General features: G+C 42.8%; 1 protein-coding gene across 1 annotated transcript; it reads left to right on the plus strand.

The window, feature by feature from the left end:
• The first annotated feature begins 28,082 nt into the window (after positions 1-28,082).
• On the plus strand, positions 28,083-59,996 carry slc35f6 (solute carrier family 35 member F6). Its single transcript, XM_072555211.1, has 6 exons — positions 28,083-28,258; positions 46,252-46,324; positions 46,820-46,991; positions 53,885-54,100; positions 56,403-56,513; positions 59,013-59,996. Exons 1-6 carry the CDS (start codon positions 28,182-28,184, stop codon positions 59,483-59,485), a joined length of 1,122 nt encoding a protein of 373 aa, XP_072411312.1. The 5' UTR covers positions 28,083-28,181; the 3' UTR covers positions 59,486-59,996.
• The last annotated feature ends 952 nt before the right edge of the window (positions 59,997-60,948 follow it).

A 60,948-nucleotide genomic window follows, 5' to 3' on the forward strand; every position in this document is an offset into this window, starting at 1 on the left:
CCAGCTTGTCTACACTGACCAGTCAGTCTGTACTGACCAGCTTGTCTACATTGACCAGTCTGTCTATACTGACCAACCTTCTACACTGATCAGCCCATTTACACTGACCAGCCCATCTACACTGACCAGTCTTTCTACTCTGACCAGCCCATCTACGCCGACCAGCCCATCTAACTGACCAGTCTGTCTACACTGACCAGCCCATCTACACTGACCAGCTTGTCTACACTGACCAGTCTGTTTATACTGACCAGCCTGTCTACATTGACCAGTCTGTCTATACTGACCAGCCTTCTACACTGACCAGCCCATCTACACGGACCAGCCCATCTACACTGACCAGTCTGTCTATACTGACCAGCCTGCTACATTGACCAGACTGTCTATACTGACCAGCCTTCTACACTGACCAGCCTATCTACACAGACCAGTCCAGCTATACTGACCTCCCCGTCTTCACTGACCAGTCTGGCTACACTGATAGCCTATCTACCCATCCTGTGGTTTAAGGTTTTCCTTCTCACTATTTACCACATCACCAAGTCTCATGTCATCAGCAATCTTAATGATCATACCTCTTACATTCATGTCTAGATCATTAATGTACATCACAAACAGCAACACTGAGCCCTTTGGTACACCACTGGTCACAGGCTTCCAGTAACATAATCTGTAAATTGCCTGGATCGTATGGGCTCGCAGTGCTTACTTAATCAGTCTCCCAAAATTGACCATAAGACTTGTGTATCCATGCAGACTAGATGAGCCACATTCTGGTGGTTCATACCTAGTTTTCTCCTTGAAAGGTTCAGTGAAATTTGTTTGGCATGATCTCCCCCTCACAAAACCATGCTGATCACATTACTACATTAATCCTTGCCTCTCCAAATGTAAAATAATTCTGCCCCTTAAACACTTCCAATCGGTTCCCTATTCGCCACAGTTGATAGACTCACTGGCCTGCAATGTTCTTGTCTATCCCTACCACCCCTCTTGAATAACAGCACTGCATTCGATATTCCACAGTCCTCGGGCACTGACCAGCCCATCTAACTGACCAGCCGATCTTCACTGACCATCCCATCTACACTGACCAGCCTGTCTATACTGACCAGTCTGTCTACACTGACCAGCCTATCTACACTGACCAGTCTGTCTACACTGACCAGCCTGTCTATACTGACCAGTCTGTCTACTATGACCAGTCTGTCTTCACTGACCAGCCCATCTAATTGACCAATCTGTCTACACTGACCAGTCTGTCTACACTGGCCAGCCTGTCTGTGCTGACCAGTCTGTCTACACTGACCAGACCATCTACACTGACCAGTCTGTCTCACTGACCAGCCCATCTACACTGACCAGGCTTTCTGTACTGACCAGACTGTCTAAACTGACCAGTCCATCTAACTGAGCAGTCTGTCTACACTGACCAGCCCATCTACACTGACCAGTCTGTCTACACTGAGCAGTCTGTCTCCACTGACCAGCCCATCTACACTGACCAGTCTGTCTACACTGACCAGTCTGTCTACACTGACCAGCCTATCTACACTGACCAGCCTGTTTATACTGACCAGCCTTCTACACTGACCAGCCCATCTACACTAACTAGCTTGACTATACTGACCAGTTTGTCTATACTGACCAGCCTGTCTATACTGACCAGCATTCTACACTGACCAGCCCATCTACACTGACCAGCCTGTCTACACTGACCAGCCTGTCTATACTGACCAGCCTTCTTCACTGACCAGCCCATCTACACTAACTAGCTTGACTATATTGACCAGTTTGTCTATTCTGACCAGTCTGTCTATACTGACCAGCCTTCTACACTGACCAGCCCGTCTACACTTACCAGTCTGTCTATACTGACCAGTCTGTCTACTATGACCAGTCTGTCTATACTGACCAGCCCATGTAACTGACTAATCTGTCTTTCCTGACCAGCCCATCTACACTGACCAGTCCGTCTACACTGACCAGCCTTCTACACTGACCAGCCCCTCTACACGGACCAGCCTGTCTATACTGACCAGCCTGTCTACACTGACCAGCCCATCTACACTGACCAGGCTGTCTACACTGACCAGTCTGTCTACACTGGCCATCTACGCTGACCAGCCCATCTACACTTACCAGGCTGTCTACACTGACCAGCCCATCTACACTGACCAGGCTGTCTACACTGACCAGCCCGTCTACACTGACCAGTCTGTCTACACTGGCCATCTACGCTGACCAGCCCATCTACACTTACCAGTCTGTCTACACTGACCAACCCATCTACACTGACCAGGCTGTCTACACTGACCAGCCCGTCGACACTGACCAGTCTGTCTTTACCGAGCAATCTGTCTACACTGACCAGCCCATCTAACTGACCAATCTGTCTACACTGACCAGCCCCTCTACACTGACCAGTCTGTCTACACCAACCAGACTGTCTACCTTGACCAGCCCATCTAACTGACCAGTCTGTCTACACTGACCAGCCCATCTACACTGACCAGCATTCAACACTGACCAGTCTATCCACACTGACCAGCTTGTCTATACTTACCAGTCTGTCTATACTGACCAGCCTGTCTACATTGACAAGTCTGTCTACACTGACCAGCCTATCTACACTGAACAGCCTATCTACACTGAACAGTCTGACTATACAGACCAGACTTCTACACTGACCAGCCGATTTACACTGGCCAGTCTCTCTATACTGACCAGCCCATCTAACTGACCAGCCCATCTACCCTGACCAGCCTGTCTACATTGACCAGTCTGTCTATACTGACCAGCCAGTCTACACTGACCAACCCATGTACACTGACCAGCCCGTCTACACTAACCAGTCTGTCTACCCTGACCAGCCCATCTACACTGACCAGTCTGTCTATACAGACCAGCCCATCTATACTGACCTACCCGTCTACACTGACCAGTCTGGCTACACTGATAGCCTATCTACCCATCCTGTGGTTTAAGGTTTTCCTTCTCACTATTTACCACATCACCAAGTCTCATGTCATCAGCAATCTTAATGATCATACCTCTTACATTCATGTCTAGATCATTAATGTACATCACAAACAGCAACACTGAGCCCTTTGGTACACCACTGGTCACAGACTTCCAGTAACATAATCTGTAAATTGCCTGGATCTTATGGGCTCGCAGTGCTTACTTAATCAGTCTCCCAAAATTGACCATAAGACTTGCTGTATCCATGCAGACTAGATGAGCCACATTCTGGTGGTTCATACCTAGTTTCCTCCTTGAAAGGTTCAGTGAAATTTGTTCGGCATGATCTCCCCCTCACAAAACCATGCTGATCACATTACTTCATTAATCTTTGCCTCTCCAAATGTAAATTAATTCTGCCCCATAAACTCTTTCCAATAGGTTCCCTATTCCCCAGAGATGACAGACTCACTGGCCTGCAATGTTCTTGTCTATCCCTACCACCCCTCTTGAATAACAGCACTGCATTCGATATTCCCCAGTCCTCGGGCACTGACCAGCCCATCTAACTGACCAGCCGATCTACACTGACCATCCCATCTACACTGACCAGGCTGTCTATGCTGATCAGTCTGTCTACACTGACCAGCCCATCTAACTGAGAAGCCTATATACACTGACCACCCCATCTACATTGACCAGCTTGTCTATACTGACCAGTCTGTCTACACTGACCAGCCTGTCTACACTGACCAGTCTGTCTACACTGACCAGCGCATCTACACAGACCAGCCTGTCTACACTGACCAGTCTGTCTATACTGACCAGCCCATCTACACTGACCAGCCCATCTAACTGAGAAGCCTATATACACTGACCAGCCCATCTACATTGACCAGCTTGTCTATACTGACCAGTCTGTCTACACTGACCAGCCTGTCTACACTGACTAGCGCATCTACACAGAACAGCCTGTCTACACTGACCAATCTGTCTACACTGACCAATCTGTCTACACTGACCAGTCTATCTACACTGAACAGAACAACTATACTGACCAGCCCATCTACTCTCACCAGCGCATCTACACAGACCAGCCTGTCTACACTGACCAGTCTGTCTATACTGACCAGCCCATCTACATTGACCAGCTTGTCTATACTGACCAGTCTGTCTACACTGACCAGCCTGTCTACACTGACCAGTCTGTCTACACTGACCAGCGCATCTACACAGAACAGTCTGTCTACACTGACCAATCTGTCTACACTGACCAATCTGTCTACACTGACCAGTCTATCTACACTGAACAGAACAACTATACTGACCAGCCCATCTACTCTCACCAGCCTGTCTACACTGACCAGTCTGTCTACACTGACCAGCCCATCTACACTGACCAGCCTTCTACACCGACCAGCCTTCTACACTGACCAGTCTGTCTATACTGACCTGCCTTCCACACTGACCAGCCTATCTAACTGACCAGCCCATCTACACTGACCAGTCTGTCTATACTGACCAGGCTGTCTACATTGACCAGTCTGTCTATACTGACCAGCCTTCTACACTGACCAGCCCATCTACACAGACCAGTCTGTCTACACAGACCAGCCCATCTATACTGACCTACCCGTATACACTGACCAGTCTGTCTACACTGATAGCCTATCTACCCATCCTGTGGTTTAAGGTTTTCCTTCTCACTATTTACCATATCACCAAGTCTCATGTCATCAGCAATCTTAATGATCATACCTCTTACATTCATGTCTAGATCATTAATGTACATCACAAACAGCAACACTGAGCCCTTTGGGACACCACTGGTCACAGACTTCCAGTAACATAATCTGTAAATTGCCTGGATCTTATGGGCTCGCAGTGCTTACTTAATCAGTCTCCCAAAATTGACCATAAGACTTGCTGTATCCATGCAGACTAGATGAGCCACATTCTGGTGGTTCATACCTAGTTTTCTCCTTGAAAGGTTCAGTGAAATTTGTTCGGCATGATCTCCCCCTCACAAAACCATGCTGATCACATTACTTCATTAATCTTTGCCTCTCCAAATGTAAATTAATTCTGCCCCATAAACTCTTTCCAATAGGTTCCCTATTCCCCAGAGATGACAGACTCACTGGCCTGCAATGTTCTTGTCTATCCCTACCACCCCTCTTGAATAACAGCACTGCATTCGATATTCCCCAGTCCTCGGGCACTGACCAGCCCATCTAACTGACCAGCCGATCTTCACTGACCATCCCATCTACACTGACCAGGCTGTCTATGCTGATCAGTCTGTCTACACTGACCAGCCCATCTAACTGAGAAGCCTATATACACTGACCACCCCATCTACATTGACCAGCTTGTCTATACTGACCAGTCTGTCTACACTGACCAGCCTGTCTACACTGACCAGTCTGTCTACACTGACCAGCGCATCTACACAGACCAGCCTGTCTACACTGACCAGTCTGTCTATACTGACCAGCGCATCTACACAGACCAGCCTGTCTACACTGACCAGTCTGTCTATACTGACCAGCCCATCTACACTGACCAGCCCATCTAACTGAGAAGCCTATATACACTGACCAGCCCATCTACATTGACCAGCTTGTCTATACTGACCAGTCTGTCTACACTGACCAGCCTGTCTACACTGACTAGCGCATCTACACAGAACAGCCTGTCTACACTGACCAATCTGTCTACACTGACCAGTCTATCTACACTGAACAGAACAACTATACTGACCAGCCCATCTACTCTCACCAGCCCATCTACACTGACCAGCCTTCTGCACCGACCAGCCTTCTACACTGACCAGTCTGTCTATACTGACCTGCCTTCTACACTGACCATCCCATCTAACTGACCAGCCTATTAGCACTGACCAGCCTGTCTATACTGACCAGCCCATCTGCACTGACAAGTCTGACTACACTGACCAGTCTGTCTATACTGACCAGCCCATCTACACTGACCAGTCTGTCTACACAGACCAGCCCATCTACACTGACCAGCCTGTCTACACTGACCAGTCTGTCTACACTGACCAGTCTGTTTACACTGATATCCTATCTACCCATCCTGTGGTTTAAGGTTTTCCTTCTCACTATTTACCACATCACCAAGTCTCATGTCATCGTCAATCTTAATGTTCATACCTCTTACATTCATGTCTAGATCATTCATGTACATCACAAACAGCAACACTGAGCCCTTTGGTACACCACTGGTCACAGGCTTCCAGTAACATAATCTGCAACTTGCCTGGATCTTATGGGCTCGTAGTTGGTTCCTTAATCAATCTCCCAAAATTGACCATAAGACTTGCTGTATCCATGCAGACTAGATGAGCCACATTCTGGTGGTTCATACCTAGTTTCCTCCTTGAAAGGTTCAGTGAAATTTGTTCGGCATGATCTCCCCCTCACAAAACCATGCTCATAACATTACTACATTAATCCTTGCCTCTCCAAATGTAAAATAATTCTGCCCCTTAAACACTTCCAATCGGTTCCCTATTCCCCACAGTTGACAGACTCACTGGCCTGCAATGTTCTTTTCTATCCCTACCACCCCTCTTGAATAACAGCACTGCATTAGATATTCCCCAGTCCTCTGGCACTTGTTCTGAAAGTTAATTTCAGAGCCCCTACAAACACCCCCCTAGCCTCCCACAGCAGCCTACAATATATTTCCATGGGCCTGGGGACTTATCCATTGTCACGTCTGATAAAACAACGAATATCACCTCTCTGTCAATGTTAATTTATCAACTGTATCATCTCTGATATCTAGACCTACATCACCCTTCACGCTAGTGAATGCAGATGCAAAGTGGTCATTTAAAACATAAATTCTGGATTAGTGGTGCTGGAAGAGCACAGCAGTTCAGGCAGCATCCAAGTAGCTTCGAAATCGACGTTTCGGGCAAAAGCCCTTCATTCCTGATGAAGGGCTTTTGCCCGAAACGTCGATTTCGAAGCTACTTGGATGCTGCCTGAACTGCTGTGCTCTTCCAGCACCACTAATCCAGAATCTGGTTTCCAGCATCTGCAGTCATTGTTTTTACCTCGTTGATTTAAAACATAAAGCCATATCTTTTGGTTCCACTCACAGGTTACTACTTTTGTCCTTCAAGGTCCTTACACTTTCCCTGTATATCTTCTTTCTCCTAATATATCTATATCATACCTTTGGATTTTTCTTGATGTTAATGGTCAGTGTATCCTCATGTCCACTCTTCATTTCCTAGTTTCTTTTTGAGCAAACTCATGCACTTTCTATACTTGTCTCAGGTATTGACCGTTTTGAGCAGTATCTTCAATATTTATCTTAAGCTTATCTCTTTTCTCCTTGATGAGTCGTGTACTTCCTTTGACATCCAGAGTCCCACTTTTCCACTTTATGGGAACATAGAGTCACAGAGTCATACAGCGCTGATACAAACCCTTCAGTCAAACTAGTCCATGCCAACTAAGTTTCCCAAACTAAACTGGTCACACTTGCCTGCATTTGGCCCGAATCCCTCTAAACCTCATCTATTCACCTAAATACCTTTTAAATGTTGTAACAGTACCTGCATCCTCTGGCAGTTCATTCCACATATGAACTAACCTCGACATGAAAAAGTTGCCCCACTAGTTCCTTTAAATCTTTCTCCTCTAACCATAAAGATATGCTCCCTAGTTTTGAACTCACCCAACTAAGGAAAAAGATCTTTGTAATTCACCTCATCTATGCGTCTCATGATTTTATAAACGTCTGTAAGGTCACCCTTGAACTGCCTATGATCCATTGAAACATGTTCCACCCTATCCAGCCTTGCCTTATAACCCAAACCCTCCAGGCCCAGCAACATCCTGGTAAATCATTTCTGAACCCTCTTTAATTTAATAATATCCTTCCTATAGCAGGGCAACCAGAACTGTAAAAGTGGCCTCACCAATGTCCTAGACAACCTCAACATGATGTCCCAACTCCTATAGTCAGTGGTCTGCGCAATGAAGGCAAGCATGCTAAACACCTTCTTATCCACCCTGTGTACCTGTGATGCAACTTTCAGAGAACTATGTACCTGGACCACTAGGTCTCTCTGTTCAACATACTACTCAAACGCCCTACCATTAACTGTATAAGTCCTTCTCTTGTTTGGTTTACCAAAATACAATACCACGCATTTATCCAAATTAAACTCCATCTCCCACTCCTCACCCCATTGACCTAATTGATCAAGGTAGTTTTGTGAGCTTAGATAACCTTCAGCGCTGTTGACTATACCAGCAATTTTGGTGTCACCATAAACTTCCTAAATTCTCACCCAAATCCAATGTTTATATTAATGACAAACAAATATGGACCCAGCACCGATCTCTTGAACACTTCTAGTCACAAGCCTCTAGTCCAAAAAACAACCAGTCACCATCACCCACTGTCTCCTACCTCAAGCCAATTTTGTATAAAATTGGCAAGCTCACGCTGAATCCCATGTGATCTAACTATATTACTTAGTCTACCATGCAAAACCCTGCCAAAGGCTTTACTAAAGTCCATGTAACAATGTCTGCAACTCTGCCTTCATCAGTCTTTTTGGTGACATCCTCAAAGAAAATCAAATTTCCCATGCACAAAGTCATGCTGACTATCCCAAATCAGTCCTAGCCCGTCCAAATGTATGTAAACCCTATCTCTCAGAATTTCTTCCACCAACATATCCACCACTGATGTCAACTTCACAGGTCTATAGTTGCCAGGCTTCTCCTTACAATCTGTCTTAAATAAAGGCATAACATTAGCCACCCTCCTCACCTGTGGCTTGCCAGTGTTATAAATAACTCTGCTAGGAGCCCCGTAATTTCTTCCCTAACTTCCAACAACGTACTGGAATACACTTCATCAGGTCCCGGGGATATATCCACCTTTATCCACCTCCAGCACTTTCTCTTCTGTCACATAGACTCTTTTCAAGACATCGATATTCATTTCCCCAAGCTCCCTAGCCTCCATTTCATTATTCATTGTAAAAACTGACATAAAACATTTGTTTAGTACCTCTCCCATTTTTGTGGTGCCACTCATTGATGAGCTTGTTGATCTTTTGCTCTATATGTACTTATAGAATCTTTTTCGGATTCTGTGCTATAATACCCCTTATACCCTTCAAGAGACTCTCTTGTTCCCAGTTGTCTGCACCTGATATATGACTCCTTATTCTTGACCAGAGTCTCAATATCTTTATTCATTCCTATTCTTACCAATCTTACCCTTCACTCTCACAGGAACGTAGTGCCTCTTAACTCTCGTTATCTCACTTTTGAAAGCCTCCCACTTACCAGTCATCCCTTTACCTGCAAACAGTGTATTCCAAACAACTTTTGAAAGTTCCTGTCTCATACCAACAAAATTTGCCTCACTCCAATTAAGAATTTTAACGTTTTTATAAGGCCTATCCTTTTCCGTAACTATTTTAAAACTAACAGAATTATGATCACTGGTCCCACAGTGCTCCCCCGCTAACATTTCAGTCACTTGCCCTGCCTTATTTCCCAATAGAAGGCTAGGTTTTGCTCCTTCTCTATTAGGTACATTTACATATTGATAAAGACATTTTTCTTGAACATACTTAATAAATTTCTCCCAAGTCTTTAACATTATGGCAGTCTCAGTCAATATTTGCAAAGTTGAAATCTACTATTACAACCCTATTACTCTTACATATATCTGAAATCTCTCTATAAGTTTGCTCCTCAATTTCACTCTGTCATTTGGGGGACGTGCAGTACAATCCCATCAAGGAGATCAGCCCTTTCTTAATTCTGACTTCCACCCATAAAGCTTCCCTGGACAATCCCTCAAAAAAATCCTTTCTAAGTACAGTAGTAACGTTTTCCTTAATCCTGCACTTCAGTACTACCATTTTGAATATCTTCCGCTGATCAAATTGGATTTTCCTGCAAGTAGCTTTTCCTTGTCCACTTTGGCCAGATCCTGTCTTATGTTTTTAAATTTGGCTTTCCCCCAATTCAGAACCTTTATTTCTACTCCATCATTGCCCGTATCCATTGTGACCTAAAATGTACTAAATTATGGTGACCACCACCAAAATACTCCCATACTGCCACATCTAACTCTTGCCTGGCTTTAATCCCTGAAATTAGATGCAGCACTGCCCCCAGACACTTAAAAGCACTCATCAACACATTTTAAGAATTCCATACCCTCTAAGCCTATCATACTGTATCTATCCGAGTTAATATTGGGGAATTTGAAATCCTGACTATTGTTAAAGCTAGATAGATCAAGAAATGATTAACACAATTGACAGCAAAGTTCAAGTAGATAATAAGTTCAGACCATTTAAAACATTAATAATGTTACATTTAAATACAAATGTCCTGGATTAACTCATACTGAAATTTAAAGATAAACAATAAAATGAAAATAAACTATATCATTTCTTAATCTGTTTTCATTCTGGAAATATTACATTTAAACTTTCCTCGTAAATTAAGTTTTCAAGAACTTGCAGACCTTGTGTTAACATTATTTTTGTATACAGTGCTTAAAAGATTTTTTAAGGTATCTCTGAATATTATGCATAATTTAGTTGTAGTATTTGCAGGTGAAATTTTTATTCAGTAAGGATTTTTTAGCCATCATTTGCGTTTATAACGTTTCTACATATTCTGAAATGAGGCTGTGTTTTATGAAGCCGTGTCTCCAAGTTATTTCATTTGGTTTTGTTTACTTTTTCTCTTCATTGTATGATAGGAAAGAATTAGTGGACAGGTTCAAAGGATGCTGCTTTAGACAAAGACAATCTTTGTTTTACTAGTTTCTGTCTACATGAATGTTATAAGTGGAGATTTAAAGCAAACAGACCATAGATTTATATGACTGGCACAGGATTTATTTTAAATTTAATTGCTATTTGTTACTGCAAAATACTTTGCTCTGATTTGAATTTTGGCGCCGATGTTTGCACGAAGAATGGATAAACCTTGCCACTTATCCTGAAATGTTGCTGATGAGCAGAGCATGCCTTTGTTCCTGGCTTGTCCTGTTCAACTACTAATTTGTTTGGCTCCTGAATGCCTGAGGCTGCCCATGACTCTGATTTGTGCTTACCAACCTTGGAAAATGCAAGAAAAAAGCTGTCAACTCAAAATAATTGTAGAGCTAATAGAATACAATGACAGCACAATGTTGGACACAGGGTCACAATTTGTAACTTAACTGTTCCCACTGAGACGAGTTATAGACAACAATTTGCTGTTGCCACCACATTTAACTGCTGGTAGTGTAGGCCTAAATATCATCTGAGCTGCTATCTACCTCCATATACAGATAAACTGCATGTGCTAATATTATGTGGTTCAGCTAACAGTATGTGGCCCAGTTCTTAAAGAGAGTCTGTCCATCTTAATGGGCAGCTGCATTGAATTAAAGGCATTGTTGTTTCAATCGTAAACAAGGAAAATATGAACAGGGTGGTTTGCTGTTGCTGGTTAATAGATGAAAAAAATACCATGGGTGATTTGATGATGGAAAAGAACGTTAACTGTGTAAAAAAAACACAACTAAATTATGGCTGATCTCAGCAGAAAGTGTGTTCCTGAGTCATGATATGGAGTCAAAGGGATGTAGGTGGACAGGTGTACAGTCACCAGCGTTCTGCAGGGATTCATGAAATCCTCAAGAAGCCCTCCGATGGAAATATTGGACAGGGAGGCCAATTTCTGGCATCTGTCTCCAAGAACATAGCAGATGTGCCACAAGATGTCTAACAACTTTATGCTGGGTGCTCAAGGTCAGTGAATGTGTTCACACGTGCCATCTCCCACATCACCATCAGCACAGCTTACTGCACAATACCTCATTGCTAACCCACCAGGAGTCTCTGGCTGTCAGTATTCACCCTGACTTCACATCTTGTTCTGTTTCCACATTTTAAAAATTTGTTTCATGACAAGTGGCATTACTAGCTAGTCCAGCACTTATTGGTCATCCAATTTCCCTGGCCAGACAGATAACAAGCTATCTTCTTGAACTGCTTCAGTCCTTGGAGTGTAGGTTCGTATTGGTGTTTTTAGGAAGGGAGTGCCAGGATTTTGACCCCAATGCAATGAAGAAACAGTGACGTAGCTCCAAGAAAGGATGGTGTCGGGGCTTTGTGGGGAGATTGTTGGTGATCATTTTCCTGTGCATCTTCTGCCTCGCTACTCCTAGGTCATTTACATTGCAAGTTTGGAAGATGTTGTCAAAGAGCCTGGATGAGTGCTGCAATGCATCTTGTAGATACTTTTATGATGACATATCATATTTAGCATTTCTCAAAGGACTAAAGTATTGGTAGTTAATGGAAAAATTGATTTATTTCAAGTTTGTGGAAATATCTGGATAGAGTTCGTGGAAAGGTCATTATGAAGATTGGAGTGGTTTTTTGACAGGGCTTTCTAGTCCTCACATTATTGGTGAAAACTGCTTGCTTCAGTGTAAACTCCTGCTGTCTGTGTTCCCTCTGCTTTATCCTCTGAAGCCTGTGCACAGCAATAACATCCAAAACAGGACGTCAATCCATCCTCACACTGACTGGCATGCAAACAGAATATACAGACACTCTCTGTGGCTGCATTGACCCCATGAGTTTGAGGGAACAGTGCGTCTCTGACTTGAACAAAGAGATTGTTTAGGATCTGGAAATCACTGGGATCAAGAAGCCTGAATGAAGGGATGCCCGGCCAATCTCTCCTATTTACAAAAAGAAAGACTTGTTCAGCTCAGGGTGAAATATATTTGTTCTTTGTATACAGTGGTTGCAGGAACTTCTCAATATTGTATTTCCTGAGCAACGAATGCCTGAAAGCTTCCAGAGATGATCATGTGTGATTAGTGACATGACCACAAATACCAGAGCATCAAAATGACAGCTTCTGGAACATGTTGGAGTCCAGAAAATCATAGAATCCCTACATTGTCCACTCAGTCTATCGAGTCTGCACCGACCTTCTGAAGAGCATTTCATGCTATCCAGGGATTACAATAGCCAATCCACCTAACCAATACATCTTTGGGCTGTAGGAGGAAGCCAGAGCATCGGCAGCAACTCACACAGAGAACATGTAAACCCCACACAGACAGTCTCCTGAGGCTGGAATCAAACCCAGGTTCCTGCCGCTGTGAGACAGCAGTGCTAACCACTGAGTCACCATGCCACCCATGGAGAAGTTTCATAAGGCTGATATCTAGCTTTGGACACATTGTCTTATGAGGAGAGGTTGAAGAGATTAGGCTTGTATGCATTGGAATATAGAAGAATGGGAAGCAATCGTGTTTTTAACAAGATGGCATCAGAGTAGGGCTCCTGAACCAGCGCTCATCAGCTCAAAACACTTTTCATCATCACAGAATCATATTTCTCACTTTTCTTTTCTGTTTCTCTTTCTATAACCTTTACTTACCTCTTGTCCTGACCTCAGATAGCATCAGCAATGGCGAGAGCCCAGCATGGACATCAAGCAGGCTCAAAGGCATGGGCCATGAGCGAGACAAGCGCAGACCTCAAGCAGGCCCAGAGCACAGACCTGGAGCAGGCCCAGAGCTCGGACCCCGAATAGATCTAGAGCATGGACCTCAAGCAGGCCCAGAGCACAGACCTCGAGCAGGCCCAGATCATGGACCTTGAGCAGGCCCAGAGCACAGACTTCAAGCAGGCCCAGATCATGGACCTTGAGCAGGCCCAGAGCACAGACTTCAAGCAGGCCCAGAGCATGGACCTCCAGCATGCACAGAGCACGGACCTCCAGCAGGCCCAGAGCACATAACTTGAGTGGGCCCAGCATGGACATCAAGTAGGCCCAGAGCTGGACCTCAAGCAGGCCCAGAGCACAGACTCTGAGCAGGCCCGGGACCACGGAACTCCAGCAAGTCCAGTATGTGAACCTTGAGCAAGCCTAGAACACAGACCTCATGCAGGCCCAGCATGGACCTCGAGCAAGCCCAGAGCATGGACCTTGAGTGGGCTCAATGTGTGGACCTCTAGTGAGCCCAGCACAGAGGTGAGTGGACCTAGCACAGACCCTCAATGAGTACTTACCTACTTTTCCGCGGTGGGCTCAGGACCTGACATCGGAATCGGCGGCTTCCACATTAGCAAAGATGATGTCAGTGAGATGGGCCCAGCAGCAAAAGATGGCTCCTTAGGATAAGTGGCTTCAACATTGGTTAGGTCCAATGTACACGGTGGCAAAGCGGTAGCAGAGGGATGATGCGACAGGCGTTATTGATGGTGATGAGCTGGCTCAGGACTAATGGACTCTCTTTAAGCTATATATACTTATAGAGTCATCCAGCATGGAAACAGACCCTTCAGTCCAACTAGTTCATAACAAACATGTTCTCAAACTAAACTAGTACCAATTGCCTGCATTTGGCTATATACCTCCAAACCTTTTCTAATCACGGACTTACCCAAATGATATCGTTCTTTTTTTCTTTTCTCTTAAATTCTTCAAAACGATGCTAAATTGCTTTTCACTGTATTTTTGTTGTATTCTTATTGTAAAATTCTTAATGTACCCATAAAATCATTCGTGCATTCATTCATTCAACCTTGCTGAAACATAAGATTAGAGGACTTGACCGGGTAGACATGTTTACCTGCGGGAGAGTATAGGACCGGGGGTATAGTCTCGAGTAAGGACGTGCATATTTAAGACATAGATGAAGAGGAATTTCTTCTCTCAGAGGATTGTGAATCTGTGAAATTCTTTATCATAGAGGGCTGGTGAGGTTGTGTATATTCTATTATTTGGATATTTTTATTGAAAATTTTAACATGTTTTAACAAGTTTACAAAAGAAAGCTAAAAAAAAGACCCAAGTATAAACATTGATATACAGTTGTATCTTAAATAAATGATAACCAAAATCTATCAAACAAGAAAAAAAGAAATACCAAGGGAAAAAAAAGACAAAACTCAACTAACTACTCGTCTAACTTACAACTAACCAGAGTGTATCATTAAAATTCTTACATTATTCAAGAGAATAAAAAAATCCAACGGATAACACATAAATTGAGCAGTGATATACATGCTCGGAATGTGTTAACATCAGATCACAACAAAACCCGTATTTATCCAAAACATCCCGAGCATAGAGCATATAAAATTCACAAAAATAAAACCTCTTTAGTACATTCAGATCAGTATAATATAGAAAAACTATTTCTAAATCGTAAAAAAAAGTATAAAACGTATTTAAATGGAGATCTTCCCCTTCCAGGGGGCATCATTTCCTTTCCAAAAAAACCCCATCATAACCTCTCCCAACCAGTGCCCCACCCTTGACCCAGGCACCCCACGATAGGATAAAGAAAATTCAAGTATACTACTGAACTAGAACTAACAGTGAGTACCCTATCCCCCATCCCCCCCACACCCCCCACCCACACCAACACCTGGATATATTTGGTAATGTTAATACCATATATGACTATAAAATGACAGTCTCAGCAAATAATAATTAAATATATTAATACAAAGTAACAGGGGAAAACAACCCCGCTCCCAAGGACAAAGATAAAATAAGATAAGGTAGCCACCTTCCCCCCATCTACATTAACTAGACCCCCTGGCCTATATATATAAAGAAAAAAGGGGGGAGAGGAAATCACTAAGTAAAGGATGAATAAATAAATCCTTCTTCCCACCCCCCCCCCACCCCAGAGATAATATTAAACAGTAAGATAATGAAAGGAAAAAAAGGGGGTAAACCAGGGTGGGTGGTAGGGCAAAACAACATCAATTAACTCTTATAATTTGTCTAAGAGAATCCAAAATTTCCTTGGCCTTCTCCAGTGATCCGAAGTTATACACGGACCCTTCATGGCTCAAGCGTAGTATAGCTGGGTAGCGCAAGGAGTATTGAATGTTTAAATCCCTTAAATGCTTCTTTGCTTCATCAAACGCCTTCCTCATTCAGACCAAAGCTGGGGAAAAGTCCTGAAATAACATAATCTTGGATCCTTTATAAGTCATGGCTTGGGGATCTTTCCCAAGATTGTCAGATCTTCGATGAAAGCATCGATCTTCGCGTTGAGTTTGGAGATTATTTCCATGAGGCTCGCCACCGTAGATAGGTCATCCGGGGCAGCTGCGGCTGGGGAGGGTGAGGGAGGGGCTCCTGCCTGCTGAGAACTGCGGGCTCCTTTCCCCCTAGTCATTTTTACAGGAGACTGAAGTGTATAAATTTAGTACTAAACCACTAATTACATTAAGTAAAAACTATTTTTAATTGATTTGGTGAGTGTGGTGGAGGAGGGTGGCCCACTTTGCCTAGGTCTTCAGAGGAGCACTATAGACTCAGACTTGCTGAGTCACCGCCATCTTGGATCTCGGTTGTGTATATTCAAGACCGGAGTAGACGGATTTTCAAGCAGTGAGGGAATCAAGGGTTATGGGGAAAAGGCAGCAAAGTGGAGTTGAAGATTGTCAGATCAGCCATGATCTCATTAAATGGTGGAGCAGACTCAATGGGCTGAATAACAATTCTTCTGCTCCTCTGTCTTGTCGTCTTAAACAAATTGGCTTGTCTGTTACGGTAATTTTTTTAAAAACTGTGAGTCTTGGGCACAATTGTTACAGATTATATTCAAGCATATGCTGGAGACGTATTTGATAATAAGTCTACCAAGGTAGTCAGCAAGACAATTTATAGTCTTAACTGTCACATTTCTTTACAATGTTAGACAGTTCACTCATCTTCGGTAATCTTAGCTCTTATATCACATATCCTTAGCCATAAACAGGGTTGTACTGAGATGTCCTTCTTATGTTCTTATAAACACTGTGTAGTGTTGTTATGATTGTGGCTCCACATTTCCCTCCTGCTTGCTCCCTTATCACCTCAAGACTACTCTTCAGTGTGGTTTACTAACCGTAACAATTTCCTCTCTTGGCTAGGTTTCCACAGATTTCGCAACATATTCTAGAGTATTGGCTATATTTAAGAGCGTGCATAGAATAGGTACTTCTTTTGTTTGTTCTAAAGCTACATTTAATTATCAAATCTTGATCAATTTTCCCAAAAAGTCTCACTTCAATCATTGAATAAGTGTTAACTGTCAACAACATCTTCCATTACATTGCTGATGATTCAGAGTAGACTGATGGAGTAATCTTATAGACAGCCTTCTGTTAGCTATTAGGGAGTGTGGTAGAATTTAACCCCAACATGGAAGAGGCAACTAAAAGAGCTAGTACCTTTTTGCACCTTCTACTCCATTCATTTGTCAATTTGCAGAGACAACTGCAGCTTCAACATCAAACTTGTTTCAGCCTTGAGGTGAAAATATTACCAAATGGTCTGCCTTTTCTGTGAGAATGAGTAACATTCCATACCAAATTCAGGAACTCACAGAATACCTGCCAAAACACGCCACAGTACACTTCTAGAGGCTTTGCAATGGCAGAGGTTATTCTAAATAATCAAATCTGTAAGTCGGGTGCCTGTCTGTTTAAGTAACAATAACAGTGGTCTCTTTTTTGCAGCTGATGCATGTTACTTGGTGAATGACAATCCAATTCCTGCAAGGCAGCTGTGTGGCCTGACGATTAGACAGCACATCAGCCAGTAGGGCTCAGTAACACCACTCCAGCTGCTGCCAGTGAATCAAGGAAATAGCATGTTGAGTGCTCATTAGCTATGCAGCTCTGCTTGGAGACACATTGCACAGCACTGGTGATCCCAGGGATTCATGTTTTGTGCCTAAAACATGGCAATTTAGTCAGAACTGTTCCTGCTCTAGCAGTTGTAACTTCACAACCAATTTAGTTTATCTCGGCTGATATTCAGTGAACTCTGTCATTCAGCTTCTTGTATATCCTTTTTTTCTAGTTCATTCATAGAATGTAAATGTCACTGGCTGGGTCAGCACTTAATGCCTAAACCTAATTGCCCAGAGGACAGTTAAGAGTCAACAATATTGCTGTTGGTCAGAATTTACATGTAAGCCAGACAGGGTAAGGAAAATATTGAACCAGATGTCTTTTTTGACAAGCGGCAACCATTTCAAGCTCATCATTAGACTCATAATTTCAGAATTTCATTGAATCAAATTTCCCCATTTGCCATGGTGGGACTTAACCAGGCCCTCAGGTACTGGGTCTAATGCTTACGAAAGTGTTACCGTTGGAAATTGGTCAACACAGTGCAGAGAATGTACTAGGCAGATTCTGCTCAGTAATCTTGCTCAGACTAGCTTCCAACCCAAAGTGTTTCTTACATTCTGAGGGGATCAAACCTTCTCCTGAATGTAAAGCCGCAGAGCTAAGGCCTTTATGGTGTGCTACTAAGTTACTTACAATTCCAACTCATTTCCAAAGGATTGTTATTAAGTCAACAGATGCAACTGCAATTACATCTGTTTGGAGGTTGAAATGAGACCTGACTGATCTAATATCTAGTGTCAGAGTCCAGCCAGTTCTGAACACTGATCTGTGTAAATATTGTAAAAATTGGATATTCGCTTCTGAGTTGTCATGGTAAATGAAAATACATTGTATAAAAATATTGCTGGCAGCTGGCATCTTAATTCCATTCCTGAGTGATATTGGCATCTTTCTGGCTGTGCAGCACATCCAGTGCTTGAATTTCAGGTTCGATGAAGATCTCAAATTGGCATCTAGGATTGCCAGCTCTAGCTGGATGTGTTTCTGGAGGTTCAATTATGTGATATGGTCACATGATATTTGATCGCATCACTGTTAATTGTCATGTCTGGTTTCTCGCAAGAAAAACAGTCAATTTGGATTAGCTGGTGTCTGTACCAAGGCAAGGGTCACTGCCAATGGAAACATTAGTGCCAGGGGAACCAAATTTCATTTACTTCATATGAAATTTAATTGCATGCTATAGTTTCCTTTCAAGCTATATTCTTTCTTTGTGCTGAAATTGAAAATAAAATATTCGAGATGAGGTTAACTAAATCCTACCTTTTTCAGGTCATGGTCTTAAGGGTAATGTGATAATTGACAGAAATTCACAGTATAAATCAACCAGCTGGAATGACAAAAAATGTCAGCTTCCAGATGCGGCATCAAACAGTTTGCTACACTGCCCTCTGGCTGTATTATAAATTCAGCATTATTCTTCCTGAAAGAGATTCATAAAATGGTTAACTTACATGTAAAAAACTATATTAAATTAAGCAAAGCAACGTATCTTCTCTGTCACACTTGTTCTAGTGATACCACCTTCTACTAGGCTGCCGCCAATATGTCCTCTTTTACCTCCTCAGGATTCCACAGCTACCTGCCTACCTTGTTTGACAAGGCCCTCTGACCAATTTCCCAAAACCTTTCCCTTTACCCCTTCTTCTCCTTCCCAGAATAATGATAGAGATCCCCTTGTCCTCAATTTCTACCCCAGCAGTCTCCGTATTCAAAAGATCATCGTCTGCCATTTCCACCATCTTGAGAAGGGTACCACCACCGTGTTCCCCTCCTCTCTTGTCTGGCGTTTCACAGGGACTGTACCATCTGCGGCATCCTGGCTCGCTCCTCCATTGCTCCTAACACTATCCTACACATCCCCATGGCACTTTCCCATGCAATCGTAGATACTGTAACTCCTTCCCTTTTACATTTTCCCTCCTCACTATCCAAGGACAATTCCAGGCATATTGTACTCCTTTCAATATAATCTACAATACTCGTGGCTCACAATGTAGTTCCTTGGAGTCATACGGCACAGAGGAGGCCTTCTGCGTCATCTTATTTACACTAATGCCACTTTTCAGCACTTTGGCCACAGCTTTGAATATTATGACATTTAGAGACCGCATCCACATACTTTATAAAAATTGTGAGGTTTCCTGCCTTTACCACCCTCTCAGGTAGTGCATTCTAAGTTCCCGCCAACCTCTGGGTGAAGAAACCGTGCCTCAAATCACCTCTAAACCTCTTGCCCTTCACCCTAAAATTATGCCTTTTCATTATTGACCCTTTAACTAAGGGGAACAGCCGCTTCCTATTCACTATGTTCGTAGAGTGATAGAGACATACAGCACGGAAACAGATCCTTCGGTCCAAATTGTCCATGCCGATCAGATATCCTAACCCAATTTAGTCCTACCTGCCAGTACCTGGCCCATATCCCTCCAAACCCTTCCTATTCATATACCCATCCTGATGACTTCTAAATGTTGCAATCATACTAGCCTCCACCACTTCCTTGAGGAGCTCATTCCAAACACACACCACTCTCTGCGTGAAAAAGTTGTCCCTTAGGTCTCTTTTATAGCTTTCCCCTCTCACCCTCAATCTATGCCCTTTAATTCTGGACTCCCCCACCCCAGGGAAGAGACTTTGTCTATTTATCCTATCCATGCCCCTCATGATTTTATAAACCTCTATAAGGTCACCCCTCAGCCTCTAATGTTCCAGGGAAAACAACACCAGTCTATTCAACTCTCCCAATAGCTCAAATCCTCCAACCCTGGCAACACATTTGTAAATCTTTTCTGAGCCTTCTCAAGTTTCACAACATCTTTCCGATAGGAAGGAGACCAGAATTGCACGCAATATTCCATGCCCCTCATGATTTTATACTCCTCAATCAGGATCCTCTCAGCCTTCCCTGCTCTAAAGAAAACAACCCGAGACTAGCCAATCTCTCTTCTTAACTAAAATGCTTGAATCGCAACATCCTGGTGAATCTCCTCTGCACTCCCTCCAATGCAACCACATCCTTCTTATAGTGTGGCAACTAAAACTGCATAAAGTATTCCAGTTGTGGCCTAACAAAAGTTTTGTAAAATGTCAACATTACATTTGTGTCTTACAACATCGGCAAGTGTTGCATTTGCCACCTTATCCATCACCTTAACCTGTCCTAATGCCTTCAGTAGTCAAGAGTGTGGTGCTGGAAAAGCACAGCAGGTCAGGCAGCATCCGAGGAGCAGGAGAATTGATGTTTCAGGCATAAGCCTTTCATTAGGAATACGGAGATCCTTTTAGAGAGAGGAGAACTTCTTCAAGGTAGGCATCCTTACAAGAGGCTTCGCAGTAAGGTTCAAATCAACTAGGAGAACATGAGGATTGCAGATGCTGGAGATCAGAGTCGAGAATTTGGTGCTGGAAAAGCACAGCCAGTCAGGCAGCATCCGAGGAGCAGGAAAAATCGATGTTTTGCGCTAAAGTCCTTCATCAGGAATCTACTGCCTTCAGTAGTCTGTGGACAACTCCAAGGTTCTTCTGCTCCTCTGAGCTTCCTAGTTTCCTGCCATTCATTGAGTATTCCTTCCTCTTGTTACTTCTTCCAAAGTGAATTACCTCACATGTTTTTAGGGTTAAATTCCATCTTCCAGTGATCTGTCTATCTGACCAATCCTTCTATATCTTCCTATAACCTAACACCTTGCTCCTCATTGTCAACCACCCGGCCAAATTTTGTTCATCTGCAAACGTACTTATCATTCCCCCACCCCCCAGCATTTTTATTAATATTATTCAGATGAACAATAAGGGCCTCAGCACTGATCCCTGTGTACACTACTTGACACTGTCACACAAACAGCCTTCTAACTATCACACTCTGTCTCCTATCACTAAGCCAAATTTGGATCCAACTTGGCAAGGTACTGTGGGATCATGTTCAACTAATGACCAGAACCGGTGAGTGGCCCTTTTATTCAGCAATGACAACACAAGCTCGAGGCCGCGATAGAATCCCCAAATACAGTTCTTACAAGAGCCCCTTTATACATAGTTCTTAAATATATTAAAATTCCATTATTATGGTGTTACGTTTTTTATCTCTAGTATACAAAGTTTTGAAGGGCTTCTGTCCTGGGAATCAAGAGTTGGGTTGAAACCTGTGCTAAGTGCTGGCTGCTACTTCTGATGGGACGTCTGTCCGGTCTGCTTGCATGATTTGGAGGTGTTAGTCCTTTTGTCTTTTAAGTTAGTAAGTATTGATAAAAATGCTAGGCCTATATGGTCTAAGTAAATTAAATATTGTACCTGTACTTAATAAATGGATAAAGGATATTAAACTGATTATTGCAGCTGGGTTGTGAGATTTATTTAACAATTTGTCGGTATGAGTTTCTTTCATTCAAGCAATTTCATGCAAGCACTCTTTTGTCAGTTAGTTTTGTAAAGGGATAATGGCCTAGTTAAAAGGTATTTAACAGGTACGTAATCTATTCAGGTCCAGGAGGTGGTTGGTAGGGGCTGATTAATATTATAATGTTTCATGGAGACTTGATGGGGATGGTATTATTCTGTATGCTGCACTTATTCAGAGGTAAGCACTGCGTGTAACAAGGGCTGATAAGCTGTGAAAATGCACTAATGAGTTTGAAAGGATTGTTTTTAAATTTGGATACTGTAGAACCACAGTTTTATGCATGAATGAATGAAACCGTGTGAGAGTAAATAACAGATTTGTAAAGGGTTATGATTGAATGAACAGGAACTTAGTATTAATGAATATAGTGAGCTAGTGAGTGAGTTAATAAAGATAACCTATAACATAATATCTCAAAACACAATATCTCACAGTACAATGGATCCCAAGTGCTTTTACCTTCTTTAACAGTTTCCTGTGTAGAACCTTTCCAAAATCTTTCCGGAATTCCGGATAAACTACATTAACTGCACTACTCTCATCTACACACCTGATACCTCCTCCAAAATTTCATTCAAACATGTTAGTCATGACCTCCCTCTGACAGCCATTCTGACTATCCCTGATCACTTTTTGTCTGTCCAAGTGGCGATTGATTATTTCCTTCAGAATTTTCTCCAGTAGATTTCCTACCACTAATGTGAGACTGGTATGGAATTTCCTGTTCAGCCCTACCACCCTTCTCGAAAATGAAACCACATTAGGTATCCTCTAGTCCTCTGGCACCTGCCCTGCGGACAAAGAGAGATTAAAAATTTTGATTTACAGTCTTTGTAATTTCCTCCCTTGCCTCCCACAATAGCCTGAGATACCACCGATTTAGATAAATGCAGGGTGCCTCATTTTGGGAAAGCAAATCTTATCAGGACTTATACACTTAATGGTAAGGTCCAAGGGAATGTTGAACAAAGACACCTTGGAGTGCAGGTTCATAGCTCCTTGAAAGTAGAGTCGCAGGTAGATAGGATGGTGAAGAAGACATTTGGTATGCTTTCCTTTATTGGTCAGAGGATTGAGTTTAGGAGTTGGGAGGTCATGTTGCGGCTGTACAAGATGTTGATTAGGTCACTGTTGGAATATTTTGTGCAATTCTGGTCTCCTTCCTATTGCAAGGATGTTGTGAAACTTGAAAGGATTCAGAAAAGACTTACAAGGATGTTGCCAAGTTTGGAGGATTTGAGCTATAGGGAGAGGATGAACAGGCTGGGGCTGTTTTCCCTGCAGTGTCGAAGGCTGACAGGTGACCTCACAGAGATTAATAAAATCATGAGAGGCATGGATAGGGTAAATGGGGGAGTCCACAACTAGAGGGCATAAGTTTAGGGTGAGAGGGGAAGGATATAAAAGGAACCTAAGGTGCAACATTTTTACGCAGAGGGTGGTGCATGTATGAAATGAGCTGCCAGAGGAAGTGGTGGAGGCTGGTACAATTGCAACATTTAAAGGCATTTGGATGGGTATATGAACAGGAAAGGTTTAGGGAGATATGGGCCAAGTGCTGGTGAACAGGACTAGATTTGGGCGGCATGGTGGCTCAGTGGTTAGCACCGCTACCTCACAGCACCAGGAACCTGGGTTCAATTCCTGCCTCAGGTGACTATCTGTGCGGAGTTTGCACATTCTCCCCGTGTCTGCATGGATTTCCTCCAGGTGCTCCGGTTTCATCCCACAGTCCAAAGATGTGCAGGTTAGGTGAATTGGCCATGCTAAAGTGCCCATAGTGTTAGGTGCATTAGTCAGAGGGAAATGGGTCTGGATGGGTAACTCGTCAGAGGGTCAGTGTGGACTTCTTGGGCTGAAGGGCCTGTTTCCACACTTTAGGGGAATCTAATCTAATTAGGTTGGGATATTTGGTTGACATGGACAAGCTGGACTGAATGGGTCTGTTTGTGCATTGTACATCTCAATGACTCTGTGATTCTATGACCCGGGGATTGTTCACCTTTAAGTCTTCCAAAACCTACTTGCTCCCTATGTCAATCAGCTCAAGAACATCATAATTCCTCTCCCCAAATTCAGTACCTACATCCTCCTTAACCTGAGTGAAGACTGATGTGAAATGCCCATTTAATGCCCTATAATGTCCTTGGTTCCACAGACAAATAACTCCCTTCGTCCCTAATGATCTCCAAATGTGACTGTTTTGTTAAGGTGACTGTTTTGATGAGGTAAATGTTTTGTTGAATACTCTGTGAAGAATAGTTAATGTGGTTTCTTTGTTCAAGAGCAGCAGGGATAACCCAGGCAGTTGCAGACCAGTTAGTCTGATGTCAGTGATAGGGATATTATCAGAAAAAGTTCTGAAAGACACACACACAGACGACAAGCAACATGAATTTGACTGGGACAACACTACCATTATAGGGCAAGCCAAACAGAGAACAGCCAGGGAATTCCTAGAGGCATGGTACTCATCCACAGACTCTATCAACAAACACATCGACCTGGACCCAATATACCGGCCACTACAGTGGACAGCTCGAACTGACAACCGGAAGCGGCAGAGACAGGCCACTATAAATGCCGGAGGAAACAGCACAGAAGCGCTTCACAGGAGGCTCCCAAGCACTGAGGATGTCACCTAGACAGGGGACGAAACGTTTGCAAGACAAATTCCCAGCTCGGCGAACAGAACCACAACAACGAGCACCCGAGCTACAAATCTTCTACCAAACTTTGTTCTGAAAGACAGGCAGGGATGGTTAGTACAAATTTGTTAGAGGGAGATCCTGCCTGACTAATTTAATTGAGTTTTTTGAAAAAGTGACTAAATATATTAATGAGGGTAGTGCAGTTGATACATGGACCTCAGTAAGGCCTTGGAAGGATGGTCCAAAAGGTAAGAACTTATGGGATCCTAGGCAAATCGGCCAAACTGGATCCAAAACTGGTTACAAATAGAAGGCAATAGGTGGATGGATGTTTTTACAATTGGAAGCTGTGAAAAGCAGTGTACACAAGATCAGTACTGGGACCTTTCTGGTTTATTATGGACATAAACAACCTGTACAAGAATGTAGAAGGTATAATTAGTAAATTTGCAGATAACATGAAAACTGGTGGTGTTGTTGATAGTGAGGAGGGTAGTCTCAGGCTACAATCTGATATTGATCAGTGGTAAATTGAGCAGAGCAATGGCAGGTGGAATTTAATCCTGTTAAGTGTGAGGTGATGCATTTTGGGAGATCTAACAAGGGAAGGGTATGCACAATGGTCCCTAGGGGAACAAAGGGACATTGGTGTACAAGTCCACAGGTCCCTGAAGGTAGACAGGGTAGTGAAGAAGGCATATGGAATGCTTACCTTCATTAGCCAGAGCATAAATACAGTGCATTATCCTCTGCCATTTTCGTCACCAATGGTCAGACCCCACCACCAAAGATATATTTCCCTTCCCATCCCTATCTACATTCCACAGAGAACATTTCCTCCATGACTCCCTCATTACGTCCACGCTCCTCTTCAACTCACCCTCTATGCCTGGCGCCTTCCCTTGACACTACACTTGAAACCTGTACCCACACTTCTCCCCTCACCTCCATCCAGTGCGTTAAAGGATCATCGCAATCATGCAGAGATTTTCCTGCACATCCACCCACCTCATTTATTGCATCCATTGCTCTTGATGTGGTCTCCTCTACATTGGGGAGACAGAATGCCAACTCGCGGAGCAGTTCAGGGAACATCTCTGGTCTGCATGCACCAAACAACCCTACTGCCCTGTAGCCAGACACTTCAACTCCCCAAGGCCATGCAAACCTGGGCTTCCTCCACTGCCAAATCAAAGCCACCTGCTAACTGGAGGAAGAATGCTTCACCTTCCGCCTTGGAACCCTTCAACCACACGGCATCAGTATTAACTTCGCCAGTTTCCAAATCTCCCCTACCCCCACCTCATCCCAGATCTAACCCTCCAACTTGGCACTGCCCTGTTGAACTGTCCTACCTGTTCATCTTCCTTCCCACCTATCTGCTCCACCCTCCTCAATGACCTATCACAGTTACTCTCCACATGATTCCACCTATCACCATCTCACCTACCTTGCCCCCGTCCCCATCTCCACCCCTATTGATATCTCATCCCCCTTCCCCTTCCACATTCCTGATGAAGGGTTTATGCCCGAAACATTGACTCTCCTGCCCCTTGGATACTGCCTGACCTGCTGTGCTTTTTCAGCACCACACTTTTTGACACAAAATACAGGAGTAAGGAAATGAATAAAGGAGCAAGAAAACCTTGTGATAACTTTATAAACATTGGTTAGGCCACACATGAAATATTGTGTGCAGTTCTGGTTGCCACATGATCAGAAGCTGGTGATCAGAAGCTGGTCCAACACCTGACTGCCCAAAGCCTGTCTGCCGAAGACAAGTGTAAGGTATGTGGTGGAATGCTTCTCATTTGTATTGGTGAGTACAGATTGAACAAACCCAAGAAGCTTGACATCATCCAGGGCAAAGTGGTCAATTTGATTGGCAACCCATTACTACCCTAAATATTCTCTCTCTCCATCATTGGCACACCATGAATGCAAGATGTACCATCTACAAGATATTCTGCAGCAATTCACCAAGGCTCCTATCATAGTGCCTTTCAATCCCACAACCTCCACCGGCTAGATGGTTAATGGTAGCAGGCATAAGACCCCCTCCTCCCCTTCACCCCTACCCCACCCCGCACCCCAGAAACACATATACATTTCTTCCTTATCACTGGGTCAAAGCCTTGGACTCCCTGCCTAACAGCACTGCAGAAGTACCTTCAAGGAACAACAGACTGCTTTGGTTCCCTTGAGAAGGTGGCTTGGACAATAATTACTGGCATGCCAGTATTGCCATTAATGCATTAAAGAATGCAAGTTACTGAATTGTTTTTGGCAGGAAAATAATTGTGCAAGTGTTTAATATAATTGATTTTTCTATTTAATGTTGGAACACAAATAATCTTGTTCAAAAAACCAATGGCATTAGCGATTTGCTGAAGATTGACCACCTCTTTTACAGTTCTCACTTTCATTTATATTGTTTTAGTTTCTTAAATTAGTATGTTTTTGAGTCTAATCATCCACTGGTTAAATCTTGTTTCAGTGATAGTGCACAATATCGCTTGGCTTTCATTATAGTGAAAGGCTAATATAGATAAAATGCATTTTTTAGCAAGGTTGAAAAAATGAAAAATAAACTGCAAGCAGGAGAAACAATGATGTGCTGAGGCATTGTGCTGTAAGCAGTTCTACAAAGTCTTTGACCTCTGAAAACAAGGTTTTTTTTTAAAGCTACGGATTGAATGAAAGTCCTGTGTTTAGTGATCCATTAGTGAAATCATGTAACTGCTGCAGTATAATTACTACTCATCAATGTAATGGTTAAGATTAGATTTAAATTGGGGGCGTCCCTCAACCGCTACGAACATTATGTAACAAGGTTCTCTATCTGTGAGTAATTTCAAATATAATGTTGTCAGATTACTTCCTTACTTGGAAGAAGACTGAAATACATTGGGCAACCCATTTGTTGCCTTAACTACTGTCAACATCATGGAATTACGGAATCATAGAATCAGAATCATAGGATGATATCAGGAGGCCAGTTATCCCATCATGTCTATGCTATTGTTTTCAATATGCTGTCCAGTTATTCCCACTGTCTCCATAATCTCACATTATCTCCCTTTGGTTAGACATATATTCATCCAAAATGATGTTAAGAGTGAGATCAATAGTCAAAAGTAAACCCCCTGTAAAAGCCTATTTGCTCATATTTTATGGTAAAATGTTTTGAAAAGACCTCTGCACCCTCCTCAAACTAAGGAAATCTGACTGGAATGAAATCACCCCTGGTGGTTAAACCGTGAATAGCCCACAAGTTTCATCTTTGCTGTTCTTGAGTGTCAAACTCTCAGCTGACTGCAGCATGTGATTTCTGGTTCCTCGATCACGAGGGAAAGAAAGGGTGTTCCCTATAAAAGCCACTGAGACTTACGTTGAATTGATACATTTCTGGTTATTCATGGCGTGGACCAAGTATCAGATTTGCCTGGCAGTGATGATGTTGATCACAGGGTCTATCAATACGCTGTCGGCTAAGTAAGTAACAAAATGTATCATTTTACATGGAACAGCTCTCCAAGAGCCAAGCTCTCTTGCGTTTTTTCCTCTTCCCTCTCTTTCAACAGATCACTGCACTTACAGGGTTTTATCATTCACACCCGGGAATTGTATTCTCTAATCCTGTTCGGGTTTGAAATCCGTCAATTCCTAATCCCTTCGCATTCAGTAGTGGAAACTATATATGTTTTTATCACTGGTGGGTCAAGGGTGTAGGCTAAATAGTTAAACGCTAAATAAAGCCGGTGATTCATAAAGTTCTGTACGGTGGATCCCATTTTTATTTGTAGTCCCTCTTTTCATGATTTAAGCAGACTTTCTGCATCCAGCTAACGTGAAGGACTGCAAATCCCAGGCTGCAGTGCAGTCTGCACTAACAGGAAGCACAAGGTTAACACTAAACTGGAATGTAGATATGTTTGCATCCATTAGGAGACACATGGCGTGGGCCCACTTCTAGAGCATCTGGGACTTGAACTTGCCCCTTCTGGCCAAGCGAGGGTGACACAACTGCTGTGCCACAATACCACTTGTGAAAAAGTGTGAACTAATAAGCTTAAAAACTGAGCAGTGGATGCTCTAAATCAGAAACAAAAATAGAAACTGTTGGAAAAGCTCAGCAGATCTGGATGGAGAGAAATCAGTGTAAATGTTTTGGGTTGAGTGACCCTCCTGCAAACTGACATCTGTCCATAGATGCTGCTAGAGCTGATGGGCTTTTTGGTAATTTGTCAACAAAACTTAATTAACAGTTTCTCCCTACATAGGAAGACAACAGTGGGTCTCCAACCTGTTTTTTTTTGTCTTGGTGATAGTTTTAGCTACCTAAAGTAGAAGGTAGCTCTAATCATGTAGATCACTGAGATCCAGTGCCATGATTGAATTAGTGATCTGTAAGGTTTGTTGGTGTACTTAGGACATGCAGTACCATGCTAAGTCATTACTATGTGAATGATTATTTAGAATAAATAGCCTTCTGTTCTGCTGAAGTGCACACTGCACTGCCCCCCCCCCCCCCCCCCCAAAAGAATCCATACTCCAATCAGATCATAAGGCTTCCCCTCACTAGAGAGGTGACTGGTGATTTAACCGGAGGCTCACCCCCAGGCAAAGGTAGAGATAGAGTCCTTTGTGGTATGTTTGGCTGGTCATGCATAAAAAATATTTAGTGTCTTTTTGTTTTCCTTTTTAGGGTGGAAAGGTTTGCAACATTATCAGGGTCCACTTCAAAAACCTAGCAACTGATCAGTTTTCTCCCCCCCCCCCCCCCCCCCAATTTTGGGGATTGGGGGTCTGAAACTTTTTTAACTGGGGTGGTTGAAATGATTGTGGTGCTTCTGCTCTTGAATTCTTATCTCCTGATGAGACCCAGGTAACTAACTTAAACAAAAGTAGTGATGTCTCTTTAAAACTAAGTTTAGTTTTCTATTAGTTCATTCAGAGCAAAATTGTATCAATCTGTACATGTACTCAAGTCGAGACATGTAACAATCTCAACACCAGGTTATAGTCCAACAGGTTTAATTGGAAGCACACTAGCTTTCGGAACACTGCTACTTCAGGTGGTTGTGGAGGACACCATTGCAAGACAGAATTTATAGCAAAAGTTTAGTGTGACGTAACTGAAATTATACACTGAAAAATACCTTGTCTGTTGAGTCTTTCATCTGTTGGAATACCATGATAGTTTCACTACTTTTATATGTAAATCTCAACTTTCTCAAGTTGCATTCAGGTTAACTAACATTTGATGTTAGCTAGACAACATATCACCCCACCCTCTTCTATCTTATCTCTCCACGCTTCAGCCACCCTCCCATCCTGGCACTTTCCCCTGCCACTGCAGGAACTGTAAAACCTGAGCCCACACCACCTCCCTCACCTCTATCCAAGGCCCTAAAGGAGCCTTCCACATCCATCAAAGTTTTACTTGCACATACACTAATATCATTTATTGTATCCGTTGCTCCTGATGTGGTCTCCTCTACATTGGGGAGACTGGGCACCTCCTAGCAGAGCGCTTTAGGGAACATCTCCGAGACACCTGCACCAATCAACCAAACTGCCCCGTGGCTCAACATTTCAACCCCCCCCAATTCTGCTGAGGACATGGAGGTCCTGGGTCTCCTTCACCACTGTTTCCTCACCACCAGATGCCTGGAAGAAGAACAACTCATCTTCTGCCTCAGAATACTTCAACCCCAGGGCATCAATGTGGACTTCAACAGTTTCCTCATTTCCCCTTCCCCCACCTCACCCCTCGTTCTAAACTTCCAGCTCAGCACTGTCCCCATGACTTGTCTGACCTGCCTATCTCCTTTTCCACCTATCCACTTTACCCTCCCTGGCCTATCACCTTCATCCCCTCCCCCACTCACACATTGTACTCTATGCTACTTTCTCCCCAACCCCACCCTCCCCTAGATTATCTCTCCACGCTTCAGGCTTACTGCCTTTATTCCTGATGAAGGGCTTTTGCCCGAAATGTCGCTTTCAAAGCTCCTTGGATGCTGCCTGAACTGCTGTGCTCTTCCAGCACCACTAATCCAGAATCTGGTTTCCAGCATCTGCAGTCATTGTTTTTACCTAGACAACATATCAAGTCTAGTCTGATACATTCTTAATAGTGCTCTCTACCAATAAACTAAGACTTGCCTGCTCTCTACTGTTATTGTATCAGAGGGGGTAGGGGTAGGTTTCTTCCTATCTGTGCCAATCAAAATTATGCACTTCAATAATGTCTCTCTTCAGCGCCTCCTTCTGAGGGAAAACTACCAAGTCTATCTGATCTCCTCATAACCAAACTTATGGTGAATCTCCTCTGCACCCTTTCGGTGCAATCCCATCCCTCCTAACATGTGGATTCCAGAACTGAACACAAGATTATAGTTGTGGTCTAACCAATGTTTGAGTTTCATTCTCTTCCCTTGTAAACTGCCTTTCCTTTTTAATAAAGGTAATACCCCATGTGCTGCCTTGGAGTTCAGACTTCACCTAGAATTCTACAACGAAGAATTCTCATTTGTTAGCTTCTGTGGAGAAACTCGGTTGACATTGAGTCCAACTCAATTACTTTGAAGTGTTAACTTTCTACCTCCATAGATGCTGCCAGTCTTGCAGTGTTTATCCAGCACTATATTTCTGCTCTTCTTCATCTGCAGTACTTGGGGTTTTATTCATACTGCATTCCCCCTACAATAAAAGCCATTTGGTTTTTTCTTTAACTTTCTGTACCTGTGGTTCATGTATAAGGGGCTATCCCTCTGCATTACAGCAGTAATACAATGCTTTTCTAATCTCTGCCAAAGTTGATGACATTGCATTTTATCACATGTTTCATCTGGTTACTTTCCCATTCACTTAGAATCTGCAAAGGGAAACAGATGGGTTTATCACTATGAAAATTTGGATCTAATGAACAGTCCCTTTTTAATCAAATTATTAGTAGCAAATCTGAATTGAGGTCCTAGCATGATCCCTGTAGTTCCAGTTTGTCAAAATGAATAAGGCTCCTTTTAAATTCTAGTTGGCTTTATTTCAATCTTCTATCCATACTAGGTCACTCCATTCCACAATAGAATTCATGAAGTGTAGAATTTTAAACTTTGCAAATCTAAAGATGTTACACTTATTGCTGTTCTCTACCACCCCTATCCTGGCCAATCCACCCTCTGTTGCATCCTCGTACAACACGATTTCCAGAGTCACAGGTAGACAGGATAGTGAAGGAGGAGTTTGGTATGCTTTCCTTTATTGGTCAGAGTACTGAGTACAGGAGTTGGGAGGTCACTTTGCAGCTGTACAGGACATTGGTTAGTCCACTGTTGGAATATTGTGTGCAATTCTGGTGTATTTTCAATCAAAGATGTTGGGACCCTTGAAAGAGTTCAGAAAAGATTTGCAAGGATGTTGCTGGGGTTGAAGGACTTCAGCTATAGGAGAGGCTGAACAGGCTGGGGCTGTTTTCCCTAGACTGTCGGAGGCTTACAAAATCATAAGGGGCATGGTAAGGATCAATAGTCTTTCTCCTGGGGTGGGGAGTTCAGAACTAGAGGGCATAAGTTTAGGGTGAGGGGAAAGATGTTGCCTATGGGGCAACTTTTTCAGAGGGTGGTACAGGTATGGAATGAGCCTCCACCAGAGGATGTGGTGGAGGCTTGTACAATTACAACATTCAAGAGGCATTTAGATTCCTATATGAATAGGAAGGGTTTGGAGGGATATGGGCCAGGTGCTGGCAGGTGGGACTAGATTGGGTTGGGATACCTGGACTTGTTGGACTGAAGGGTCTGTTTCCATGCTGTACATCTCTGACTCTGCGTCAGTGACTTTGTTGACTTTGCCTAAGCAGAATACTTGAGGTAGAAGTCTCTCCTCAAAAACATTGAAATTAAATTGATTGGCCTGATCCTTTTTCAAATAATTAGGCTTCTTTTCCACCCCCCCCCCCCTTTCTAATGGGACTTTCTGGAATTCATGTTTCTGAAAGTTACCACAAATGCTTGGCACTTTTTGTAGCCATTTGCTTTAAAACACAGGGTATCAAGTCAAACTTGTTAATCTCTTATTCTTGTTTTTCAGCACTTTTCCCATGATTTGCTTTAGTTCCTAACTCTTCACTTCTATTGTGAAGACCAAAATTGTTTCCCTTCCACTTCCCTGAACAGGGTGGTACAATTCATTCATCTATAATGAAATGGTTGTTCTTGTGTAATCCCACATTACTGAAAAATTAAGAAACAATGCTTGGTGTTGGCATGCTTTAGAATTAGAAGCTTATGCTTTAGAAACACTGGCCCCAATTTCAGTTGTTAGTGTATTTGTTAATGAAATCTGCATTGTAACAGAACCTGTGGTGAATCTATTCCTCTTACAAGGTTACCATGTCTTTGAGTTTTTTCAGAAGGGGGTAATTGGCCAGGCTCCAACTAGGCTGGATTTGAAAGGTTTATTGGGCCCTCTTTTGTTCTCTCATCTTGAGCAAAAACTGTACAATCAAAGGGGAGTGGCCAGCTGGCTAGTTCAGCAACAGAATGCCTGAAGAAAGTCTGCTTGGACAAGTAAGGCTCTGTCCTCAAGTCAAGCCTGTAAGTGTTTTTCACTCTTACTGTGTACAAAGATGTTGCAACTGTTTCAAGTATTTTTGAAACAGCATCATTTAAGTCTAGATAGTCTGGGCTTTTAGAAGTTATTTGATATTCTCTTTTTTCTGTTCTTTTCATTCAATAATTTTATACATAAATTTTGTTTTGCTTAAAACTTGGCAGTCGGACTGGCTAATTCACCCCAGGACCTGAAACATAGTCTGGGCTACCTGCTTAATGTTCTGAGGGATCAGGCCTAGTCCATAACACCTATAATTGAATGGATGAGATTTTCCTTTTGTGAATAGGAAGTACTAGAGTGAAAATTCTACTTGAAATGATGCCTGTGGTTGTATTGGAATAGCTTGGCTAGATTGCTAGGTTTTTTTTGCAGCATAAAGTTTCACTGGACTTCAGTAAGGTGTTTAACAGATTCCCCACGGGATACTTGTTAGCAAGGTTAATCTCATGGAATACAGGGAGAAATAGACATCTGGATACTGAACTGGCCAAAAGCAGAGGTGGTGGACAGTTGTTTTTCACACGAGGGGCCTGCAACCAGTAGTGTCACAAGGATTGGTGCTGGGTCCACTGCTTTTCATTTATATAACCAATTTGGATGTGAGCATAAGTATAGTTAATAAGTTTTCAGATGACTCCAATTGGAGGTGTAGTGGACAGTGAAGTTACCTCTGATTACAACAGTATCTTTATCAGATTGGTCAATGGGCTAAGAAGTGGCAGATGGAATTTAATTTAAATGTGAGGTACTGCATTTTGGAAAAACAAATTTGAGCAGGACTTGTACACTTAACAGTAAGGTCCTTGGGAGTGTTGAACAAGACCTTGAAATGCAGGTTCACAGTTCCTTGAAAGTGGAGTTCTAGGTAGATAGGATAGTGAAGGCATTTGGTATGCTTTCCTTTATTGGCCACAGTAGAGAGTACAGGAGTTGGGAGGTCCTATTGTGGCTATATAGGACATTGGTTGCACACTTTTTTGAAAGTGTGCATTCTGGTCTCTTTCCCATCAAAGGATGTTGTGAAACTTGAAAGGGTTCAGAAGATTTTAAGGATGTTGCCAGGGTTGAAGGATTTGAGATATAGGGAGAGGTTGAATAGACTAGGACTGTTTTCCCTGGAGTGTCAGAGGCTGAGGTGACATTAGAGCTTTATAAAAGCATGAGGGGTATGGATAGAATAAATATAGCCTTTCTCCTGGGGTAGGAGAGTCCAGAACTAGAGGGCATGGGTTTAGGGTGAGGGAAGATGAGACCTAAGGGCAACTCTTCCATACAGAAGGTGATACATGTATGGAATGAACTGCCAGAGGAAGTGCAGGCTGGTACAACTGCAACACTTTAAAAGGCATGTGGATGGGGAAATGAAGAATAGGAAGGGTGTGGGGGCATATGGGCCAGGTGCTGGCAGGTACAACTGATTGGTTTGGGGTATCTGGTTGACTTGGATAGCAGGGTCTGTCTCCATGCTATGCATCTGACTCTATGGTTATGACCTTGCAAGGCTGTAGCCTTAGCTAAATCTGGGGTGCTTTCATGTGTAGAATGAGCTGCTGGAAAAGCACAAGCAGGTCAGGGTCAGGCAGCATCTGAGGAGCAGGAGAATTGACATCTTGTGAATAAGCCCCTGATGAAGGGCTTATGCCAGAGTATGCTGCCTGACCTGTGCTGTTTCAGCATCTGCAGCCCCTACTTTCACTGAAGTCTGGCTTTGTGGTGATGGAGTCATAAGGAGGCAGAGATGGATCACTTGCTCCCCAGGCTGAAGGTGGTTGAACTTGGTGTTGAGGATGGCAATGCCGATGGAGTTTCCTCTTTAATGCTGTCATGATGGCAGCATTTATTGCCCATCCCTAATTCCCCAAAGGATAGCTGAGTCAGCCACATTGCTATGGGTCTGGAGTTACTCTAAGGCCAGACCAGCCAAGAATGGTGGTTTCCTTCCAAAGTGAACCTGCTAGGTTTTTCTCTGAATCCACCATCAATTGAATGTCATTAGACTCTTAATTCTAGTTTTATATTGAATTCAAAGTTCTCCACCTATTGTGGTGGGATTCAAACCCAGGTTCCCAGATGGTCACTGGGCTGTCAACCCAGTGACAATGTCACTAGGCTATCTCCAACTCCATGGTTTAATTGGCATCTGCTCTACTTTTAAATGTAGTGTAGCAACACAAGCTTTGATCTGATCCATTGACTGTGGTATTGCTTTGCTTTCTATTGTATGCATGACCTCTATGCAGCTTTGACATCACTTTGATATGCCTGGTGCTCTATCTAGCAAGCTCACTTTTGTCCTTTTCAGTTAGGGCCAGGTCTTTGCTTCATGATTCAAATTTTGGTTGGAGATATACCTAGTACAGAAAATAGGGGTTTGCTTGTTAGTTGTTTCAGCTCCAGGAAATCTCTGCAAGAGTTTGTAATGTCCTCATGTCTTCAGTTGCTTCATGACATTCTCCCTTAAGGTTGAGAGTAGAGATGCACACTACAGTCAACACTATTCATGTCTGCTGACACAAATAGTCTATGTGCAAACATAGCAAGATGTAGACAGTATCTGCATTTGAATAAAATTCATATCACAAGCCTCAGCCCTCTCCAGCTAGAGGCACTAACCATTGGCCATTGACATTCAGTGACATCGCTATCACCTTATGCCCTATCACTAATGTTCTGGGAGTTCTGACTGAAAACTGGACTCTTGTCAAAATACTACATTTTCAGGGTTAAAACTGTCTACACTAGGCTGTAGTTCAACTGGTTTATTTGGAAGCACTATCTTTTGGAGCATTGCTCCATCCGTGGCTGTGAAGACAGTGCTCTGAAAGCTAGTGCTTCCAAATAAACCTGTTGGACTATAGCCTAGTGTTGTGATTTTAACTCTGTACACCCCAGTCCAATACTGGCGTCTCCAAATCATGCCTCTTCAGGAGCAGATCTGAGGCTAGGAGTTGGCTGTGAATAACTCCTGCTTTTCCCCAGACCCTCCCCACACTTATGGCACAAGTCAAAAGGATGATGGAATACTTTTCACTTCTGTGGAAGAGTACAGCTCTAACAATACATAGAGGACAAAGCACAAGTATCAAGTATTCATTTGTTTCACAACTTACAGTAGCAGCAGTGTGCCATCTACAAAATGCACTATGGAAAGTTACCAATTTAACACCTTTCAAATCCACAAGCTTCCTTCTAGAAGGACTAGGATATATCACCTGCAATTTCCCCCTTCAAGTGCTCTCTCATCTGCCTTGGAGATATGTTGCCACTCCTATTGTTGGGTCTAAATCCTGGAATTCCTTTCCAACAGCATCATGGGTCTACCCACCAAATAAGCAGCAGCAATGTTGTGGTTCTGTTAACCAAGCTAGGAATTTGTTGCAGATGTTTCATCCCCTGTCTAGGTGACATCCTCAGTGTTTGGGAGCCTCCTGTAAAGCACTTCTGTGATGTTTCCTCCAGCATTGTGATTTTTGTATTTGCTGCTTCTGGTTGTCAGTTCCAGCTGTCCACTGCAGTGGCTGGTATATTGGGTCCAGGTTGATGTGCTTATTGATTGAATCTGTGGATGAGTGCCATGCCTCTAGGAATTCCCTGGCTGTTCTGTTTGGCTTGTCATCTGTGGCTACTAAGGATAGCTGGTCATGTCATTTCACACAACACTACATAGGGCTAACAATCTGCATCCATGAACACCAACTAGCCACAACATGACCAGCTATCCTTAGTAGCCACACACTCAGATGACTAGCAACAGGAGTTCAACTGGGACAGCACTATTACCAGACAAGCCAAACAGAGCAGTCAGGGAATTCCTAGAGGCATGGCACTCATCCACAATTCAATCAATAAGCACAATGACCTGGACCCAATAGATTGACCACTGCAGTGGACAGCTGGAACTGAGAACTAGAAGCAGCAGGTACAAATCACTAAATGCCAGAGGAAACATCACAGAAGCACTTTACAGGAGGCTCCCAAGCACTGAGGATGCCACCTAGACAGGGGATGAAACATCTGCAACATAGTCAGCTCAGTGAACAGAACCATAATGAGCACCCAAGCTTCAAATATTCTCCAAACTTTGAAGCAACAGCAATTCACAAAAGCAGCCCCTTGTCACTTCCTGAATCCCAGTTTGGGACTGATCACAAATTTCCAGCCAGTGAGGTTGACACTCCAAAAAGGAATAAACTGCATAGACTATGGATAGATTTAGTTCACCAGATAGGCCATCACAACAAGGACCTGCTCTGTGCTTCAGGGTTGGCCAACTTTGAGTTGCCAGATTTGTAGAAATCCCTTGCATTGTGGTACCACACCATGTGACGATGTATTTTCATGTGTAAGAGGGCTTTCTCTAAGATTAGTCCTTCTTACCAGGAATGTAAATAGCAGATATCAGTATGAACATAGTCTTGTGACTTCATGTTATGAAGGTCTGGGTGTGTACACTGAAAGCTGGCAAGGACTGACTGAAGTGTGCTGAACAGGTTTCACAACTAAATATTATGTTTCTAAACAAATAGCTGGAGCTGTGTTGCCATGGTACAAATTCAGCCAATCTGTTTAAATTATGCCCCAAGAGACCAAAAAACTAATTTTTATGTCATCAAAAAAATTCAATTTCAGTGAGCTAGTCTGTTGTGGGTATAAAATTGGGCAGTACAACAGCACCAAAAATCAACTGATTAACAGGGTACCCCTCAAAGGTACCTGATAAATTTGTGCAGCAGAATACTGAAGAAAAGATGACTCAGAATCTACACAACTGGCTGATTTTTGAAATCGCTTCCTTTGGTACCTCTTAATGGGGTTTTATAGGACTAGTATTGTAGAGTCGGAGGTAAGAGATTTGAGTTGTTTAGTTTGGGCTTAAAAATTATCACTATTTAAAGAATAAAATTGTTTGAGAAAATTCTTTGACACTCAATTTAAGATTATAGTGCAAGGTGAGCTTTTGTGCCTGGCCTAAATTAGCAGAGGGGTTTACCTGTGTTCTAATATTTAGGTGTTTGAATCAAAACTGATAACTATATCTAATGAAAGAATGCTGACCTGGAACTTGTATTTGTACCAATGCTATTGTTAAATTGCTTAAGTACTATAGAGGCTTAATGGAGGTAATCCGTTTCCTTGGTTAATCTAGGAGAAGCACAATGGTAGAGTCTATCATTGTGCAGACTTTATGCTGCCTTTGTCTGCCACAAGGTTGAGAGGGATGAATGCTGAGTCTCCTACCAAAAGTCACTAAAGGAAACCTGTGGAATTCCACCATAGGAGTAAGCCACTTGCAAGTTTGAAAAGTTATCATTTTTTCTCAACCTCCTGGAACAACTTTGCTCCATTTTAGCACTGGTATTTCAGTTTTAACATTCAAATACAGATTGGTCCTTTTGAGTTTGGACATGGAGCTAATGACTAATTGGTGGTTGGATTTGCTTCTCTGCACTGGAAAAGCCCTTGAATTTCAAAGCCACAATATGACTCACTTCCTCTTGGTGATTTAGAACAGCAGTGCAAGTCAGCAATTGTTGCTCAGCTATATTATGCCTCACTAAGGGTGAGTCAAATTGGAGTGAATGTTCCCAACACTTTGAACTGAGGGTGGAAGGGACAATTTTAAAGATTATACATATAATGGATAATGGGGAACTTCTAATGGACTTCCAAAAAGTCTGGAATTGAAGGTAAATGACCATCTAATATGGTTTCGATTGATGTTGACCTTCATACACTTAACAGTAACCAGGAACTGCACCTCAAAGACCAAGGCAGAAATGAAACTTGATAGGTGTGGTAATTCAAATGGAACTAATCCATTTAGATCATCTCCTTTGGATGAGTTGTATCAAAGGGTTTGTTTGTGCTGTTTAATGGACTAATGTAGCTGAATAATCAGCTACCTTGTACATCAAATGTGTTCTGGCCCATACGTTTACCACATAATACCATTCCTTTTCCTTTTGCAAAACAGTCCTAAAGATCCAGTCATGATAGTGGCTTAAAGCTCCAATTATTTTGAAATAAAGCTCCACTGAGGAACTGGTGGTTCCTCTGATAAGTAGGCTCCAAGGTGGAGTTTTCACCACCTGGCCTATCATTTGGGTGAGTTTTTAGGCCTTCATTTAAAGGACAAATAGTGCCTTTTGTCAGGTGTTATGGTGCAACTATATGTACAAGCTATTCCAATCTCATCTATTAACTTTAGTGACTATAGAACATTTCATTGAATCTCAAACTTTCTTGATTGCCAAAATACTAACTTTCCATTAAATAAGTAACTCTTGAATAACCATAGCCTAGCAACAGATGGATATTGCCAAAATGATCACATCAAACAATAACGTTGCTTATGGAATCCAATGACCACTGATTAAGTGTCAGATGTATGGTGAGAAATTGGTTTGTGCCATAGACTCCTTTCTAACACCTCAGTTTAAGCAGGGCTCTGAAATGGGTTTTAAAAAACCCTAAAGGGTGAAAGTATGATGCCAGAGTAAATCTGGATCTGTTGAATCTGTCCTCTGGTCAAGACCCAATGCATTTTCAGATGAAATGAGTTTGGAGCAGCCAATTCTATAAGCTGACAAGTAGTGAGATTTGCCATCCAAACTTGACTTCAGAATTCTCTCCAACACCAAATGGCCAATTCATCAGGAGTCTCTAACAAGAGTCATTTAGTTTCAATGTTAACTGCTTATCTTATCACAGATGCTGCCAAACCTGGTGTTCTCATTTTTCATTACAAATGTAAAGGATTTCTTCAGGAATATCTCAACAGTACAGTACAGGCCTTTCAGCACTCACTGCCAACCCTCTAGCCTAGTCTAACATCAGACTAACCTAAATACCCTTAATTGTACTATCTTTCATGTGCCTATCCAGGAGTCACTTACGTTTCCTAATGTGTTAGACGCTACTAACACTGTCAGCAGTGCATTCCACACCCACCATTGTGTAAAGAACCTGCTTCTGACATCTCTGCTAAACCTTCCTCCAGTTAATTTAGAAGTATGCCCCCTCCAGTCTCTGGCTATCCACTCTAAGCCTCATCTGCACACTTCTATGAAGTCACCTCATCCATCTTCCAATGACAAGCCCTAGGTCCCTCCACTTAAGACATTGCCCTACAGTCCAGGCAGCATCCTGGTAAATCTCTGCTGCACCCTCTAAAGCTTTCTCTCTCTCTCATGAGACAACCAGAACTGAACATAATCAGTGAGATCTAACCTGGGCTCTATAGAGCTGCAGCATAACCTCATGGCTCTTAAATTCAATCCCCCTGCTAATGAAAGCCAACACAGGTTAACAACCTTATCAACCTGGGTGGCAACTTTTGAGGGATTGAACTGTTCCTCCACACTTCCAAGAATCCTGTCTTTAACCCCACTTTCTGCATTCAAATTTAACCTTCCAAAATGGTTCGCAGCACCCTTTTCCAGGTTGAGCTCCATCTGCCAGTTATCAACCCAGTACTGCATCCTGTCAATGTCCTGTTGCAACCTATAACAGTCCTCCACACTATCCACAACTCCAACCTTTGTCATCAGCAAATTTACTTACTCACCCACCCTTCTACTTCCTCAATGTCACTTATAAAAATCAGAGGTCCCAGAATAATGCCTGTGAAACACCACTGGTCACCACTCAAGGCTGAATACTTTCCATCCACCACCACCCTCTGTCACCTATGGGACAGCCACATTTCCTTGTATTTAATGTCTCTTCTTTTCTGAATGAGCCTACTGTGGGAAACACTTTTTTTTTTCAGCAAGGCATTTGATGTATACCACATCCACTGCTCTTCCTTCATCTTTTTTTGTCACTGCCTCAAAGAATTCAATAAGGTTTGCCAGGCATGACCTGTCCCTCAAACCATGCTGACCATCTCTGATTATTTTGAAAAGCAAAGTTTAATTAATCTTGTCTCAGAATCCTCAAACTTTGCCCACCACTGACTTAAGACTGGTCTGTAATTTCCCAGGATTACTGCTATTCCCTTAATTTGCCACCCTCCAATCATCTGGCAATACTCCAGTGGATAGTGAGGATGCAAGAATCAAAGGTACAGCAATTTCTTCCCATTCCCTGTAGCAACCAATGGTATATTCTGTCTGACTGGAGGATTTATCTATCCTTGTGTTTTTGAAACTTTCAGCACATCCTCCTCCTTATTCAAAGTTGAATAAGGAGGAAGCAAAGTCCTCCTACCAACTCCAGACACCACTCCATCCTCTATCCCTGATTTTGGCCCTACCCTCACTCTGGCAATCCCCTTGTCTCAAGTGTAGAATGTGGGGGGGGGGGGGGGGGGGTCCCCTAATCCTACCCACTAAAGCTTTTAAGTGCCCCCTTCCAGCTCAAGTCTGTTCTGTCTCCTGTCTGGCACCTTCTAACCCTCCAACCTTTTGATCCTTGCCACCTCAACTTTAAGCATCCTCCCTCTTACTAGATGTTCCATCTCTTGTCACCCAAGTTCTTTCAACCTCTAACATTCCTTGCTTCAGTACTGGACAGGTTTGTCTATCAGCAAGTGCTTCCTAAACAACTCCATTTCTGTAGTGGCTTTCCCTGAACATCTACCAATTTTAGGCACCCCAGTTCCAGCCTCATAGCATTGTAAGTTCTTTTTTCTCTTCTCCACCCACCCCCCATTAACTACTTTCCATAGTGTCTGCTCATATCCCCTTCATGAGTACAGTAAGTCAGTTGTGATCACTATCCCTGAAATGCTCTCCCACTGAGGTCTGAAGATAGAGCTTTTGGACTTCATGCCAGAAAGCATTTTTCACTCCATTGTCTGAGATTCAGTTAATTTTAAACTTTCAACTGAGTTGGACAGATTTTTCAGTTTCTACATTGGGAGATAAGGTCTAACTCAGACTTGAAATAGCAGTTCATTTTAAAGGTCTGGCTCAATTCCAGTCCAATGGGTTTGGGCTTTTTCAAACACCTGATGTAGTATGAAGATCCTTATGGTACACAAGTATCTGGTTCCAGTCACCTATAACCTTCCACAACCACCCTGTCTCATCACTCAACTCATTTTGGATTCAACTTGCAAGTTACCCTGGATCCCATGAGCTCTTTTCAGTTACCAGCATAAAAGCTTGATAAAGCCCTTGCTGAAATCCAAATACTACATCAACTGTCCTATCCTCATCCAAACACTTGGTCACCACCTTAAAATTCTACCAGACTTATTAGGCATGGCTTCTCTCTGACAAAGGTGTTGCTGACTATCCCTGATCAAATTGTCTAAATGGAGATTAATTTTCTCCAATGTTTTTAGATTAATTTCCATACAACTATTAGATCAGGTCACAAGACCAGTGAGTCTGTTCCACCCTTTTGATGTAGAACCAAATTAGCTGTCCTCCAGTCCTGTGGCTGTGGCCAGAGACTTCTTTTTAAATTGGGTAAGGGCCTCTGTCACTACTTCCCTTGTCTTACAACACCCTGGGATAGAGCTGGGGACTTGTTCATCTCTAAATCTGTCAAAGCCTCTAAAGCCACTTGCTAATCAATCTGACTGTCACTCTTGAATGCTGCACTTTGTGTTATGAGTAAAGATAGGTGTGAACTACTCACTTTAACACTAATGTTCATCTTCTCCTTCTCATTGATTTTTAATTGCTGCCTTGTTACCTAATAGGGCTTCCTTTTGTGCCCCCCCCCCCATAATTCTCATCCTCCAGTGAGGTCCCACAAGGATCAGTGCTGGGTCTGCTACTTTGTCATTACAAATTCCTTTGTGAATATAGGAGGTACAGTTAAGTTTGCTGGGGCCAAAATGTTTTCCCCTGCTCCTTGGATGTTGCTTGACCTGTTTTTTTTTCAGCAACACTCCAACTCTGATCTCCATCTGCAGACCTCAGTCTCCCAGTGAAGGTTACTTCAGTACAATGGAATATTGATCAGTTGGGCCAATGGGTGGAGTAGCAGCTTATCTAAATAGAGCTGCATCTTGGGAAAAATAAATCAGCAGTACTCTTAATGGTAAAGTCCTGGAGTGTCTGAACAGACCTTGGAGTGAAGGTTCATAATTAAGTGGAGTTGGAGGTAGTTGGGCTGGTGAAGGTGTTTGGTATGCTTTCCTTTTTTATTGGTCAGTATTGAGTATAGGAATTGGGAGGCCAAATTGGAGTTGTACAGGACATTGGTTAGGCCACTTTTGGAACATTGTGCCATTCTGGTCTCTTCCTATCAGAAGGATGTGAAACTTGAAAGGGTTCAGAAAAGATTGGCAAGGATGTTGCCAGAGTCGGATTTGAGCTATAGGGAGAGCCAGAACAGGCTGGGGCTGTCTTCCCCAGAGCAGCAGGGGCTGAGGGGTAACCTTCAGAAGCTTATAAAATGAGGGCCATGGATAGGATAAATAGGCAAGGTCTTTTCCTGAGGTGGGATTCTCTAGAACTAGAAGGAATAGGTTTAATGAGGGGAAAGATAAGACTTGAGGGGGCAACTTTTATCAGAAGATGGTGTGTATGGAAATGGTGGAGGCTAGTACAATTACAGAATTGAGTCATCTGGATCACTACATGTATAGGAAGGGTTTAGAGGGATTTAGGCCAGGTACTGGCAAGTGGAACTAGATTAGATTAGGATAACTGCTTGGATCAAAGGGTCTGTTTCCATGCTGTACATATCTGACTCTTGATATACTTGGGTTTCTTTCTAATCTCTCTTTCCAGTTTTTAAACATTTTGCCCTCCTAGTTGCTTTCTTGTTTTCCTTGCACCTTCTGTCCTTTTCTAGGACTTCTGCTTTGCTGCCTTCTGTTGCATGTCTTACCCTTCTTTATCCAGACTCTTGTGGTGCAGTGCATCAGTCTGGGTCCAGTTATGACATGTTGGTTCAGGTGGAGCCAGTGACATGCAGGTTAATAGATCATGACCTCTTTCAACAACCTGCTTTTGATGGCTGAAAGTGGTGTCTAGCTGCTGACATGCATATAATACACTTCTCCTCAAGTGAGGACTCTAGTGGTACTTGATGGTTCCAGTCACAAATGAATTGAGTTTCTTTTTGTTGGTCAGGTGTGCTCTTGTGCTGGGTCAGCCTCAAATGGCAACAGCTGATCAGGATTTGAGGGGGTGGAATAGTGTGGGAGCAATAGGCCCTCTGTGAAAGCAGGCCATTTGACCCACTTATTCCAGTGTCCCACCTACCCTATCCCTGTACTTCCCAAGACTAATCCACCTTGCCAGGGATGGGTAGGCTATGATAGGTAATTTAGCATGACCAAACCACCTAATTTGCACAGCTTTGAGCAAACCAGAGCACCTGAAGGAAACCCTCAGTGCAAACTCCTCAGCCACCTGAGGGGGAATGGAACTCCGATCCCTGGAGATGAAAGGCAGCAGGGCTAATCACAGCTATTCTGCCACTTGCCTTGTCCCAGTCCCATGAGTCCAGAGATTTACACCTGCCTACTCAGCAGTTTGAGTGGTGCCTTGGAATAATTTGTTCCCCACAAGGTAATTGGAAATGACTTTCAATCCAAGAAAACTTTTGCTGATGCATTTGAAATATGCAGACATGTTGCAAAACCAAATAGCAGAATAAGCAAAATTTGAACATTACATCTTTCAAGACTGTAGTAACAGCAGCTTTTTTTCAATTCAGCTGCTGACCAAGTCATACTTTCATGGGGAGAAGTATGATGCAGTTAAGTCAGCTGCCTAGCTTGCTTTATGACCAGTGAGTGCAGATTGGATATTGCTGCTGACCAGAGAACTTTGTCTTGTTTACACTCTTCCAGTTAGGAAATACCAATGTAAAAATCTTAACAGGTGTCTCCATAATGGCAGTTGGGTCAAATGTTGACTAACTGTTTTGCCGAGTTACAAAACTAATATCTGACATCCTAGTGTTATCTTAAAGTTCCTTCCCATTATCCATCCATACATGCCAGAAACTCTTGCAATAAACGTCTTAAACTACTGGGAATTACCACTGATTAGATGTTCAGAAGTGACTGAGTCTTCAAGCTGCTGTTTGTCCCATTCACAAATGATCTGACACTGTACAGCCAAGCAAATCCTGGTTAAGAGCTGCAACTCCACACTTTTTTTAAATCATGACACAGCCAAGGAGCTGTATGTACTCTTGATACCTGTGGCATGTAAATTTCCTGCTCAGCTGTCAATAAGTGGTTACAATTGGGTGTTAAAGAAAACTGCTATCCAAAAATGATTAAGTGAGCTGGTGTCAGTGAAGCTGTGTAATAAATGACAATGCTATGATTGTGTTTGTAGCAAAATGCAAATTCACCTATGTAAACCAAAGTTCTTCAGCTATACAGCTTTCTGAAAGGCATAAATGGTATGAAATATTTTTGCATTAACTTGTTAGATTTAACTGTTGCCATGATAAGGCTATGGCAATATTAGCGTAAGTCAAACAGCATTTCCTGCCTGTTTTTGGAAATTTTTCGTTTGGAGAACTTGCATTTGAAGTGGTCTTAAGACTTTTCAGTTTATGAATGTATACATGCTCAACAGTAAAGAATATTTCTTCAACCATGGAAGTTCCAGCTAGGATCCACGAAGCCAGGCAGCCATACTCTCTCTCATTGAGTCAAATCATCAACTGATTTTTCTCATCCTTCAAATGATGAGACCACTTTCCCCCCTCATCTGTCTCTTGTCTAATTTTCAGCAAAGAAATGGAAGCTTCCCAGTATTGGGTTGTATTATTTGTCTTGACTTTCTTTTCACTTGAGGCTAGTTGTTGGCCTGTTTTGTACAAAAATGAAGGTTTAAGATTAAGTGAGTCTCCATTTTCTAACTTGTGGCAAAAAGTGATTTTTGTCTTACAATTGAACAAGCAATGAAAAATTGAATTTTTTGGACTTTCTCCAGGTGGGCTGATGGATTTAGTGCCAATGGTTGCAATGGATCACCAAAACATCTGTTTGATCATCCTTTCCTTCAGGTGAGTAGGCACTATCAGCATTGCTGAAAAATCCTTTTTAAATATTAGCAACAATATCAAAACTAATTTGTCCAGCTTATGTTTTTTAAAAAACAATGCTTGTCAAGCAAGCAGAACAACTCCTCCTGCAGTAAGTATTGATCTGTTTTCAGTTTTTCCCTGGTCTTTGACCTTTGTCACTGAAAGTGGCTTCCTGTACCCTACTGACGGACTTTTCATGACATCGCCCCACGTTCTCTCTATTCCCATATCCCAGCTGTTCTGTCATCTCTTTAATCAAGATTTTAGCTTTTTTACTTTGGGGTCTGGGAAAATTTTGAATCATAACTTTGCTTGTCATCTGCCCTCTATTTGCCTAAATGTAAGGCAGCTGGAGCTTAAGTACCAACTGAAGGAGATTTTGTGAAGTGAAATGGAAGAAACTCTAGAGAATTTGAGTGAGGCAGGGAAGAAGCTTTTCTCACTTACCACCATTTATTTCTTGTCTCCTTTCAGGCAGTGGGAATGTTTCTTGGAGAAGTCTCCTGTTTGGCTGTATTCTACATACTCTTATGCCATGATCGAAGAAAACCAGAACCCCAAATGGCTTCTGCGAAGAAATTCAACTCTTTCATTTTCCTACCCCCTGCACTTTGTGACATGACAGCCACCAGTATTATGTACATTGGTAAGCATTACTGACCTGACTTTTTTCCAAGGATTTTTGGTAAATAAACCAAAATACTCAGATCAAGAATAATTTAAATATTAGCTCTTAACATTTTGATCCACTTTCAATCAGTTAAATTATCAAAATTGAGTACACTAGTCAATTTAAGACAGGCCACCCAGTTAGATTTGTTACATTATAACTGAGTTATAGATAAACATTACAGCATGATACAAGCCATTTAACCCTCTGATTCCATAGGTTTGCACAACAATGTGATGTCTAGCTCACTCAGATGTACAGCATGGAAACAGACCCTCAGTCCAACCAGTCCAGGTATCCCAACCCATCTAGTCCCACCTGCCAGCACCTGGTCCATATCCCTCCCAACCCTTCCTATTTATATACACATCCAAATGCCTCTTAAATGTTGGAATTGTACCAGCCTCCACCACATCCTCTGGCTGCTCATTCCATACATGTACCACCCTCTGCATGAAAAGGTTGCCCCTTGGGTCTCCTTTTATATCTTCCCCTCTCACCCTAAACCTATGCCCTCTAGTTCTGGACTCCCTGACCCCAGGGAAAAGACTAAATTATCCTATCCATGCCCCTCATAATTTTGTAAACCTCTAAGGTCACCCCTCAGCCTCTGATGCTCCAGGGAAAACAGCCCCAACCTGTTCAGCCTCCTATATAGCTCCAATCCTCAACCCTGGCAACATCCTTGTAAATCTTTAGCCCTGGCAACATCCCTTTCAAGTTTCACAACATCTGATAGGAGACCAGAATTGCACACAACATTCCAACAGTGGCCTAACCAATGTCCTGTACAGCTGCAACATGATCTCCCAACTCCTGTACTCAATACTTTGACCAGTAAAGGTTTGTACTCAATACTTTGACCAGTACCAAATGCCACCTTCACTATCTTATCTACCTGCGACTCTACTTTCAACATGCACTCCAAGGTCTTTGTTCAGCAACACTCCTTAGGACCTTACCATTTAAGTGTATAAGTCCTGCTAAGATTTGTTCTCCCAAAATGCAGCACCTCTAATTTTTCTGAATTAAACACCATCTGCCACTTCTCAGCCCCTTGGCCCATCTGGTCCAATCCTGTTGTAGTCTGAGATAACCCTCTTTGCTGTCCACTACACCTCCAATTTTGGTGTCATCTGCAAACTTGCTAACTACCTCTTATGTTCGCATCCAAATCACTTATCTAAATGACAAAGTAGAGGATCCAGTACTGATCCTTGTGGCACTCCACTGGTCACAGGCCTCCAGTCTGAAAAACAACCCTCCGCCACCACCACAGTCTGTCTTCTACCTTTTTGAGCCAGTTCTGTATCCAAATGGCTAGTTCTCCCTATATTCAATGAGGTCTAACCTTGCTAATCAGTCTCCCATGGGGAACCTTGTCAAACACCTTACTGAAGTCCATATAGATGTCATGTACTGCTCTGCCCTCATCAATCCTTTATTACTATTTCAGAAAACCCAATCAAGTTTGAGACACCATTTCCCACAAAGCCATGTTGACTATCCTGAATCAGTCCTTGCCTTTCCAAATACACATACATCCTGTCCCTTGGGATTCCCTCCAACTTGCCCACCTGTGAAGTCAGGCTCACCAGCCTGTAGTTCCCTGGCTTGTCTTTACTACCCTTCAACAGTGGCACCACATTTGCCAACCTAGAGTCTTCCAGCATCTCACCTGTGACTATCAATGATACAAATATCTCAGCAAGAGGCCCAGCAATCATTCTCTAGCTTCCAAGAGTTCTCTGGTACACCTGATCAGGTCCTCGGGATTTATTCCCTTTTAACCGTTTCAAGACATCCAGCACTTCCTCCTCTGTAATCTGGACACTTTGCAAGATGTGACATCTTTCCCTACAGTCTACATCTTCCATATCCTTTTCCACAATAAATACTGATGCAAAATATTTCTTTATCTCCCCCATTTTCTGTGGCTCCACACAAAGGCTGCCTTTGTGATCTTTGAGGGGCCCTAATTCTCTCCCTAGTTACCCTTTTTTTTGTCCTTTATTTGTCAAAACCCTTTGGATTCTCAATTCTATTTGCTAAAGCTATCTCATGTCCCCTTTTTGCCCTCCTGATTGCCCTCCTAAGTATCTTACTTCCTTTATACTCTTCTAAGGATTCACTCTATCTATCCTGTTTATACCTTGCACATTCTTTTCCGTAACAAAACCCTCCACTTCCTTCGTACAGCATTCCCTATACCAACCAGCCTTCCCTTTCACCCTGACAGGAGTATACTTCTGGATTCTTGTTATCTCCTTTCTGAAGGCCTCCCATTTTCTAGCTGTCCCTTTTACCTGCAAACATTTGCCTCCAATCAGCTTTTGAAAGTTCTTGCCTAATACCATCAAAATTGGCCTTTCTCCAATTTAGAACTTCAACTTTTAGATCTGGTTTATCCTTTTCCATCACTCTTTCAAAACAGAATTATAGCTATCTTACACAATTCAATTTGCATCCATATGTTTATCTAATGACTATTTAAATGCCCTCAAGTTGGAGATTCTATTACTGTTGTAGGGGTGCAGAACAGTCTCTTAAGTAAAGAAATTACCTCTATCTGTCCTAATATCTATCACCCCTCCATACAAAGCAATGTCCCCTTGTGAGCTGTCTGAGGGGGAAAAAGTTCAGTGTATCCTACCTAGCCTTCTGATTACCTTGTCTCAATGTCACCCATCAACCCTCTTCTCTCCATCAAAAACAGCCTCCAGTCCCTCCGCCTTTCCTCAGACCTTCCCTCCATACTAGGCAAATCCTCATCCATCTCCTCTGAACCCTTTCCAAAGCTTCCACATCCTTCCTCTAATGCAGCAACCAGAATTGTACACATACTCCAGTGCAGCTGCACCAGAGGTTTGTACATGACTCTGACTCTAACTCAATCCCTCCACCAATAAAAGCTAACACCCAGTCTTATCAATCTGGGTGGCAACTTTCAGGGTCTATATACATGGGCACCCAGATCACTCTGCTCATCTACACTACTAAGAATCTTGCCATTAGCCCAATAGCTTTTTATTCCCATTGCTCCTTCCAAAGTGAATCCCCTCCATTTTCAACATTAAACTCCATTTGCCACCTCAGCCCAGCTCTGCAGCTTATCTATGTCCCTCTAACCTACAGCATCCTTTGGCACTATCCACAACACTACTGACCTTGGTGTCATCTGCAAATTTACTAACCCACATTGAAGGTTCAAAAGTATCTGGCTTCTCGTGAATTAGATTGTTTACTTTGCATTTTGCCTTCTGTGCCTGTTTGCAAATGTGCAACCTTAGCTTCTCTCCCAGCTGAGGTTGAGAAAACCTTTAAAGCTGCTATTGAGAATTACTAAGGGTGAAGCTAAGCCCTACATTTGGATTTTTGTCCCTTGAAATTGTAAAGAAAGCTAACTTGGAGACTGCATAGATTCAGTTGCTCTTTGGTTAAAAAGAACCCTCTTCCTCTTTAGAGGAAATGAGCCCTAGGGAAGTAGATAGGGAACTTCCCTAAAGAGAAATCCACTTCAGATTAGACTGTCTCCTTTTTTTTTGGTGGCATGTGACTATCATGGCAGCACAGTGGTTAGCACTGCTGCTTCATAGCATCAGAGACCTGGGTTCAATTCCTGCCTCAGGCAACTGTGTAGTTTGCACATTCTCCCCATGTCTGCATGGGTTTCCTCCCACAACTCAAGTGCAGGTTAGGTGAATTGGCCATGCTGAATCACCTATAGTAGTGGGTGAAGAGGTAACTGTAGGGAATGGGTCTGGGTGGGTTGTGCTTCAGCAGGTCAGTGTGGACTTGTTGGGCTGAAGGGCCTGTTTCCACTGGGCCACTATGCCCCCCTTCTGTTTTAACTTGTTTCCTGTATTAGTGTTCATATTTTACTGCTATGCTGTGGGTGAAAATGGACCACAACCTGAATTGTACTTTGATTTGTTCCTGCAAGTTGCAGGAAATTCAGTTTCCTTGACAAGGTGGGGGAATGTAACTGATTCCAGGACCATTGCTAATCTAAATTGAAGAAATTAATGCTGTTCAATGTACTGTTTTTGCTCACCTGGCCACTATCCTCATTTAATATTCAGTTGTTTTAATGTAGTCTACTTGGCCACCTTTTACCAAAATAAAAGGGAAAGTGATGCTGTCCTGAGGTCCACCATTCTATCCTCATAGCACTAAATTTACTGCTGACTGGGCAGACTGTTTCCATAAATGTGTAGTGTGCAGAAGTATCTTTGGTAATAAATATTGTTACTGTGGGATGATGGCAAAACTAAACATAGCTAAAATCCAACTAGATCATCAATCAAGTTGAATAATGGCCTAAACCAAGCATCCATACTACTCTGCTCCTGTGGTTTTTAAATGTTTGGAGCAGTGGATAAAATATTCACTTAAGCTTATTTCCCTAATAAAGTTTAGATCTTATCTTGTGGGGAAGACCTGTTCATACCTGTATAATTTAAAATTTTCTAAATAGTGATAGTCATTAGAGGAGGCTTGTGTTCTATAAAGGCTGCATCCATCGGGTAAAGTCCTAGCCCCCTTCAGGGAAAATTTTTAAGCAATTCTTTGCTGTGCAATGAAAACTAACCTAGATTTTACAATTGACTTTTTATAGTTCAAGATTAGATAATCCAAACTGAGCAACTTGGTACAAATCTTAAACAGGAGGTGGCCATGGGCCCCAGGTATGTCTGCCTCTTAGGATATGTGGAACAGTCCATCTTCCACAGCTACACTGGCACCACCTCCACTACATCAATGACTGAATCAGCACTGCCTCATGCTCCCACAAGGAGGTTGAACAGTTCATCCAGGAGAAAGTGAGGACTGGAGATCAGCTGAATGTGTTGCTGGAAAAGCACAGTAGGTCAGGTAGCATCCAAGGAACAGGAGATTCAACGTTTTGGGCATCAGCCCTTCAGGAATGAGGAAAGTATGTCCAGCAGGCTAAGAAAAAGGTAGGGGGAGGGGCATTGGGAATGCAATAGGTGGAAGGAGGTGAAGGTGATAGGCTGGAGTGGGGGTGGGGGCAGAGAGGTCAGGAAGAAGATTGCAGGTTAGAAAGGCAGTGCTGAGCTTTAGGGATTTGACTGAAGGTGGGGGGAGGGGAAATGAGGAAACTGGAGAAATCAGAGTTCATCCCTTGTGGTTGGAGTGTTCCCAGGCAGAAGATGAGGTGCTCTTCCTCCAACCATGTTGCCATGGTCTGATGGAGTCCAAGGACCTGCATATCCTTGGTGGAGTGGGAGGGAGAGTTGAAGTGTTGGGCTACAGGGTGGTTGGGTTGGTTGGTTGGTCTGGTTGGTCCAGGTGTCCCAGAGGTATTCTCTGAAACATTCTGCAAGTAGGCGGCCTGTCTCCCCCAATATAGAGGAGGCCACATCTGGTGCAGTGAATGCAATAAATGGTGTGGAGGTGCAGGTGAATTTGTGGCAGATATGGATGTCCCTTGGGGCCTTGGAGGGAAGTAAGGGGGGAGGTGTGGGTGCAAGTTTTGCACCTTCCCCTGCTACTGCAAGAAATGCTAGGAGTGGAGGTTGGGTTGGTGGGGGGTGTGGACCTGACGGAGTGGTCTTTTGGAACGCTGATAGGGGAGGGAAGTATATCCCTGGTGGTGGGGTCAGTTTTAGAAGTGGTGGAAATGATGGCAGATGATACGCTGGATATGGAGGTTGGTGGGGTGGTAGGTGAGGACCAGTGGGGTTCTGTCCTGGTGGTGGTTGGAGGGGCAGGGCTCAAGGGCAGAGGAGTGGGAAGTAGAAGAGGAGGTGGAGGGCATCGTTGACTACATCTGGGGGGAAATTGCAGTCCTTGAAGGAGGCCATCTGGTGTTATGGTTTTGGAACTGTTCCTCCTGGGAACATGTGGCAGAGACTAAGGAATTAGGAATATGGGATGGCCCCCTCTATATTGGGGAGACAGGCCATCTACATGCAGAACATTTCAGAACACCTCGGACACTCCAGACCGACCAACCCAAACACCCTCTGGCTCAGAACTTCAACCACACACCCCTCCCCCTCAAGGACATGCAGGTCCTTGGACGACTCCATTGCCAGACCATAGCAACACGACAGCTGGTAAAAGAGCACCTCATCTTCTGCCTAGGAACCCTCCAACCACAAGGGATGAACTCTGATTTCTCCAGTTTCCTCATTTTTTTTTTCCCCTTCTTTCCCCACCCTTGTCTCAGTCCCAACCCTTGAACTCAGCACCACCTTCCTAACCTGCAATCTTCTTCCTGACCTCTGCCCCCAACCCTACTCTGGCCAATCACCCTCACCTTAACCTCCTCCCACCTATTGCATTTCCAACACCCCTCCCCCAAGTCCCTCCTACCTTTTATCTTGGCCTGGTTGGCACACTTTCCTCATTCCTGAAGAAGGGCTCATGTCCTTAATGTCAATTCCCCTGCTCCTTGGATGCTGCCTGACTGCACTTTTCCAGCAACACATTTTTAACACATTTTGAACAGTCAGTAATGGTTTTATAGTGTTGGTTTAATTTGTTCTTGCTGGTTAGTCGATTCCCTGATCCATGTTTGTGCTGTCTGTCTTTTGTAAGCCAGCTGTTGGGGGAGGGGGTGGTAAGCGAAAAGAGGAATGCAATTGGGAGTTGACTGCTGACATGAGGAACCCCTTTTCCCTCCCTGAATGACATGGGCTTTGTGCTATCAACATATACTGAAATTCCTGTGTTCTTACAGTTACCTTGCATGATCTTCAAGATAATGCAACCTTGTGCAGTTGCTGTGGGTCTACCTTTTTCAAAGTTGATCGGTTTTATGCTTCCCGCTCAGCAATTTGCACCAAGTCAGGCCCATCCACTTGAAATGTTTTTTTACTGTATACTACTTTATCTTCCAGCTTTAAACTTGACAAGTGCATCCAGTTTCCAGATGTTACGTGGAGCTGTTATCATCTTCACTGGCCTGCTCTCTGTTGCCTTCCTAGGCCGTCGTTTAATGTCCAGTCAGTGGGTGGGGATTTTTCTCACCATCTGTGGCCTTGTGGTAGTGGGCCTGGCAGACTTTGTCAGTGGAAATAATGATCAAGGCCACAAGTTATCTCAAGTTATAACTGGTAAGTAAATGTATTAAGTGCTGTATGTGGATTAGTTTTGAACCAACTTGTTTTGAATTTGGTTTGCAGCTACTTTTAAAGCCTGTTTTGGTTCAGTTATCAGCAGGAAAAGAAACTGGCTGGGCAAGTTGCTCTTTGAACCAGTTCAAACTGGTCAGTTTCAACATGTTGAATGTCTTAATTGTACTTTGTTTTGCTAAATATCTTATTTGAGAACTTTTTTGAGGGTAGTGAATATGGAATTCTCAACACCAGCTTGGTGGTTTAAATATATTTTAAGGCTGACAGTTTGTCACTAAGGGATTTTCTGGGGGAAAGGGCTGAAACATGGTCTTCAGCTCAGCTGTGATCTCTGAATGGTGGAGCAGACTCGATGGGATAGATGGTTGCCTGCCTGTTCGCTGTTCTATTCATTCTAGAACCACTTAAATTCTAGATCATCCTCCATTTCCATAGCCATCCCAAATCATCTTGGCAAATGCCAGTCAAACAACTAGTACATGGAATACAAGTGGATTAGATGATCTTCCATACATTCACACTCACTCCAGATGCAGTGACTCTGGGGAAATAGCATTCTTCACACTTTGGTTCCAAAAGGGAGTCTAGTGTGAGGAATAGCTGTAGTGTGGATTACTAAAGTTTGAAAGTTCTCTCTTTTCCTCATGCTCTCCACAGCTACCGTCTGACTTGTTTTGGCACACTTTACTCCACCCTTTTTGTTGAATAAAAAAGGCATTCTTGGAGTCAGATGTATAGCCACAGAAACAGACCATTCAGTCCAACTTGTCCATGCCAACCAGATATCCTAATCTAGTTCCACCTTCTTACTGGAGCAGATGTCAATTCACCTTTTTCTAATTTTTCCATTGTTCAATAGGTTGAATTTTTACCTTTTTTACCAAGTGGCTTTTTTTTTTGAAATGGCCAGTTTTCTGAGGAATTGTTTCCTAAAACAAAAAGTTACCATTTGTGACAATGCTGTACTACATGGAATAGAATTCAGACTTGTCATCAGTGAAGCACTGGCTATCTGCAGCAGAATTGCTCTCTAACACAATCTGCAACCTTGTGGGCTGGCACATCCTCTATTAGCTTTAAGCTGAGGAACAAACCTGGTTCAATGAAGAGGGTGTGCAAGGTCCAGAAAGCTTCAGGTTGAAGCTTGCAGAGTAGGACTGTATATGCCAGGCAGCATAAGCTGTAAGTGACAGTTAAGGCTCTCGCTACTTCAATGAAGATTGAAGCTCTTGATATCCTGACACATCCATCTGGATTTGAGTCCATATTCTGCATAAGCTTGCAGAATACTCCTTAACTTGGGGCTAAGTCAGCATGGTTTTGTGAAGGGAAGGCCATGCCTGACAGTTCTCTCTCCTTTTTAAAGAATTGGCAAGCTGGCCAACAGCCAGTGGACATTATCTGTTTTGGATTTCTAGAAGGCCTTTTGCTAAGGTGTCTCTCAGGATGCTGCTAAACAAGATAACTGCTTGTAGTGCAGCAAGATACTGGCCTGGACAGATTTGGCAGAGGGTAAGGATAAAGGGGATTTTTAAGTCTAACTAGTGGAGTTCTGCAGGGTTCAGTGTTGGGACCACCACTATTACATTATATACTAGCAAAGAGTAGATGAAGGTGATAGGGTGGAGCAGATAGGTGGGAAGGAAGATTGGCAGGTAGGACAGGTCAGAGGATGGTGCTGAACTGGGGTAAGGTGGGAGGGGGAGAAGGGGAAATGTGGAAACTAGAAGTTTGCATTGTTGCCCTGGGATTGAACTCTTCAGAGGCAGATGAGGTGTTCTTCCTCCAGGCATTGGGTGGTATAAAAGGCCTAAGACCTGTATCTCCTTGGCAGTAAGGAGTTGAAATTTTGCCTCCCAGGGTAGTGGGGTTGATTTTGGTCTGAGTGTCACAGATCTTCCCTAAAGCACTCTTGAAAGACTACATCCAGTTTCCATGTAGAGGAGACCATATCAGGAGCAACAGATGCAATCAATGACATTGGCTGTGCAGGGGAAACTTTGGATGTGGAAGGCTCCTTTTTTGAGGCCTTGGATGGAGGTGAGGGGACAGGGGAGAAGTGCCTTCAATCCTGAAGGGCTTTTGCCCAAAAACAGTTTTTTCCTGCTTCTGCTGTCTGACCTGTGCTTTTTCAGCACCACTCTAATCTAGACTGATCTCCAGCATCTGCAATCCTCCCTTTTGCCTAGTCTGTCTTTGTTTCTAGGCAACAGACAGGAATTTCACAGTAAATTTTCCCATTTCAGTCCTTTCTGTAAACTTTTTGGTCTTTTTTTTTTAGGAGACCTCCTAATTATCATTGCACAGATCATTGTGGCTATCCAGATGGTGCTGGAAGAGAAATTTGTTTATAAGCATGATGTACACCCACTTCGAGCTGTAGGTACTGAAGGTATGTTCTACTGATGCCAATGTTCTCTCCTCCAACAGAAGTGAGCATGAATGAAGCTGTGTATACTTGTGTTCTCTTGAGGGAAGGTGCTTGTCTTTTTAATGAACCATTTGTCACTTTGTGGTACAATATTCTTAACTGGGGTGTCACTTTTGTAACATGGCTGGGATAATGGTGTTTAATAGTACATGAATAATTGCTTTTAACAAACCTAAGGTGAAGTTGAAGATAGATTCACATTAGTTTTAACTTCATGTCTTTTAATGCACAATAGTTAATCACTAATTTCAGTGGCTTCATCTACCCTAACATTTTTCATAGCTTTTACTTGAATTTAGACAGCCTTGAGGAGAGAACACCCTAACTAGGGGAAAAGTACATCTAAACACTTCTCTTTAGAGTTGAATAATGTTAAGGTTGCATCTGCAGAGAACTAACTTTTCAGCAAATGCTGCTTCCTGGATTTGTGACATGGTCAGTAGGAGAGGAAGCTAGTTCTGTTTGACTTCCCATACCTGCTGCATGAGCATAAGCTTTTACTCTTGATTTACTGTGGCACATAGTGCAAATTGGAATGAAAAGGTAGTCTCTGACCATGCAACTGCTATCAAATGTTGCAAACGATACAGTTCATCAAAAGAGGGGCATTAGTGAAAGATCTGTGCTTGCTAGGCCTACATGTGACTCTAGGTCCATAGCAAAGACTTAACTGGGGGTAAACGTAATCTGGTAAAGCAATAAGATTCGATTACTAGATTAGTGTGGAAACAGGCCCTTTGGCCCAACATGTCCACACCAACCCACCAAAGTGTATACCACCCAGACCCATACTCCTACGTTTACCCCTTCACCTAACACTATGGGCAACTTGGCATAGCCAATTCACCTAACCTGAGCTTTTTTTTGGCTTGTGGGAGGAAACCAGAGCACCCGGAGGAAACCCATGCAGACACTGGGAGAATGTGCAAACTCCAGGTGCCTGAAGTGGGAATTGAACCTGGGTCTCTAGTGCTGTGAGGCAGTAGTGCTAACCACTGCCACCATGCTGCCCACTAAATACTGGCTTTGATAGCAATGTCTACATTTCCATAAATAAACTTAAATCAAATCTGGCAATTTTAATTTCATTCTAAAGGTTAATAGAATGCTGCCATCAATGCATCTAACTTTAAATTTACACTTTTTTAAAACAGGTCAATGAATCTGTTCCTTATTCCATTGCCTTGCCCCACCATAATGTACAAGTAATACCTCACAGAGGTGAATGAAGTGCAACTTAGCATAAATAGCACTAGTATGCCCCTGTCTCTGCTCCAATATTTAATGATTTTGGCATTACACATGCTTGGACAGACTATATGCACTTTTTAGTATTCCTGGCTTGCTTAATGTGATGCTGCTCCATACTGTCCATGGCTTTTTTTCCAAGAGGTTGTAAAAGACACTAAGGTCTGGGTTGAAGGGTTTTGGGGCCTATTCAATTATAGCTAACAGGTAACCGCCTCAGGCAAAAGGCACTTGATTTTTTTAAATAAAAAGCTTGTACAATGAATGGAGAATGGCCAGTTCTCCAGCTCTGCTAATGTCAAACCAGACTAAATCAGAAAAGTGGGGTGTTGAAAAAGCTGCTGGACTCAAATAGGGGGGGGAAAAAAGCAGGTCCATGTTGATCCTCCCTCAGACATTTCTCCTCTAAGACCTTGCTTGGTTTTTCACCTTTGTGCCAAGAGGTGTTTATAGGGATCATTGCAAGTACTTGGAGCAGCATAATTAAGTTGTGGTAATCTGTTGATTTTTCAGATAGGTTAAGATGTTCTGTGGCTTTTGTTTCATTTGGTAATCTTATGTACATTCTGCTTAAAACAGTGGTTTGACCAACTGCATTGCTCCAGAATATCTGCATTACATCTGCTTAACCAGCAAAGTTTAGGGTCTGGGCTACTTGATGTTTTGAGGGGTTCTGGCCTGGTCCATAACCATTTTTTTTCTTTCATCTGACTCACCCAATTTTATCCACTCTTGTGGTTTCTCTTACTACTAAAATGTTTCAATCTTTGATTATTGTTTGAAAACACAATACTAAAATCTTTCCCTAGAGAGCCATTGTGGATTACATTTTGAGATTTTCATTGGAATATATTTGAAGTATTCTTTGAGGCAAAGTTTGATTATTCACCTTCAGGCTACCTTTTTGGTCTATAACTAATTGGCCTTGGCCAACTGTTCTTAAAATGCAAAGACAGTATGACTAACTTCTTCGAAAAGACTGCTCACAAGTCTAAGTGACTTCTAGTGTGCATACCTAATGACTGATTTACTGCACTTGAACACTCTGACCAATGCAGTGCACAGCATTTTGAGTGGCAAGTGTTTTAACAAAAGCAAATTACTGAAATGTTTCATTTTATTGTAGAAATTCCACTTGCAAACTTAACTCTTTTTGGTCAACTAATCTTCAGGTTTAAGCTTGCAGCTAACATTTGTTTTTCTGCCTTTTAGGAATGTTTGGCTTCATCATCCTAACTGCACTGCTGATTCCAATGTACTATATCCCTGTGGGCCAATTCAGTGGCAATCCCAGAGGTGTTCTCGAAGATGCATTGGATGCTTTCTGTCAAATAGGTCTAAAGCCACTAATCTTTGTAGCCCTCTTGGGAAACATCTTGAGCATTGCATTCTTTAACTTTGCTGGTATTAGTGTCACAAAAGAAATCAGTGCAACCACACGCATGGTTCTGGACAGTCTGAGGACAATGGTAATCTGGATAGTGAGTCTTGCTGTGGGTTGGGAACAGTTCCATGGTCTCCAAATTCTAGGCTTCATCATCCTGCTGTTAGGTGCAGCACTCTACAATGGCTTCCATAAGCCAGTCCTAGCAAGGCTTCCCTGGTACAGGGAGCGAATGGAGGAAGAGTATGAAAGGGAACGATTATTGACTGAAAACAAGGACTCCATTAATGTCAGCCCATGAAACCAATGCTTTGAAGTTGCTAACGGTTTGCCTCCTAAATGGAAATTTAACTTGTTTTTCCAATTGAAGCAGATCCACCTAAATTCCTTAACCTGTTTAATGGTGCTGCAAGACTGTACACTATCTTGGAATATTATGTAAATTGTTTCTCAGTACCATGAGCCAGGCAGGTGTGCTGCAACCTTTGGGCAACTTGCATGGTCCTGAAATGTCTGAGACTTGCATCTGTTGTAACTGGCATTGGTTACTGACTGCTTCAGTGAGAAGTATGAGATTACAAATGGGAGGAAAAGATGCTACCTTGATTTCCTATTGTCCTAGGCGAAATCTCTTGGATTCTGCAGCTGGCTGTAGTTCAATCTCAGTGGTGGGTTTTCTCAGTTGGCGCTCTCCTTGGGTTTGCAGATTTGCCAACAGTGAGGCAGCCAAACTGATAATGCCCCCATTTCACCCCTTTGGTCTTGCAATGATTGTCCTTCCCACTTCCCTCCTTCTCTTCACCCCCCCCCCCCCCCCCCCCCCCCCCCCACACCAACTTCCTCCTCTGATATGCTGATCTGTATTGAACAGATCTTAAGTTTAATGAGTGTAATTTTTAAACTCTGCTTTTGATCATTGTACAGAATTATTTTAAAATCCTTTGAGTATTCCATGATTAAAATAACAGTTGATTTCTGGGCATTCTCCATGTAATTCCAAGGAAGTAATTTATTTTGCTTTGTAATATGAAATGAAAATGTATATAGTTATAAATCTCTAGTGCTTCAAAAAATAAACCACTATTCTAGATCTTTGTGCAGGATCTTACATTTAATTCTTTCACTTATGAATTGTTTTTGCAGCATCTGCACACTGAACAGAATTGGGATTGGAACAAATAACATGTAGTTCACCACTAATTTTGTATGATTTTGACCAGGTCACCTCTGATCATACTGTCCATTTTGTACCCAGTCCCCTGACCCCACAATTTTACACAATTGTCAGAATGTTTGAGCTTTTTTCCCATTAGCATCACTACAGTGGAAGCAGGCCACTCAGCCCAAGTCCACACCAACTCTCTGAACATCCCACCCCCTCCCAAATCCCTGCATTTCCCATGGCTAATTCACCCAACTACACATTCCTGGACAGTAAGGGCCAATTTAGTATGGCCAATCCACCTAACCTAGTCTATCTTTGGACTATGGGAGGAAACTGGAGCACCCAGAGGAAACCCATGCAAACAAATGTACAAACTGTCACTTGAGGCTGGAATTGAACCCAGGTCCCTGGCACAGTTCCAGTACTGCTGCTAAAGACCAAGGCTACTTTGAGTAGAAGGCCCATTTTGGCCATAGTGGTTAGTCATGGTTGCCATGCTGGCTGCTGAATGTTGTCAGATGTGCAGCATGGAAACAGACCCTTTGGGTTGGGATGGACAGGTTGGACCAATCTAGTTCCACTTGCCAGCACTTGGCCCA

The sequence above is a fragment of the Chiloscyllium punctatum genome, chromosome 3, assembly GCF_047496795.1.
Source record: "Chiloscyllium punctatum isolate Juve2018m chromosome 3, sChiPun1.3, whole genome shotgun sequence".
In the NCBI taxonomy this organism is placed as follows: Eukaryota; Metazoa; Chordata; class Chondrichthyes; order Orectolobiformes; family Hemiscylliidae; genus Chiloscyllium; species Chiloscyllium punctatum.

Excerpts from the sequence above, each read along its gene's own strand:
- slc35f6 (XM_072555211.1), top strand. The coding sequence starts at position 28,182 with ATGGCGTGGACCAAGTATCAGATTTGCCTGGCAGTGATGATGTTGATC. Across the intron at positions 46,992-53,884 it reads CACCAGTATTATGTACATTG|CTTTAAACTTGACAAGTGCA; the intron begins GTAAGCATTACT and ends TTTATCTTCCAG. Across the intron at positions 56,514-59,012 it reads TCGAGCTGTAGGTACTGAAG|GAATGTTTGGCTTCATCATC; the intron begins GTATGTTCTACT and ends TCTGCCTTTTAG.